Source organism: Haliaeetus leucocephalus, unplaced genomic scaffold (genome assembly GCF_000737465.1).
Source record: "Haliaeetus leucocephalus isolate CR32 unplaced genomic scaffold, Haliaeetus_leucocephalus-4.0 Scaffold161, whole genome shotgun sequence".
Taxonomy (NCBI): Eukaryota; Metazoa; Chordata; class Aves; order Accipitriformes; family Accipitridae; genus Haliaeetus; species Haliaeetus leucocephalus.
This window is the reverse complement of record NW_010972597.1, coordinates 699,787-771,355: the sequence shown is the minus strand read 5'-3', so window position 1 is coordinate 771,355 and position 71,569 is coordinate 699,787. Positions and strand designations below refer to the sequence as shown.

Below are 71,569 nucleotides of genomic sequence, written 5' to 3'. Positions count from 1 at the left end.
GACATCAGTAAGACTTGAGGTCTCTGCCCAGAAAGATGTGTTTGCTGACCAGTTAAAGCTACTTGTCTCTCAGCTGAGAGGCCTCTGTTGCCCTTTCTAGAGAGATGCTTGCAAGTCTCAACTTTAGAGATGATTTATGATCAGTTTAAATCAAAGAGAAGATTATGCATGATGTTGAAGTTGGGAATATCTTCTTAGGGTTCCTTCTTCCCCTGCAGCCACATGCCATTAAGCTTTAGGGAGGACTTTTAGGTGTTCAGCAGTCACCACGAGAACGGCTGTCTCTGTGGGAAGGCCATGGACCAGCCCCCGCTGATGTTTCGGAGGTGCCAGCCTAATGGGGATCTCTGGTCCGTGCAAGGGATGTCTGTGCCTGTTGCCCAAGAGTGGGCTGGTTTCTGGAGCCAGTGCTTACCGCACTGGCCTCTCCCTCCTCTTCCCTGCAGGCTGGGTAATTGCGATCTCACGGCAGCCTGCTGTGCAACCCTCACCACTATCATGACTAATAAGCAGTGCCTTACTGAGCTGGACCTGAGCTACAACCCTCTGGGAGATGAAGGCATCAGGAAGATCTGTGAAGGTTTGAGGAATCCCAGCTGTGGCGTGCAGCAGTTAATGTGAGAGCTGTTTGTGGTCCTGCTTGTGTTCTTCCTGGGAGGTCCTGGGGGCTGCGGGGAGGGGGCTGTGAGCACCAGCTCTCTGGGAATTGCACCTGAGGGCAAGTGGTGACCTGGGGTGGGGGTCAAATGCCATCTGCATGTTGCAAAACACCCCCTTGTCCCTTCCAAGTGACGTGACCACAGTGCCTGGATCTGTTTTGGTCCATAGTGCCCAAGAGCAAGGGGAAGGTGCTGCTGGGGAGGGAGTAATAGGGTCCGATGTTGTAAGGCATGTTTCTGGCTGTTGGGCCAGACTCTCAAACCTAGACAGGGCCCTTCCTGTTATATGATCTTCCCATACCAGCCATTTGTGCATCTTTCTCTTAACGGGAGGATGCTTACTAAACCAGCTTGTCTTTTTGTTTGGGTGTAGTTTGTATGACATTTACTGGAGTCCTGAAGTGGATGATGAACTGAGAGCCCTGGAAGAGTCCAACCCTGAAGTGAAGATCATTTCATGAGTGGTGACTGCCTGCAGAGCAACGTCAAAGCAACGTCCTTTTCTTAATCTGAACTTTTTCATACATAAAGCTGATTAACTTAATAGAGAATTTGCTTGTACCAAAAATGTTTGTTGATTCCCTGAGTGGGTGTCCGGGGAGCTGATCAACCTTCTGTGCATCTCTGGATGTACTAACTCCGAGGCTCATGAAAGCGTGGTACATTTTCACTGCAGCATTACTATCCTTGAAATAAACAATTACTGGGCATCTTCTAGAAGTGGGTCTCTACCCTTTAGGAGCTCTTTAATCCTATAATCCTTTCTAATGCATTAGTCAGGCTTTAAAGGGAGCTCCTTTCCAAAGGCAGGAGAAGAACTACCTACTGTATTATTACTGGGTGGTGCTTTTGCCGGGTCTCTGGGGAAGGCTCTCTAAAAAAACAAATGGTTTTTAATCTAAAATGGAGCTTTCCCCTGCCTTTCCCTAGAAGAGTTCTTGGAAAAGCAGTGGTGGCCAAGGCACTAGAGAAGAAAGAAATGAGCAGCTTATCAGCTGCATAACTTGAAAATCGGTGTCCCTTGAAAAGTGATTTTCCTACAAACAAAAGATGCTGTGTGCATTTCTGCTAGTATGGGAAATGATTAAATGGTTTGATATGTTCGCTCTGGCAAGAGTGGTTCTACAGGAACTTTATTAAAGTCTGTTTGCAAATAATTAAATGCTTCATTTTTCTACTTAGAAAAATATGATATATCTGTATATTTCTACTTTAAGACCAATCCATCACTTCTGAACTACAATACTACTAATACCTTGTTTCACATGTTTGCTTTTGGTAAGTTACTAGCTGAACCATGTCAGGAGAAGATCTTGGTCAAGGCCTTAGGTGGACAGCAAGCCTAGGAGATGTTCCCCTGGTTTCAGGGGACACTGACTGGGTTTTCTTGCCCAGTTAGAGTTTTAATAAACCTTGTTCTAAGGAAAAATGCAGCTGTTGCACACCTAAAACACAAAAGAATGAATGTAGTTTAAAAATGTAGGCGACAAACCTGGCATTGCCCTGCGGCGGCCTTGCAAGAGGAATGCCGAAAACATCCTGTTCCCCAACATCTCTCTTCCTAGAGTGGTCATAGTGTTCTGTTCACTTGCAAATCCTGCCTGGGCACCCAAGTTAAAGGTGTCCTCCAGGCTTTGGCTTGCGGTGCTCACATGCTCATCCCATAGAGGCTGTAACTGGCTTTTCTTTGACTTAAGGAAAGCTTTGATCTAAGCATAGTTTCTACAGTAGCCTTCACAAATCTCAAATGGTGCCTGACAAGTAGCTTACGTGTGTCTTGAGGCAGGTGTGAAGGATAGGATTTGTTTCTTCCTCAATGCACATCTCTCTTGAGGATGCCCAAAATGCTAAAAAGCCATGGCTTTCTGCTTTGAGAGCTATTTGGTCTTCTCCATCGAGGGCAGAAGCAGTTCTTGTGGTTTAAAACCTACCCATCCCAAGGGGCTCTTAAATAGGCTTTTCACATTCATGGTCTCTCCTGGACTTGGCACGCATGGGCTCGTTTCAAGCTGGGGGAGAAGATAGGGCTGAAGAGGGGCAAGAGCACGTGTAGGGGGAGCCACAAAAATCAGGCACTGGGCTGGGTGTAAGGACAGCTCTCAAAAAATTTCAGCAAATATCAGAAGTGGATTTCTGAGAGTACCTGATGTGGTAGATAATAGAAGAGGTGTTCCAAGAGGGAAGTGGAGGTGCTCCTAGGCTGCTCCTGAAGCAGGTTGTGGTCAGGCAGGTTGGAGGTGAGATAGTTTGCAGGCAAATCCTCCCTTGGCCCTATCTAGCTGTCAGGATGGGCTGAGGACTGTGTCAACCAAAGTCAAACCTGGGCCAAACTAGCCTGCAGCCAGCACCCGTGCATCAGCAGGATGTGTTCCCCGCAGCATCCCCTGTGCTGGCTACCCAGGGGGTGGCACTCTCCCCTCGCACTGCAGCACAGCCGGCCTCCAGCCCTGCCATGCCTGGAAAATGCCTCTTCTTCCTCCGCTGCAGGCAGAGGAGCACTGAGAGGGGTCTGCCACCATGGCTCCCCTGCAGGCGTTCAGCCTCTGACAGCACCTTCCTACCTGGGGATAAACCGCACATCTGCCTTGGTTCCTGGAGTGGTTTTGCATTCCCTGCAAAAATGCAGACAGGATTTGGAAAGATCTCTGCAGCACACGCCACTTGTTCAGTCAGCAGCTTCAGCAAGAAAAACCACAGAGCCGTATTTTGCCATCTCAATGAGTTCAGAGCAGCTCAGGTCAGGCCAGCCCAGCAGAGCTCTGCAGGTCCACCCAGGATGAGGAGAAACCTGTGCACCCAGATCACGTTGCTGTGCTTTAGGACAATGTGAAGTCTTGTGTTTGGCTCTAAAACACAGATATAAATCCTGGGATCCAGGAGCAAGCCCCTGTAGCAAGAGACACTTGTGCTCATAAACAAGACTCAAGCAGGGATTTGTATTCCTAGAAACTCATCTGGTTGTATTTGTCTATTAGTTGGGCCAACTCACTTCCCTGACAAACCTTGTCATAACCGTAAACTTGGGAGAGTTGAAAGACAGAGAAATTTGCTCCTGCATTTTATATGTATGGGTCTTCACCATTTTAAGCTAAAACGACTAGGCAGTAATTAAGTCAAGAACCTTTCATGTGGACTAGATAGTAGGCTGGCAGTGCAGGTTCACAGCTGGAGCACTCAGCAGCTCCTGGAATGTCGCAGTCACATTCTGGTTCTCAGTCAGGGCAAATGGTTGGACCCACTGTACCAGTGGCTCGCAAATACTGACTTTCTACTAGCAAGGGTTGAATTTCACCTAGTATAGTGAAGCTTAAAGATAAAATTATGCAGCCAAAATAGAAGGTTGAGAAATCCAGGTATGACTTTCAGTTTTAAGCAAATACTAGAAGCTTAAAAGGCATGCCCCCTTGAGATCAAATAGCAGAGAACTTAAATCCAGAGAGAGCAGGTTTGTATTTTAGATCTCAGTAACAGCAGCAGTGGGTTAGCATGTGTTAAAGCTTCAGGTTTCTGCTAGTAGTTTAGGATTCTGCAATAAACTTAATTTTTCACTCATCACAGCATATGATCTCAAGCATGGAGGTCACAGTGTTCCAGTTAACGTTGCCAGAAGCAGTTAAGCAAACATTACTGGCCTCACAAACAGGTTATACCCCAACTAAACCTGCTACTTGCTTTGGAAGAGCATCATGTCATGGCTGCCCTGACAACCCTGACTGCTCTCTTGCTGCCTGGGCTTTTCGGGAAGGAGCTCCAGCACAGCAAGGCCCCAGGCACCAGCTCCAAATAATACAGATGCTAACAGCAATTTCAGTGCTCCAGCTGAATCTGAAAGGGGAAATCAAGCCAACTGTGTTTGAAGGGTTAACCACAGCTGCCCTCTTTCTTTGAAAACAGTGCTTGCCATCTGAGTCACTCCCAATTCTCTACTAAAATAGTGTGAAAGGGAGTTACTTCTTGCCTGAATTCCCCTTTCGCACGGAAAATTTTGATTTTTCATTATAATTTCCAACCTAATGCTTCCTTTCTGTGTGCTTAGTTCCTCAGTCACCCCTTCCTCCCCAGCACCTCCTTTTCATTTCATCTCTTTTACCAATGGGGAAAACACACTGAGAAAAAAAAACCAAACCCAAACTAAGAGGGAAGTCCCTCTCCCTATAAGGCAAGAAGAGTTCTGACCTACTTTATCCATTCCCCTGCTCACAGCTGCAAACAAACCATGGACATCTTGCATTTCTCCTCTTGGGGCACAGCATCACAGTCCCCTCCGTCCTCGCTTCTCCTACTTGTCTGGCACCCACACCATAAATGCAAGCCAGTCAAATGCACTCCCAGGTTGGCAAGGACTTACGAATTGACAGCTTTATGAATATGTGAGGTTGCTCTTGCCTTTCTCAGCTAAAGCCAGCTGCATCCACCAAGGGAGGAAATTCCTGGCAGGAGGAAGAAACACACTGGGTCAGATGCCTGCACGGATGATAAGCCTTTCCAAGCTAGAAGGCTGGGCTGGTTTTGGCTAGGATAGAGTTAATTTTCTTCATAGTAGCTGGTATGGGACTACATTTTGGATTTGTGCTGAAGAGTGTCAATAGTAATACAGAAATGTTTTCGTTACTGCTGAGCATTGCTTGCACAGAGTCAAGGCCTTTTCTGCTTCTCGCCCCACCCCACCAGTGAGCAGGCTGGGGGGCACAAGAAGTTGGGAGGGGACACAGCTGGGACAGCTGGCCCCAACTGACCCAAGGGATATCCCAGACCGTATGTCATCATGCTCAGCATATAGAGCTGGGGGAAGAAGAAGGGGGGGGGACATTTGGAGTGATGGCATTTGTCTTCCCAAGTCACTGTTAGGTGTGATGGATCCCTGCTTTCCTGGAGATGGCTGAACACCTGCCTGCCCATGGGAAGTGGTGAATGTATTCCTTGTTTTGCTTTGCTTGTCTGCACGGCTTTTGCTTTACCTATTAAACTGTCTTTATCTCAACCCATGAGTTTTCTCACTTTTACCCTTCTGATTCTCTCCCCCATCCCACCGGGCGGGGAGTGAGCAAGCGGCTGTCTGGGGCTTGGTTCCCAGCTGGGGTTAAATCACAAGGGCAAATTGGTGACACATTGGGTTTGGGACCATGTACCTGGGGAGATGGAAATTTTAACCAGCCAATGTTGTATCATGGCCTATCTCGTTTGAAATTAAAGGCAGGTATGCAGTGGGAGAAGTTAATTGTTGGCAGTTCCTCAAGCCCTTGAAGATGTTCCAGAGCAGACGCTCAAATAAAATTCTAAGATGGGCTGCCCATCAGGCTGGCACACAGCAGCCCATAATATCCACAGAGACAAATAAAGTACCAGCACAGCTGTTGTTTGCACATGCATCCTACAAGAAACTCATGCAAATCCTCCGTTGCTGCTTGCTGTTTCCTACTTCACTGGCAATTATTACCTCCCAAGAACCACAAGGTGTCGTCAGGACGGTGCACAGACCCAAGGTATCCTGCAAAGCCAGCACTTCCCACTCTAACCTACTTCTTTACACTGTATGTATTGTTTTCACCTTGTTTCACACTTCACTTACTTAGATGTACCCTAATTATGCTTTGCGGATGATTAAAGCACCTCTGCTTCTGGGTACAGAAATACTCCCCAGGCCATATTGTAATTGTCTAGGAAACATTACCTGCCTGTCATGACTTCTAGGTGTAGCTTGGCTAATTGAGCTCCTTGTAGCTGGGTTAGATGCATCAGCTCGTCTCTAATGTGCAGTAACCACAAATCAAGTAGTGAGGCTGCACTTGGAGATAATTAGAATATAAAGCACCAAAGAGTTTTCTCCATGGCACCTCCCACAATGAGGGAAAAAAATACTGTTTTGTTCATCCCTGACTGCAGTGGGGAGCTGCTGCTTTCTTCACAGCAGTCTCCCAGGGGATCCATTCCCCCTTCCGTGCCACAGCGTGCAAAGCAAATCTAAATTAGAAGTGCTATGTGGCATGCAGCCATGCCTCCTAACTACAGCAGGATCAAAGATAGCTATAATCCCAATGAGGTGGGTTACAGTCAGCTAATTAATGGTCTGGGGAAGAAATCTGTCCAGATTTGGATGGCTTGATAGAGAGGAAGCAGAGGTCCCAAGGCTGGAGAGACAGAATGGGACCGATCCAAGGCTTCTCAGGGAAAATCATTGAAGCCCAGGTGGGGTAAGTAGTGAAAACCAGATGAGGGAGGACAGAAAGCACTGGAGGATGGTGTTCTACCTCCTTTCTCACCTTCCTCCCCAGTTCTTGGCCCTGTAATCTCCATGTAACTTAGCACCATCTTCTGAAAGAGAGGACCACTCCTGCTTTTCAGATGGCTCATTGCCTCTAAGTGTTTAAAGCATCTTTAGGCTCCTGGATTTCATGCCTGGCAGCCCTGGAAGGGTATGGGATGGCATTGGCACAGCTGAGACTATGGACCTAGCTCCAGTAGTGTGTGCAGAGACTTCCCATTCACTACTGGCATCCAGCTGCAACAGCCCCAGCTCCAACACCCACAGGATATACTTGTCAAAAAAAAAAGAGATCCTATTGCTTTGGAGAAAGAAAGGAGAGTTAAAACAACTGCACAGCAAAAGCAGATGAAAAGCATGCACTTTTAGCCCACTCATTTATCCTGTGCTTTTTATGGGCTTGCAAAGCTGGGAGGACTTCACATATCAATATGGATTGGTTTCACCAAGAGCGGCAAGGGGTTATAAATGCTCTCCTACAAGCATCTAGAAGCTCAGCCTTTCTCATTTGTGTCCTGCTGTCCAGTGCCTGCTGGGCCTCTCCTGGGAGCTGCAAGGGAGCTTCGTGTGGAGTAGCATTCACTGTGACCCTGACAGCCGGATTTTCCAAGTGGGCACCCAAAACAGCAGCCCTCCACAGTTTTGCTGGAGTTAATTAAGCAGCAGCCTTTCCACCACATTGTTCCCCACGTACACCCTGTTCTGAGCTGGCTTCATCAATATTGGCTCCTGTCTTGCTGGCCAGGGTGGTAACTTGTTTTTCCAGTACAGCAAACCAATCTTTTATCATGTCACTGACGGTGTGGCATGCGTATGCTCTGAGGGCTCCCAAGGACTTGCTTTTATACCATTTCTGAAGGTATGATTTTTAAGTTGCCCCAGTGTTGAGTTAGGAACTGGGAAGGGGATCCTCTTGGTTTTGCAGGGAAATACAGTGATGTCCCCAGCCTGTGAGACCCTGGCAGGGCTGTTGATGCTCTAGCAAGGCAGCCAAGCTCCTTCTGGAGTTGCCTCTCGTGGGGCTGCAGTGCTCTTGGAGAGGGGCTTGCAAAAAGAGGAGAAGGGTAAGATGTTTTCTGTTACTAGCAGAGCTGCAAATGTATGTGTGCAGGAGTGGCTGGTCTGCAGTAGGCTGTCATTCACAGGATGGGGAATGAGTGACAGCCTGGTTTAGGTGACATGGTCATGGGGAGGACAGGGAGATGCATGTGCAGTATCAAGCCTGTCCTGCCACTGTGGCATGACAGCAGAGAAGTGCTCACATTAGTGGGGTCCTGCTCGCTTAGTGATGCTGGGGCAGCTGCTGTCTTTATACCAGACCTATTGCAAGGGGAAGCTGACTTTAATCAAGGTCCATGAGTGCTGGACTAGGCATGATGGTTACGGAGGCATTCAACTGCACTGTGTGCTCTTATTTAAATATCTGCTATGTAATTCAGAAGCAGGTTCTTAAAAGTAACTTCTGTCAGGTGAATGACAGCCAGTTAATGAGTTTGAAAATGTGAGTGTCCACTGCCCACACAGAGAACTCAGTGATGGTTAACAACCTTAGGAGGCTTTTCTAGGACAAGCCAGTCAGTGCAGGGATCTCCCGTCCCTCCCTTGCTCACTCATGCCCTTACAAGAGAGCAGGCAAGACTCCTCTGCCTTCAGGATGTTATCACAGGAGGATGTCAGGGTCTACTTGGTAACACCAAGGTGTCCTTGGCTCACAGATTCTCCAAAATCACCCTGTCCTGATAAAAGCCCACTCTGCACTGGCAGAAATGTGCTGTTCCTCTCACTGATGCGATGGTACCCTCGGCTCAATTACTGTTTCCCTTCCCCAAGACAGACATCCAACACTTCAAGCTCCCTGCTATTGTGTGAGCTGAGAGCATGCCCAAGGATCACAGATACGTGAGGCTTTGGGCAGCCGTCTGTACCGGTGGCTTTGTACCTGCTGGGTGAGCGCAGAGTCATGATGGGCACTTGTATCTATGGGCAAAATCCGGTTATGTTCTTTGCCTGGAGGTTTTGGAGATCTCCTAGTGGAAGGAGGCTTAGATTCATAAGCGCAAGTGTAAGGACTGGTCAGCACAGGAGGAGGTGGTGTTGTAAGGCCCCCTGCTAGGGAGAAACTTCACTAGTCTAAAGACAATATTTCATTGCAGGTTAGTAGTGAGTTAAATTTCTTGGGCAGTTTCAAAAGCTCCTCTTAGTCCCATTTTTTTCAGGAAGCAAATTATTGGGAAGCATTTATTTAGACTGAGATTTAGGTCTCACTCACAGAAGGATATTTCTGCTGGTCACCTCCTGTTCTTTGCTATTGCTTCATCTCCAGCAGTGATTGCTGGTAGTATGTTTCACAGTGCCCCAGCAGTTGCATAGGGTTCTGCACCAAAGGTACAGATAATAAACCACGACACCTGGTATGAATATCAACTTGTTCTGAGGTGAAGAAATCACGAATATTCAGGGTTTCTGTGCAGGAAGTTTGACTAAACTGATTTCTGCTTTAAAGCTTGTTTTGGGATGCATAAACCAGAAGCAATTTCTTGGAACAGCTCTTATCTGAAGCTGGGCACTGTTTATTGGCTGCTCTTGTTTGCTAGAGGTGGGTAAAATGTTTGCTCCCTGGCAAGATTAGTGTTTAAATCTCACCTTAAGCAATCAAAAAAGAAAGACAGTAAGTGCTATTCGGTACTAGATCTTTATTGTGAATGGGTGTAAAGGCATGGATGGGAAGGGCTGCTCTAACACGAGCTCCCTATCCCTTCTCCTTTCCAGTTGAATTCAGTCCTCTCCTGAAGAGGGTGATAAAGCTCTTAAGGGATCCTTAACCAGATGGCACTGGGTGAATCCCTTCCTCCAGTCCTCATTTTGATTACTCAGACTAAGCAAGGATGAAAGGCTATACCGAGCCATAGCCCAACAGACCACCATTCATCTTGGAGCAAAACAACACAGACAGAAGCCCAAACTAAGCTGCTGTTTCTTCCTAGGACTGTCAGGTTCCTTCCAGGGGCAGATGACAAACTCTCCAGATCACTTTCTCCAAATTTCCAGAGACTTTCCCTTGTCTCCCATTACAGAGACCCATCAGGCTCTCACACCTGCCCAACAGATCAACAAGTGACCACCCTGGTCCTGCTTCTCCCTGTGTCTCTCATCCTTTTCCCAGTGTCTCCTTTGGCTGCCTTAGACCTCCCAGACTGGCTCTACAAACCACAGCTCCTCAAGTGTCTTGCTGCCTGAACAGGTCTGCAAATGAGTGGCACGTCTGAAAGGAAGGCACCAAAATCTCCTTATCTGATGAAGCTGCCTGCTAAGCCAACAGCTTCCTAACTACTGGCCAGCACATTTCTCATCAGCTAGTCAAGCTAGTGACCTCCCAGATGTCAATGCCATCACAGCAAGCCAGCCAGTCAGATGCCGATCCTATAACCCTGCAAAGGGTTTTCTTTGGATCAAACCCAACAAGCCAGATCCAGTAAACCAGACAGACTTGGCCCTTGGTAGTACATTCTCATGGTTGCAGGGAAGAGCAGGATAAGGCTCAGGGAAAAGGAACAAGGTTCAGAAGAGATCTGGAGCAATTGCTGTAGGAGGAATGACTGGCTGAGCTAGGACTACCTAGCCTGGGAAAGGGTGGCTGAAGGACAGGAGAGAGGTCTGATGGCAAGAGTGTCTGGAGAGGGTGAACAGGGAACGACTCTCTGCTGTTCTCTTTCCAGTTCAGGATCTAGGCAATGACAAAGTAAATCATCAGGTGAAAAGTCAGCTAACTAAAGGAGATGATAGTTCTTGTGTTGGGTGGGAGAACTTCTTGGTAGAGGATACTGTGGAAGCTAGCATCTGACACAGCTTAAAAAGTCAATTGGATGAATAAATGGAAATAAAAAAAATCCACTGAGGCTTATCAGAAGCAAGTAAGGCCCTTAGCTGCATACTGCAGGAGGCTGAAGGAACATTTTGGGGGAAAGTATCATTGGGTGCTTACCCTGGTCTTATACTGTCCCCAAGCATCTGCTGCCAGGCATTGTCAGAAGGCAATAAGCAGAAGGGCAAGTAACCAGGAGGCAGCCAGCAGTTGTGAAGCAGTACTATATGGAGGGCAAGGAAGCAGGATGAAAAAAAAAATTGTGGGAAAATTACAGGTGTATCACATTTCTAGTGGCTTTTCACCTGGGAAGACCATAAGCTGCCTTGTGAATAGCTCTGGACAAAAGCAGGGCAATCCAGCAGATGCCTGTTTGTGTGGCAATGGTGAGGACAGATCTGTGACAATGTGGTACTGACCCTGTGAGCACAAGCACAGGTAAATGACATTACCAACAAGTCCCTATGAGGGCCACAGGATTAATGTTGAACGTATGGGTCTGAGCTGCACATACATCCATGTGTACAGACCTTTTCCTGCTTGGCTCATACAATGTGGAGAAGCAATACTAGCAATGCTGAGCCCTTCTTTCTCTCTCTCTTGGAGGAACAAGACATGGTACAGAAGAGCTCTGTCGTGCTCAACTTGCACAGCTCGCAGATGCCCTTTTCCAGTACCTGGAAGTAAGGGATCTTGGCATTAGCTATCGTCTTGTGCCTGGTGGCCCTGCCCATCTTAACTTGCCAGACGTGTCAGCTCCAGGAACACAACAGGACTGGAAAAAGTAAGTATGGGGCAACAGTGCTCAGCACCCACCGGGAGCCTGTGTTTCTGCCACCCTTTCCTCTCAACAAGCATCTTCTACCCTGGGCCAAACACAGGAACTGAGCAATGTCCTCAGCTCTTATGCTTCCATTTGCCACCATTTCTGTGATAGTCACTCTGTGGCAAGCTGCATGTCCAAGATCTCCATTACCTGATTCAAGACAGGTAAGGGTGCAGGTTCCTCTTGTTAAAATGAAGTTGGCTCTGTGTGTGACAAGACAAGAGGTGGGAAACTGGGGCAGGTCACCTGTCCTGGTTGTTAGCTGCAAGGGGAAGAAACAAGGCACACATTACAGGATCCCACAAGCACATCCTGCCCATACAGTTGTTGTAGCCTTGCTACAGGCCAGCTGCTTCTTCACCAGGCCAGACACATAAGCATGGTGTCGTGGTTTAACCCCAGCCAGCAACTAAGCACCACGCAGCCGCTCACTCACTCCCCCACATCCAGTGGGATGGGGGAGAAAATCAGGAAAAGAAGTAAAACTCCTGGGTTGAGATAAGAACGATTTAATAGAACAGAAAAGAAGAAACTAATAATGATAATGATAACACTAATAAAATGACAACAGTAGTAATAAAAGGATTGAAATGTACAAATGATGCGCAGGGCAATTCCTCGCCCCCCGCCGACCGACACCCAGCCAGTTCCCGAGCGGCGAATCCCTCCCCCCACTCCCCAGTTCCTAAACTAGATGGGACGTCCCATGGTATGGAATACACTGTTGGCCAGTTTGGGTCAGGTGCCCTGGCTGGGCATGAGACACTGAAAAATCCTTGACTCTAGTCTAAACACTACTGAGCAACAACTGAAAACATCAGTGTTATCAACATTCTTCACATACTGAACTCAAAACATAGCACTGTACCAGCTACTAGGAAGACAGTTAACTACATCCCAGCTGAAACCAGGACACATGGCTTCTTCTGCTCTCTCCAGCCCAAATGTTATCTCATGCCCCAGGTAATGCCAGGCTCACTCACTCTTCCTCGCTGTCTGCAGTTCTTCCCAGCCTCCTGTCACCCAGACTCAGCAACCCCACTCTGCTTGGATGGCTTTTACAAAATAAAATAAAATAAATTATCTCTCCCACCTGCTTCTTCCTCCTCTTTCCTTCTCAGCTGTGCAAGGTCACAAGCCGTGACCATGGCTCACCCCACTTCTTTTGTCCAGAAGCATCAGGCCCAAGTGCCATCTAAGCACAACTTGCTAGACCACTCCGAGATACATTTTTATTGTAAGCAGGTCACAAGACTGTCCCAGAAAGTCTAAACTATACAGTATTCACACCAGGTGGTCAGTGCCAGCACCTGCACGATGCCAATGTTAACACTGGACCCTTCAGCAGGTCCCACTAACAAGACCTTGCTGATGACAACACTATCCCTGCAGGAAGAGAGGTTGAGCAAGGCCATGGGATCCACTGTCCTCCTACCCACACCCTAGGTGGTGGGGGAAGAAACACTTCCCACTGAACTGGGATCTTTCCCAGCTGGAATAACCCTTCCCTCCAGGACAGGGCTATGCACAAACTAAAGCAAATGTAAGTGTAAGACCGTGTGACAGCAATGTCTTCATCCACTGCACTAATTTTTGGGGTACCTTATCTAAATGTTCTGCTTTCCAGAGACAGGATCCTCAGGAGTTTTTAAACTTTAGGCTTTCTAAAGGCTTTCACAAACTACCGAATAAAAATCCCACTCCAAGACTCCAAATGTCACCATCTCCAAGCTGGATGGCATTTACTCAGCTTTTCTTTATTCCCACAGAGAAGAGATGCCACAGAAAAGGCTGGGGTAGGATAAAAGCAGAGAATGGCATTTGGGGGAAGAAAACACCACCTCTTCTGCATGATGTCACTAAGCAGCGCAATGCAGACATCAAGGCAAGAACACTGATGCTAGGGCAAAGTCAAGAGCCATCCTCATTTTCAGAAACCTCACAGGGTCAAGCCATGGACTGACTGACAGTCCGGTAGAAAACAAGACCCAAAAACCTGTGGCAAGAAAACATACAAAGAGAGCGACTCTCTGGCTGACAGGAATGGAGGGAGAAGGAAAATAGAATAGAATAGAATAGAATAGAATAGAATAGAACAGAATACATTCTATATAAATAAAATATTGCTCTTCCACTTATATTGATGTAATATAAACTATTGCTCCTCCACTTAAACAGAAACCCTTCACATGTGGTAACAGGGCCACGTGTGCACCAGGGCCACACGTCCACTTGTCCCTGCTTCCCTGGCAGGACTAGACAGTCACAGAGATACACAACAATGAAGGGGAGACCAAAGCACTGATGCATCAGGTGAGCAGCCAGCCCCACTCCCGTGATTTTACAGGTATTGCAGCCCACCCACAGCACCTGTGCACTCAGTTCCCATCCTCCATTGCCCCTCAGCATCCCAGAGGGTACTAGAAGTAGCCTGGAAGGCAAATTCAGATTTTGACCTCTCATAAACAGGGCTGCTGGGATGCTTCAGCTCTTCAGGCCACAAGCAAAACACAGCAGACCGGTATCGCACTGCACGACAGGGACCTTTGCTCCTGTTTCCAGGTGCATTAAGGGGAGCCGCAGAGCTTACAATGTCTGCTGCCAAGGGAAGTGAAAACACTGGCAGAGCAATTCTGGGGGAAACTGTTGCAAAAACTTTCGCTTGATCAAAAGTTTGACTTCTACTTGCTTGTCCTTTATCCATCTCTTAAATTTTTACTGACAGAGGAGCAATTGCAAACCTTTCCCATCCCCTCTCCCTCCCCCATGACTGAAGAGACGTAGTTTCTTCTTCACCTCCAGCCTGTGTCTCTGTTACCGGACACAGTTTCCAGTAAAATGAATTCCTCAAGTTCCTGGTGACCTTCCCGCAGCTGGCCAGGGCTCGCTGCGAGAGGAGGAAGCCCAGGCACGCAGCTCTGCTGCGCAACGCCGCGCCAGGAGGAGAGCCGGCTCAGCAACAGGAGAGAGGAGCCAGCACAGAAATACCACCGGCAGCTGCTAAGTACAAAATGGCTATTAGAGGGTTGCAGCTGCTCCTCTCTAATTAAGAGAAGAGCCAATGCCAGAAAGAAAAGCACGGCAAGACGGGAGAAAAGGCTTGAGAGAGAGCCTGTCCTGCACGCCCGGGGACGAGGAAAGCAGCTGCTTTGGAGTGCTTGCTCTCCCTGTTGCAGCACAGCTGTTGGGCTCTGCTGTGCATTTCACTCACTGCCCAGCCCAAGCTTACACGCGGCTCTCGGGCAAGGCCAGGCTCTTTCCAGCTCTTTCTTCCCCATGGTCTGAACCAGGACTAGATGCTTGCGCTGTGCCAGAGAGCTGACCTGCCAGGGGAGAGGAGCACGCCGGGCGCTGGCAGAACCTCACGGGTCCCCTGGTTCTACTGCAAAGGCAGCAGGTCTAAACACACCTTCTTCTCTTCCTACCACTGTAGGAACAGGAGGGAAGTTCAACACTACCAGGCTATAAAAGGCCCATCTCTCTCTTTTCCTCTTGTCCACTTTTTCCTGAGGTGGAGGTGTTATAAACTGAGCTGGATGAGCCGTGCACCTGCCTCATCTCCTCCTCCACAGGACCAAGGACCTCAGCAGCATGAGCAGCAATTTGGGCCTCCTGCCCCACTCCCGGGACACACTGAAGTTCTCCCTCCTCTACCACAGAGAGCAATGTGAGCTGCTTTTGACTGGTCTGGAGGGCCAGGAGCTGCCTAGCCGCAGGTGTGCCGAGTCTGCCGTCCAGGTCCCACTGCTGAGGGAGGTCCCATCCCACATCTCCAGGCTCCAGTGCGTGGTCCAGGAGTAGCAAAGCCAGGTGGTGAAGAACTGCAGCAGGCCACCCTTTGGGGACCGCTGTGCTCCTGCAGATGCCGAGGTGGAGAAGAACACCTTGAAGCTGGAGGTGAGATGGGGTGCTAGCTCAGTAGACATAAAGAAGGGTGCCTTGACCAGAGAAGAAATGTGTAATGGCTTCTGGGGATGTCTGCTCCTCTTACCCCTCTGAGGAACACAGAGGGGGTTAGTCACCAGGTCAGAGGACAGCCAGCCAGGAGGTTGGTCCTTTGGCAACATGAATAAGACCAAGATTGCCAATTACCAGCATCAGCATCCCGAAGGGTTGGAAAGCCTAGAACCCCTAAAACACTTTCACATTCAAAGGGGCGTCCTACTAATTTCTTGGGCATTTTGATTTCTTGGGGTCTGCGGTATTGATGTAAGGAAGGATTTGATTTCCCTGAAATCTGTGTTTCCCGGTGCTCTGCGTTCTCCTGTCCTTTACCACAGGCATTCCCTGTGAAAATGTGCTTGGATGCACAGTCCTGCAGCAGGAGGTGGCATAGAAACTGAGGCCTGGGGTGAATGCATGGCACTGCAGTGAGTGAGCTGAGGGATGTCATACAGTGCAGGGAGAGCAGACTCGCTCTAATGGAGATAACAGAGTGAGCAGAAGCAGCCTACAATTACTGTTAGCCTCTTTTCCCTAACTCTTTGTTACTATTGCTTGGCTGCTTCTGACTTGCCTCATTTAGAGCTAGTTTGGGTCTAGCCGCAGATGTGACACTGCAGCTGGACCTGTGAATGCCCAGGGATTTTAAATGTACACCATGCCTTGGCAATAGATAGCTGTGAGGCATCCTCTAGACTGGGATGGATTTGAAACATGGGCTGAGGGGACAGCAGTGAAGACATAACTGGTGAAATCCACAGCAGACAAGTCATTTTCCAACCAGCTATTCCCTGTGAATGATCTGCAGGCACCACGAGCCAGTAGTGAGAAAGAGCATGAAGCTGAAGTCTTTGTACTTTGAACACCTTGCCACATTATACCATGGTGCCCAGGAGCTCAGCTGGAGACAGAGGGAAGCAGACCACCCAGAAATCTGGAGTTGCACTAGCAGCAGGAGAAAGACAAACCAGTACTGCAGAGTTGGTACAAATTCACAGGTCTTGAGGTGTTAGCTAGAGGTCTAACCAACCAGGGATAGATGGTTTTCCCAGAGGCACGTAATCCTTTAATGGTCTCTGGCAGGTTTTGCTCCTCCCAGGGGCAGCCAGCAATTGCTATTCCAAAAGACATCAGTGGACTAGACGGCTTGTAGGACTGAACCTGAACGATGATTCCCATGTGTTGCTACCAATCTCATATTCCTTGACAAGTGTCTGGTTGCAATTACTTCAAAGCTCCTTTGATTTGGCCATTAAGTTTTCCTGTGGTAGCAAGCAGCAAAGCCAGGGAGCTTAGACCAGACGTGGGAAATGGCCACATGCTGGAGAAACAGCTGTGGAGGGGAGGGGACACAAAGAGAGGACTGAAGCCATGTGTGAGCACATGCAGTGACAGCCCCAAGCTGCCATGAAGCAAGTGTGGGCAGCTGGCAGAGGACATGCCCTTGTGCAAGGGGATTCCAGCACCCACCCGCTCCTCTGGCCAGCCCAGTCTGGGAGCAAACCTTGCACGGAGGAAGGGCAGGACTCAGCAAGATCGGAGGGGCCATGGCCTTCACACAGCCTGTTCAAGCTGGTCTGAGAAAGGGGACAGGGCGAGGTAATGCCGCTTGATGTTCCAGTAGGCAGATGTCCAAGAGCAGTAGGGTGTCAGCAGAAGAGTTTTTTCAGGTGATACCACTGAAAGAAAGCATCTGCATTTTACTCCTTGGTATGGGCCTTCTTTGCTATCATGATAGCCCAGTCCTGACTCCCCCAAAAGCCCATGAGTGAGAATAGAAACACATGAAAACAGGCCCTAAAGGCAGGTAGCTCCCCTTGAATGAGGTTCAGCTGTGGTCCATGTGGATGCACTTGTGGCACAGCTCCATCCTGCACCTCACCCCCATGGATGTGCATTTTCCCTCTCTCGCACAGGTCCAATGGTTCAACAAATACTCCAGAAACACTGCTCTGGGAAAGTCAAGGTCACCCTGAGTGAGCTAAAGGCCTCCCAAAGCTTGGTTTTATGTGAAAAGCTGCAGAAGACTACAAAGGTGATGACTCTATCACATGGCCTTGCCCTGTGTGCCCACACAGTGGCCAGGGACCTGCATGTCAGTACAGCCATCCCTTCATTTTATTAATGAAAAATCCCCATTCTGCATCCTTGAGGACCATCTGTGTGATATCCATGGCAGCAGATCCCTTCTGCTCCCAGCACACTTGTCAGGTAGGATCTGCAGGAAGGCAGGGCTTTACAGGGGTGGAGTTTGAAATTGCATCTTAAAGGTGAGATCTCCAGGGAAGGATGAAGGCATATTGATGACTAAGCTTATGTTGCAGCACCTTCTCCCTTCGCCACCGACAGAGACAAGAGTTCAGTATGCATTACACTGGTGGACATTTGGTCTGTTTAAAGAGACTGATGGCCCAAAATAAGGAATTAATAGCAATTTTAAAATGTTAGAGGTGTATTTTAACTGGTTGCTAATGACAGTAGTGTATTTTATAACAGAGAACAAGTGACATCTCAAGTCCAGCAACCTGAACAATTAACTGTTTGTAAGAAACATCAATTCATTCCTTATATATGGGCAGCGGACGTAAAATGCGAGCAACATGAATTTGATTCCAGATCTAGCTCTCATAGTACCCTAACATGGCAAAGTCTACAGTCTGTGGGGCTTCCTGTGGCCCTCTGGAAAAAAATACCATGGTGCCATAAGAATTAGTACTTTAGTACCGTAAAATTAGCACAGATGCATGTGGATGTAGTCTGTATTGTACTACCTCATGCAGTCATGTTTGATTGGACTCAAAACTCAGAAGACACCCTTACAACCAGGTTATCCAGACACAGGAGAACAGGGGCTCTTCTATTCCTCCCTAGGAGAAAGGGAAACTGCCACGCTGTACAAATAAAGAGCAGATGCTGGCAATTGTTAAAAAGTTAAAAAGCTAAAATTCAATCTCAAGAAAAACCACTGAAGAACAGGATATGGCCAGCATGCTGTGGTGGCCCTGCAGTCTCAGCAACTTGCTGAGACCCCAAGGGCACACTCATGAGCTGCAGGAAGGTTGACATGTGGCCTTGGTGGCTGCAGAAGTTGTTGCACTGGATGTCTGCTCACCACCTGCCCATATGCCTTTCACAGGACATTGTGGGAGAAGTGCTTATGTCACTGAAGTGCCTTCCCATCTGTCAGAAGATGGAGGTTGGGCTGCTCAAGGCAAGAACTACATCCCCTCAAAGCACCGCAGATAAGAGTAAGGTTTTATATCTGCTATTGTTGTTGCTCCAGTCTTCATTCTGCTGCCTGCTACCTTTATCTTACCCAGCCAGGGGGATGGGGAGGTGTTGGAAAGAAAGGTCCTTTGCATGCCCATTGCACCCCAACGAGCACTGCTGAATCAGACCACAAGTCTGCCTAGCCTAGTGACTGTCTCTGACAGAGGACAAAGTAGCATGGAAAGAAGACAGGCGTTAAGTGATACTCCCCCTCTGTACTCACCCTGCCTCTTCCAATTCATGGCTTAGAGATTTCTTGAGCTGGGGTTGGCTTCTGTGTATTTAGAAATCCCCAATGGATTGCTCTTCCCTGCCCTCCTTCAGTCTCCTCTTGAGCCCATGCTAACATTTAGCATCCACAGTGCCCCGTGGCAGGGACTTCCACACCAAACTACACTTGTGTGCAGAACCACTTTCCCTTGGTAGCATTGACCTCACTGCTCACAAGAAAGCTGCCGTACTGCTGTGAGCTGGTGCACAGCCCCCAGCATATCTCAGGAAGGTGGCCATCTGATGTTAGATCCTGTGAGTTTTGACATGGGAGCTGCTTTTGTTGGCTTATCACACTAATGAAACGCCCAGCTACTTTTCTCAGGCAATGCCTTCCACTCCGTTTCCCTCTATCACAGGACTTGAATCCCATTTCTCTGCTCTGCAGAGACCCAAAGACCAGACTTCATCACAGTCCTGCTACCCTCAGTATAGAGCCAATTTTTTTTCTCCTGAGGATGCCCTGGGGTGGGGGCAGTGTAGAGTTGCTACAGTGCTCCTTGGGGAGGTAACCAGGGCATCACTATCATCCTTCAGTCTCCACTGATAAGATGGCCCTCTGAGGCTATGGTCACTTGAGAGCAGCCTTGGAGATGCTCTGCATTGCAGATAAGCTGTAAACAGCTCCCTACCCTGAGAAGGCTGAGGCAGAGCCACCTTTTTCTCCAGTAACCCAATATTTGATGCACAATGCAGCAACATTTCAAATTTTGGGCCCTTGCCTTATGTGGGTTCCTCCCCTGCACCATCCAGCTAGTTGGAGGAATGGAGGGTGGGGAAGATCCGGCCATTTTCCTTCTGTAGTGCTCAGCACGTAAACAGGGAGAAGGTAGGCAGCCCTTTCGCTTGCCTCACTTTATGTCCTGCTCTCCCTCTTAGTTGTATATCCAAAGTTTCCCCTTGGGACTGGGAGAAGCACAGCAGACTGAATTCTTGAGCTGATCTTTCCTGGGCTGCACTCTTCCCACAGCCTTAGATGCTCAAAAGATCTTCTCGTCTATACCTCTGAAGCCACTGTTTTCCATTTCACTAATTAAATACAGGCAAAGCAATTGCAAAGGCTCCTCTCTGTTGTTTCTTTCTGAGCTTTGTTGTGGGTGTTGGATTTAGCACAAGCACTTACAGGGCTAATAGGAGTAAATCCTTTTCTCCATCACCCTCTTTCTACTAACTTCAGAGCTTGTTCCATAACTACAGAGACTACTCTGAGGTAGTCCTTCTTAAATCATGATCTACTATTATAGGATAGCGAGGTCCTACTAGCTATGTACCTACTAAGATGTGATTGCCTTGGCCAAGTGGGCTGATTTCCAGCGGTACTGAAGCCAGCACAAGCTTTGTTACTGGCTTTGAGAAATGTGGGATCAAGTCTGAACAGTTGCAATATTCAGCTCTAATCAACACATGGCCCTTTTCCAGCATGACTACCTTATGCAGTATTATGTCTATATTTGAAATGCCCAGCTCTGGGACAGAGATAGATACCCCAGTGTTTCATTTCTCCTTTCTCTTCCCCATCCTAGATGTACATATGAGGATAGATGTTTCCTGTAGATGTCTCAGAAAAAAGCACCAGAAGTCCAGGCCACAGGCCTACACCCTGCACATCATCTTCAACAAGACTTTCCTCTTCCACATGCCTGAGCCTCCAGCGTGGGACTGCACAGCCCTGATCTCCATTTATGAAGTGGACTTAGACCCCAGGCATCTCATGGGACAGGCCACCCTGGGCAAAAGAGTGAGCGAAGGAGCTGAGCACTGGGACCTCATAATAAAGTCCGTCCAGCAGCCCATAGCTAAACAGCATCCTCTGCTCATTTAGAAGGGAGGTCTTCTGCAGCAGTTGCACATGGTGAATCTGGCCAGGTTTTCTTTCACAAAGACAAGCCAAGGTAGCACTCACAGTGGGTATATCTAAAAAAAGATAGGTCAGAGTCTGAAATCCTTGCTCCCTGAGACATGACCAGAGGTAACAATCTTTTGGCTTTCTCCCACTCCTTGCTGCTGCTCCTGGTGGGGAAAGGATTTTTCATCTTTGCTGATCCCATGGCATCTTTACAATAGCAGTAGGGTTTCAGCAGCACCTTGAGCTGGAGAAGGTTTGTACCCACAGAAGGAAAGAGAGCCTCCCCTGAAGTGCTCACTATGAATAGACAAGAGGAAAAAAGGATGGGAAGGAGGAGTTGTCGATGATCCTATTTATAAGATAGAAAAGCGCTAAAAGATTTGTCTAAGCTCAAATGAGAAATGTGGCTGGGAGCTTGAATTTGTATTGAGATCCTCTCCAGCACCTCAGAAAGCTGTCATCATTTTTTTCCTAGTAGCGTCCCAGGCTTGGCTTATTAGGACTTCCAAGTTTGTTACAGAAAGAGTGAAAACAGAGGCCCTGGGGCTATTGGGGTGACACTGTCTTGGTGTGAGCACCGCTGTGCTTGCACAGGACAGGTTGCTAATGGGAAAGTTCCACCCATCTCTGCTCCGAGACACCGGCCAGAGGCTTTCTTTAGCAGTACAGCCATCCCCAAACTGAACATGGACACCTCTCCTGACACTGTGGGCACGAGGATCAAGTGCCGCTTGGGAAGAGACATCTCCCTCCAGGGCAGGATGCTGCTCCCTGCACCTGCCTGGGAGGGTGACTGCTGCACTGGAAGGGCAAAGTACCTGGCAGCACTGCCAAGGTGACCACAGCTGCAGGCCTCTGTCGTGGCTCCACGTCCAAACACAGGGAGCATCAAAGTGAGACACATCAGCCATCTGCCCATCTCACATCATCCTTCTGCCACTGGAACCTCTGATGGAGGCTGGAGAAGGGCCAGAGCTGGAGCTGCCTCCCCATCCTCCTCCTCCCCACTCCAGCTGGATCTAATGACGCACATGTTTCCTGCACCCTGAAGCGGGGAGTTTAATATACCTGCTGACATTTTTACTGCCATTAGTTCTAATGAATCTGGATATTCTTGCTGTCCATATCCCTTCAGTCTTTTGCTAAATCCATTTAGTCTTTTCACATCTTAAAATTTCCTTTCACCTGCCTCCCTGTCCTGGTCTGATAAGAGAGACCCATTTGTTATTTCCTATACTCCCAGCATGTCTTCTGATTGACTTCCCAGGCTCTCAAAGTGGCAAATTCCCTCACAAAAGAGCCATCCTCTGCCTCGTCTGCAGGCAGGTGTGGGTTGGAACTCCAGTTTTACTTTGTTTTATAATTTTTCTTGGTGGCACTGCTTAAAAATCCCACCCCCCTGCGTGAGTCACAAGACATGTAAGGTCTCACCTTCTGAGAAGTCTGTTAAATGCATGGATGGGTTTTGCATAGAGTATGACCAAAAAAAAAAAAAAGTGATTTAGGTCACAAAGGCTTATGTTGGTGTGGGAAGCAAGTGAAAGGAGGCCAGTAGAAAAGGGGAGGGAGGAGGAGGTGCTGGAGCTGAAATGCGTGCTCCTGCAGCCATCCCCACCTTTGCACTCCTCTCCTGTTTGCTTGCCCTACAGACTGTCTTGGGTTGCAACACGGATCTGACTTGTGCTCCTGTGAAGCCACGAAGGGTGAAGCTTGGAGGTGGAAGGCTGGTGGAAGGCTGCGATGCACTGCAGGCTCGTGACGATGTTTTAGTTGGGATGAGGTGTCCCAGAGAGGCCGGTATTCAACTATCTGAGGTGCAAAGCCCAGGCAGGGCAGGGGAAGTGGATGACAACTCAGGGCTGCTTGCAGGAGGTGGACAGGATGGTGGCTCCTGGGTGGTGGAAGCTCTCTGGGTAAACAGCATCTCAGTGCTGCAAGGAGATAACAGAAAGGAGTTGCTGATTTTGTCAGCCCCTGTCCTCCCCTCCCTGCAGAGGCCAAGCATGGTTTGGTTGCCTTTTTGGTCTCCTTCCTTTCATCCATGACCATCTTCAGCCCTTCCAGACTTTGATCTCCAAAGCTGTCCAGACACAGCAGCGGCAGCATCCCTTTCCGGACATGGGACGCCTGTTGCCCTGACTGCTGCTGCATCTGGGGCAGAGGCTTTCTTTGGCCTCTTTGGGAATGTGCTGCTCACTCATGTCTTCTACAGCGGACCATTTTCTTTTCCCAAACACTGTATATTGAATTTTACTTGAAGTCAATCAGGCCCTTCGCTGTGCTGCCTTTGCATGAGAGTGCATGGGCAACAGGTCTGACTCCAGATGCAGCTAAGCAATGCTAAGTTGAGGAAGAAGGAGGTGGCTTATAAATAAATACATAACATTTATATAAAAATATATATTATAATATATATTTAAATAAATAAATAAGTACAAAATATTTAAATAAATAAGTACGTACAGGAGTACAGACAGGTGGCAAAATAGCTCTGCAAATCCTACCAGAAAAATACCACTAGAGCAAAGTGCTATCACACCACAAACACATAACCTTCATTTCCTTCTCATGCAGATTTCCCCATCTCAAGGCAAATGTGTGGAGAAGAGGCCAGCTTCTGGCTTACAGGTGAACATGCTGCTCAGGAGACAGTTATTCCACCCTCATTATAATAAGTCAGTGTGTTTATACAGTTAAACTATTAAGATAATTTTACTCATCAAACTCTCAAAGCCTCTTTAATTAGCCTTCAGCAACTTTAGGTTTGGAGTTATTAACATGAATTGGAGATTCATTTCCCTGCAATTGCTTATTCTGGTTGTTGGCCATGTTCGACTGGTTTGGGTGTGCCTGGGATAGCTCTGAAAGTTAACTGCAGGCTCAAGTCCTTACACAGCTTCACCTGCCTACCGGTAGTAACTACAGGCAATGGCATTCTTGGGATTGTAAAGCAGAATGCCCTACTGAAGTAGCAGAAAAAGTTTTGGTGACCCACCAGAGAGTCCCAGGAAACACACAGTGACTGGTAACAGCCCGAAGGCGGCACTGATAATTCCTTGTTTTTTCCAGGGTTTGTGCCTCCTCTTCCAAGCTCCTTTCCTGGCTTTGTAGTGCCAGGTTCTCATGCAGGTACCAACAGATTTGCATCAAATCAATGCGCAGCTGCTTTGCTGGAGCCAGGCAGGTTTAGTGCAGCAAATGATCTGGCCCAGAGGGCCTGGTGCAAGTTCAGTCTGGGACCAGCAGCAGCCCCCAGCATCACTGGGGTTTCTCCCCACAGGCATTGTGCACTGCAACAAAGACAAGCTCTCCTTTACACATGGCTGGGATGGAGGGGCTGAAGAAGGGTGATTTGTCTCCTTGAGCCCAGAGAAGTCTGCACTTGAGGATGACCATGTCAGGCATGTGGTGGCGGGCACAGAGCTGCAGCTCACTTGCATTGCACAGTGGAGTGGGAGTGGGCAGATGGGGAATTGGGATGTGGTCCTCCCTGCCGTGGGTAGCTCCTGTAGTGCCTGTGGGACAGCAATATCACGTGCTTTGCTCTTCTGTTATACACAGGCCTGGAGGCACCTTCTTTAATTAATGTTTGGGTAGCCCTAGCAAAACACCATGTAAATGGACTTGAAGCAACACGTCCAATTCAAGTACACCCGGACACCAAAGTACTTGGGTCCCATTTGGTCTACACTCAGAGCCAGACATGTAAGACCTCCCCAGACTATGGCAGATCTCAGATTCAGCTCTGGAGACAAATTTTGGGGCCCAATCACTTCAGCATTTAGTTTCAAGTCCCCTAAGACACAGTTTCCAGTGCTATGCTGTCATTCAGGTGGTGGGAAGGACTCTGAAGGCAGTCAGGCTGTGCCAGACTGCTTTGAGAGCTCTGGCATCCGAGTCTTGGTCCCAGCCTGGAGAGTCGGCAACCAAAGCTTGGCTGGTGGGAGCAAAAATTCAGATGATCATGAATTTGCCCCCATTGAACATTGAACAGCACCTTCCTTCAGGCACAAATCATTTCAGAGTTGCTGGCAGCCAGCCCTGGGCACATGTGTGCAGGGCTGAGCAGCCTCTGATCTGCTCAGCTTGTTAATCTGCCCACACGTGCCACGTGCCTCCTCTCCAGGAGCTCCCAGCTGCTTTGGTGCCTGGCAAACCTCCCATGCTTACCCTTCCCTCCCTCCCTCCTCTCTAAGCATCTGCTTTATACAGCAAAGGAGGGAGCGGACGCCTGCCTCTCCCCTTCCCCACCGGCCCAATCTTCATGCAGTGCAAGTCCCGCTCCCTAGACATGTCTCCCCAGTTGAAAGCAAGAGACAAAAGGGTGCTGCCCCGAGCATGCGCCGTCCATCAAGCCTGGGCATCTCCCCTGCCATTCCCATGCTCCCCGCACTGCTGGACCTTTGCCAGCCCTCTCATGCTGTCCCACCGAGATCCCAAAGTCATTCCTGACTGTGCTCCTCGCACCCCACATTGGCTCTTTGGGTGAGCAAAAGCCACCCAAAAGCTCACCCAAACACGAGCCTTTCCTCCCCTGCCTGCAGCAGCCAGCCTGGCAGCAGTGCTCCCTGCCTGTGCCTCCCCCCCAGCTGGCCCTCCTGGGGTCCCCTCCTCCTGGCCTGTGCAGCTGCATCCTTGGGGACAGTGGCAGCTGCTCGGGGCGGGGATCTTGCAAAGTGCCAATTTGTGATAGGCTGTCATGGGAAGGAGCCAAAGATGCTGAGACTCACCCTGCTTGCCTGCTGCCAGATCCCCAGCTACCCCCCCTGGCAGGGGTGGGCATCTTCAGGAGCGGTTCAAACCTCCCAAGGGCTGAGCCAGATCTGGATGGTGCCTTTCCCTCGCTGTTGACTGGAAAAATCAAGTCTAGGATGATGCTAATCCTAGTGATTGAGCATCATCATGATGATGCTCTGGTGCAGCCATGTTTGCTGGTGAGGTGAAAGAGCCTACCTGCCTGTCCCCCTCCTTCCACCCCTCCCTGCATGCTAGTGGCTGCTGCTAGTAAAACCAGTGGCCACAGCTTCTCTGGAAAAAAAAAGCATGTGATTGTTCCTAATCTGGCACAGCCAAAGCAGTCCTGATAAGAACAATCCCTCATTGGGAGTGTTCATGATGACCTTGGACAGAAGCTGCTGCCCCTGCCGACCCTCCCCAGCAGCGCCAACGGGGATTTCTGATTGCTTCAGAAATCCCAAGGATCTTGCCCAAATGTTGCCTCTAGCATGCAGGACTTGTTGCTGGCCAACACCTCCCACCCAAACTGGAGTCCCAGAGCAAGATTAAACCATCACATCCATTAGGAGGTCAAAAGTAGGGAGTCAGAAATCGCCCCTGGCCATGCCTGCCCACATCCAGCTGCCTACTCCCATACATTGCTCACATGCTCCGCACTGGGATACGATCCCTCTGGGAGCTCCTCCATGTATTTTAGGATTTTTCTGTGCTTGCAAGGACAGAAGCAGTGTGCGCCTGGGCCAGCTCCATGACTGCTTCCTCGCCAGATGTCACACCACTGCTGTGTGGTCCTTGTCCAGCTTCATCAGGCAGTGGCAGTCCTTGGCCCCCATCCAGGCAAGCAAAGCAGGAGGTTGCACCAACAACCAGCAGTGAGAAATTGTGCTTCCTTCCCCCTGTATTTACCCCACATAAACAAAATGCAAGTATGTGTTTAAAAAAATGAACTGCAGGGAGCTGGCAAGGGACCAGGGTGCATCTCTGTGTCACTGTGTCAGCTCTCGCAGGGCCCATGGCAGCATCACCAAGAGGACAGCCATCCGAAGGAGGATCAGTCAGTACCCTGCGAGAGCAGAACAGCAACATTAGCCTGACCCTTGAGCTTCCAAGGTCTGCTTGGCTCTAGATAAGCATCTGCTTCCCCCACAGTACTTATCTCCTTTTCCAAGGCTCTCATCACCGAATCTAAATAGCTTCATGACTGATTTAACTTTTCCAACAAACTATCTGGAAGGCAAATGTTATCTCATGCAAGTGATAAGGGCACATTGACCGAAAACACAGGGAAAGCCTGTTACAAAAGAAGAGAATTTAAACCTGCAGAGCCCTGGTTTTGCCCGTTAGTCACAGACAGAGGCTTTATTCCATACAGGAGTGCAGCTGAACCCAGTACAAGTCGTTTCTCACCTAGGAGCCTGTTAGGAGACCGTCTTGTCTAACCACCCCGTGGCTGTGGCAGAAATGAGAAGATGAAGGTTGCCACCTGGTAGTAGCGTCATGTTTGCAATCCTGGGTTAAAATGAGTTTTTTTTTTAATAAAAACCAGGAGGTTGGGAGAGTGGAGGGGGGGTAAAAGGCAATTGCATCCTTTGGAGAAACAGAAGTCTGAGTTTCTTCTGCCTCTGGGATTCACACAGGGGCCAAAGGCAATGTATTTGATCCACCTTGCTTTGTCTGTAGCCCCGTCTCCCTGCATACCCGTCAGCATGGAAGCTGATGAGAGGCGAGGCTCAGCTTTTCGCTGCTGAGAATCTGCTGGTGCCTCACGAGCATCCCCCTGCGAGCTGAGCCCAGCTTTCGGTCCCAGCAGGCACAAGGATCTGGTGCTCACTCCCAGCAGCCTCCCTTTGCGGCTGACGCAGGGGAAGCCCAGCACCCGGTGAGGGCTGGCACCTCTCCAGCCACCTCTGCTCCCTGCTTTCTAGCTGCAGGGAGCATGGTGGAGGTGGGACAACAAATACAACATATCCTCTGGCCAGAGGGGAAGAATTCCTGACCTGAATGCATGCACCATCCAGCTTCTGGGTTGAGCGATATCTATCTCACTGTGGTTGTGATGGGGATAATGACGTGGCAGGAAAAACTACGCTGGAAACAAGGTGCGTGGCAGGGGGGGCAATGAGGCGGGGAGAGGAAGAAGCAGTGTAAGCAAAAGAAGGAAGTGTTACAGGAAGCCAAATGAGACTCCAGGGAGAGGTTTCCTTCAGGTACCAGTGATCCAGCCAAGCACAGACTTCAGTTTGTTCTTTGAAGAGAAGTAAAGACACTGGTTCGCTCAGCCCATGGCCCGAAGAGCCTTGGGAATGAGCCCTTCTGTTGCCCTCTCCTGGAGCCAGTCCTGGTCCTACAGGGATGGTTTTGCCATCCAAACACAGCTGGGCAAGAGCAAGAGAAACAATTAAACCTGCTGCATGCTTTTTGGTGCCCCAGCAGTTGAAGACCCAATCTGACATCTTAAAGGCACCTAATTTCCTCCAAAGCCTGACAACACCCTGGAGAATTGAAGCCTCACCAGAGTAGCAAGTCTGGGCATCTGAACCCCACAACTCTTGTTTTTTAAGCATCTGACACAGACATAAAAGACATCTGTGGTCCAGGCAGCCTATTTTTGTAATGTCTTTTTAACAGTATGGAGACTTTCTAGTCCATAAAGAGAGGCCTAGAGAGAGACCATGGAGCTGGCTGGGGCTCCAGCCCTGGCGCACTGGGAAGAAAACCCAGCGTCTGGCTTCAAATCAGAGCATTGGTTTGGGGACAGCCCCTTGGGATCTCCAGACAAGTAAAGCACTATGAGCCAAAAACAGCAGCTCTGCCCTCACCACAGCAACCCCATGGGCAGAGCGGGTACGGAGAGGAAAAGTGCCAAATTTAGCCAGTTTTGTGAACTGAATGACAACTGAGTTTCTCACCCGTGGGACAGGTTTGGGTTACATGGGCAATGCTCCGTGGGGTAGCTTGCACCCTTTCCGCACACAGTGTACACTGCTGGGCACAGGGCTCCCACTGGATTCTCTCTCCCCCACCCTCACTCCAGCAGTTCAGCAACCCTAATGCATGTTGAGTTTCTCTTATTCTTAGTTTTTAGAAATAACTACACTGCTGGTGCCCTGGACTGTTTGTTGCCCAATTCATATAATAGTTTTGCTTTGCTTACTTAAGATTAGGCTCTTTCATCCCAGCCTCCAGGTTGTTTTAAGGGGAAATGGTACTCTTTTTTTTTTTTTTTTTTTTTTTTTTTTTTAGGTCTTTGGCACCGGGACTCAGACATGCTTGGGGCTGACATTCTGGAGATGGTCCCTCTCACCATCCCAGACTCTTCCAGAGCCCTATGTTGTACTGATCTGTCCCTAATGCAGCCATTTTCCTGATGCAAAAGACTGTGGGATTTTGACAAAAGATCTTCAGCATGCGGTCTGCAAACTTGCTATTCTCACTCATGGGAAGTGAACCAATTGCTTCCCTAAGAGAAAAAGAGACTTATAGTTTTGGGTCAAGATCATACTAAACAGGTCCCTTCTGGAGAACGTCCTTGACATCTGGTTTTAAATGTGTGTTAATGAACAAGCCAATGCCTCCAAACAGAGTCACGGCTCCCAGAAGAACATCTTAATCATTAACCATAAAATATGCAATTTCCCTGCAGTTTAGAAAGCAGGGGTTTAGATGGAGATAACGTTAAAGGCGATCAGGATATGTGCACAGTCCCAACGTGCCTGGGAGAGCAGTGAGCAGGGACCACTCACAGCCCAATGGTGTATTGCTTTCATTGCCTGAAGGTATTTTTCTCCCCCCCAGCTACTGATCTGCAGTGAGGACAGGACTGGACTTTGGCTGTATCCATCCCAGGAGAACTTTGGTTTGGTCCCTTTACTACCCAAAAAAAGGTTTCTCACCCGGATTCCTCTTACTGTCCCATTTTAACCAGAGATTGCTGAGCAGGTCTCAAGTTCAGGTGGTTTTCAGATCTGCCGTCACCACAATTTTACATGCAGGAGGGAGGGTTCAGGTCAACACCAAAATGAGCAACTGGGCTGACAAAAACTCATGAAGTTTTTAATCAAGGCATCCCCAAGCTAATTTGTTTCTATTTTTTATGTATTCAAATGTTCAGATGGCCTTGTGCATATGCTGGCTAGCTACATTTTGTTAAACAAATGAAACCAAGATTGACCCTGGAAGGCAGAGCTTGCTTTGATTTTCTTAAGGCTGAGGACAAGGGAGACAGTGAGAGCTGGAAGCACAGAAGTCATGCTCATGGTTTGCCTTGCAAGGACACTGCCCTGGGGCCCGATCACCTCCCACTGTCAGCCCCGCATCTTTCTCAGTTGCCCCACAAACAGCCTACCCTTTGGTCGGTCTCTCTCGTTGCATACACAGAATATTTGCTTTCCAATACTGAAGCCAAAATCAGTTGCCAAAAAGGACATCCAGGACCCGAATGGCCTGGGAAGAGAGGGTGGTTTTTTTTTAATGTGTGTGTACATGTGTACAGAGGACACATCAAGCCAGCTCTGCAAACAAACTGGTGCCATCAATTGAAAGTTCCCAGGGTTTCCAGCAGCAGGAGGGGAAAGCTGGTACCGAACAAATCCAAAGTCTGCAGCCATCGCCAGGCACATGGGATCTGAATGAAGACCAGATTTGGGTTACTGGGCCAAAAATGTTCTCTGTCTTTTCTCATCTGTTTGCAGAGCTTGTGTAGTCCTTTCCCTACACCTTAATGCAGAATCCAGATAACTTTCTCCTAGAAATAGGGGGCAGGGCTGAACAGCATCTCAGTAACTAGTCAATGCCTGCAGTCTTCATAGAAACCATGATGTAATAAAAATATGGATCCATTAATCAAAAGGGCAGTGATTAGTGTATAGTCTTCTGCTCTGTATTGGTGGGAGGTAAAGGTTAAACTAAGAAATCTGTAATTTAGCTAGGGCTTGAGGAGAAAGCACTATAAAAATAACCTCTTGCCTTCTGAGTGACATCCTCATCTTCTGTGGTGCGGTTAGAAATCCTACACAAAGGGCAGCTGGCCTTTACGTGAACTGCCTGCTCCTGTGGCTCGACCCTTCATTCTTCAGGGATGAAGTAGGGAAAACCACTGAATTCACTCCCAGTGACCCAAAAGCAGCCAGAACTGTAGGCAGAGCTTAAGCCCAAAGATTCCCCTGGGGAAGGAGCAGAGTCAGGATAGGCAAAGCTATGTTGCAATTTCTGGGACAAAAAAAGTGTAAATAAGCTATTGACCCACTGAACTCCAGCTACGACAAGGGGATAAACCAAGTAGGAAGACTGAGCTCCACTAGATCCTGAGTCCTGCTCCCTCAGGTCAGGTTCTGGTGAGCACCAGTTACAGCTATTAAAATAGCTTCTTTAAGCATCATCATCCACTGCTGGTTCAGCTGGAAGCATACCATGCTCCACAGGATCATCTCTAGGCTCCGTTGACTCACTGGAGTTAGGCTTTTAAAGCCCACGCTTCCTGCATTCCCTGCCCAGTGCCTCTGCAACGTTACACATGTATCTTGAGCCCAACATATCAACACATTATACTTCTCAAGAGGTCAGAAAGCTTGTATTTGCAGAGCATTCAGTTTTGCTGGAGACTATACGGTGATGCAATACTAGGAGCTTTCCAAAATAAAGCTAGTTTGATGTGTGCATGTTGCCGGGTTTACACTGTTCTACCACTGAAAGAATCCATGATGCACAAGTACACTGGAAAGGAGGTTACTCCTGGAGCAAAATAGTCAGTGAGAACAGAAAGTAAATACCTTCAGATTTGGTTGAATCCATGCCAAGATTTCTGGTGCATTGCACGGTTCAGAAATGACTTAGACTTGACATGAGAAGTCTAAGACTTGACATGAGAAGAGCGTAAGGTCCTCAAGGCAGGTTGAACCTGCTTCTTGTGCCGAAGGCAGAGGTGCTAAAATGCGTGTGCTGCCCAATACAAACCCATACTGGAAGTGGAGATGAGTCCAACTGAAAAAGCTATATCCAGAGACTTCAACTAATAGCTGAACTCTGAAAGCTCAAGTCTCTCCCACACGTGAAGATAAAACATTACCAGGATGTCTGAGATCTGAGATGTAAACTCTTTGCAACTGTTAAACATTTCAGTGGGAGACTACATTTTTGTTAGGTCCTCTGGATTCTGTATTGCCACATCTAGCAGCAAGTGAAAGGAAGCAGCCTAGTTTGGCTGTCTGAAGACAGTGAGGATGCTGGCGTCCCCTTCCTCAGGGCATTCTTGCTTGGAGGATCTTTGCTTGAGATCCCCATCCCAGCATCGCAGGTTCACGTCAAACCACTCTCTCCTGTTGCCAGCTCTTGCACAGTGCAAAGCTCAAAGGCTTGGATGCTGCAAGCCACGAAGCGGCCAGGCAAAGGCAGAAGCAGCAAGAGCTGGAGGCAGGGGAGCCCCTTCCCTGGAAGGTGCGCACCGCGGTGGTGCCACCTCGCTCCGGCGCCGAGCATCAGCCCATGGTGGCCCGGAGGGGCCACGGCAGAGCAAGGCCCCGAGGACGCCCAGTGAGAACCAAGTGACTTGTGCAACAGGGCATTTGTACAACTGCTATTTACAGCCTCTCCAGCTTTGTCTTTCTTTTCTGTCCCTTCCTCTTTTTGGGTCGTCTTTACTTTCTTGGGAAGCGAGAACGTAAATTGTGACACAAATGGTGGTTTCATATATAATGCAGTTGGAGCATGCAGCCATGGAAACTGCTGCTTAGGTATGACTTCATATTTCTTATTTTGTCTTCTTTTGATTAAATTGAACAGTAGAAAGGACCATAACCATGAGATGCACCCGCTCCTCGGGAAACATTGTTACCTGCCAGTTACTCAGTACTTTTATAGGTGTGAAAATACCTATTTATATAAATATTTTATAAAAGCCTGCACATTTATAAATAAACCTAGCAAAAAATACATAAAAAATCAAAACTAGTTGGGAGAGGTCAGAAAGACAAACAAATAAGTATGTTATGGAAAACTTTCATTTTACTTTCAAATGTTCACACTTTCGAACTGGAATGAAAAAACTTCAAAATGAATCTCAAAAACCTGAAGTTTGAGTCTTGAGTCTTCATCCAAACCATAATTCACTGTAAATGAATGGTTTATTTTACTCCTGAGAGAAACCAGTACTTTTCCAAACAACTCTACTGAGGGATTTATGAATTTTTTCTTTACAGCTGTAGCCTTCTAATTAGATTTTCATTCAAAGGTGAATTTTTAAGCCCTTCAGACCTGAGACATTACACACAATCCTCTATAATCTCTTCCTGAGGAAATTATTGTATTATTTAATAGTCTTTGTGTTGGGTAATTACAGCAGGCTTCCTTCCTCCTTTCCATTCCTTGTTCTCTTTATTTACATCTGCAATAGGCTCACAGGGCCACAGTCTCTGCTGACTTCCAGCGTATGATGATTCAGTGAGATGCAGCAAGAAGAGAGAAGGACATGGGCTCAGTGGGATTATTCAGCATGGAACATTTAAGTTTTTAACACAGAAGCTGCAATGCCCTTTCCTTCAGTATATGCAGTCAAGACAAATAAAATACAGCATGGTAGGTTCCTCACAGGCTGTAGGAGGAAGTGCAATGGCAGGGAGAAAAACCCACGTGCAGAGGAAACACTGACAGTTTCCAGATGGCAAACACCGGAGCAGAGGTGAGCAAATGTTTGAGATGATAGCAGGCAGTGCTCTTTCTCTACCCAACCAGAGGGTAAGTGTCCTGCCAGGTGTGAAGATACCTGTCTACAAGGCAGGACACAGGCAACTGGTAATATTTTGACCCTGTTCAAGGCTGTGCCTTTTGGCTCTGCCATTTTCCCGACTTGGTGGGAACTGGGAGCTTCTCATGGATGATGACCTCACAGGATGCCGAAGCTCCTGAGCTCTGCAGTGTGCCGTTTAAATTCTGCCACCGGACCACTTTAGACAGCAGTTGCCAGCCCTGACTTTACAGCTCCTCAAAGTGGGCTTTGAAAATTAGGAGGGATGGCTGATTCCCAGGTCTTATTTTATTTTTATAAGAAGGGAACAATGAATAAAAGTAACATTCCCTAGGGCTGGCAGCAGAGGCAGCATTTGCAAGGCTTTCTGAGAAGGTATTCAGTCCAGCACACAGGGCTGGAACTCAACTGTTGTGTGCTGTTCCTGGCTCTGCCAGAGACCGCCTGTGACCTGTAACAAATCCCATCAGCTCCGCTTACCCTCGTGCCTTTTCTAGCACCATTCCTCAGACAAGCACCTCAGTGCCACACCACTCCAAGACTCAAACTGACTCCTGGTCAGGATGCTTTCTCCTAAGGCAGGGTTCAATGTATTCATGAAAGGCAGATTGGACTGCATCCAGACTTTACTGGCTTATTAAATAGGGATCAGACTGGTAAATACAAATCATGTACCTATACACACACACAGCTTTGCACATTATAATACAATTGCATTGAATGCTGAGTCAGCAGGAGCTCTGCATACTTTGAAAATTAAAGCCATAAAAAGTTGATTTCATGTTAGGAGAAAACAAGTAGCCTGTTTGCTGGTGATCAGCTTTGTTGCCTGGGTACCAAGTACAGTAGCTCCTTTTTGCTCCCTGCCAGGGCCCTGGAAGCGCATGCTGTATTTTGTTTCAGTCCAGAACCATTACAGCTATTTATTCATCTCCAGTGAAATGTTCCATTTGCTGCTTCACGTGGACCCAAACTGGCATCAGAGACAATCCTGCCTGCACACTGAGGGAGCTCGCCCAAGGCTGCGTCAAGGATCTTTGAAGGGAGGATTTGAATTCTTAAAAGCCTTATTGTCTTTGTAAGGCACAGCAAACAGTGCTTCTTCCATCTACCTGCTTTTCTGTAAGCCACTGAAACAATGCAGGGCTGTGGCGTGCTGCCTGGCAGCTCCACGCACCGGCTGTATCTCACTGGGATAGCTGAATTGTAGTGGAGAAACAGCAGCAGGATCTCTTGACTTCTGGCTGCTGGATTTGCAATGTTACTAACCCTGAAAAGTTGCTATGACTTGCTGAAGATGTGGTCTGCAGAAAAGATGAGCTGGTATCTTGAGACATCTGCAGATTCAGTCACTGTGATTTAACACAGCACCACTCATCAGCTCAGGAACCCACAGCATTGCAGCTGCAAAGCAGAATACATACGAGCTCAGAGGTGCTGACTGACAGTCAGTTTTCTTCATTCTGGGAATTAATTTATTTGCTTTCTCCTTCTCTATTTGCAAGTCAGAGGATGCATTCTTTAGTTCCCAGTTCTACAGACTCTCGCAGAACTAAGCTAGGTTCTTTCCTTCCCATCATGTCTAGTAAGTGAACTGCAGGACAAATTAGGTCCCTGGACAACACGGCTGCAAGCCCCAGTGCCCTTGAGGGGTTTCCACAGCCATAATCAGCTAGGATAAATAATCACATCCATCTGAAGGAGTGAACCCAGCTCATTCCATTTAAGCTATAGGGTAACCTCAGCCAAGTTAAAAGGGAGGAAAAAAGCAGAAATTCTTGGTATTAGAAGATTTGGAGACACACAAAGGGAGGGAGTTGATCTGTAAAGTAACATTTTCATGTAACTGCTTTTCAGAACACTATCACACCTCAAAGCTGCTTCAAAGAGGAATGCCAAACAGCCATGGTGAATTTTTCCTGTTAGTATCTTCAGTGCTGGGGAACAGGGATTTTCCAAGGTAGTTTCTGACCCTTAAGCAAAGAAGCCTAGCAGTGGAAAACCAACACAGTTCTCAAAAAGTAACTGGTCAAAATATATCAAAAATATCTCAGCTTCTTCCCACTGTGGCAAATAACTCTGTACATTTGGTGGAAAGACCAAGAGTCACATTACACAGATAGCAAAGGCTGCTCTTGCTTTTCACCATTGTTGCTCCTTGCTGTGTTCCCTGAGGGTAAAGCTGGAAAAGAAACTTTTTCCTAATCAATTATCAAGAGAACAGCAACTCCAAAAATGTAATAGCCTCATTCTATTTAGTACCATCACCACCATGAAAGATGTTTAATTCATTAATAGATTGTGTCCAGTTCAGACCAGAAATACCTGGGGTTTTTTCAGTTAAAGAGAAGGCAGTGCATTTGATATAGCCCCAAGACTGCACAGGCCAAATTTTGCAGGGTTAGTTCCTCAGTGAGTTTTCCCCCCCCCGCCTAAGTCTAAGCATTCAGATTTTTGTCTCACAAATTGCTGTAGAAGTGATGGGGGTACACCCTAGACTATGCCAATTACACACTGAATCACCCCAAAGTGGCAGCTGAGACTAGCTCTCTGGCTAGACAAGCAGTAAGTTTCCTTTAAAAAGGTTGTTTTGCTGTGGGTTTGGTTTTTTAACTCTTTACCAAAAGTCTTATTTTCCCCAGTTAATAGCAGGTCCTTTCACCAGTGACTTGGACACTAGGACAAGAACTCACAAAGTGGAAATAAAACCCAGCAATTTCAAGAAAGAGCTCAAGCACAAGTTGTATTTACAAATCAACTGAAAGGAAGATTAATCAGTAGTTTTAAAACTGCCTTTATGAAAAACAAATCAGATGATTGACCATAACTATTTTGAAGTTACAGAACTAAGAAATGTTTAACTACATTTATACTAAGTCTTACGAATATGGCTTCACAAGACAATACTCCATTACACAAGTACCAATACATTTAAATAGCTGCTTGGTCAGCTTACAAGTCAGCTTTAACATTCAGTGACTGAGGAAGAGAAGACTGTGCTCCAGTTCCTGTTTGTCTACTTCAAGTTCTCAAAGAAAACAAAATCATACCAGGAAGAGACTAAGTATTGCTTACTGCTCATTAGTTTTGACTTCCCTGCTCCCCACTAAGCCTACCACACAATACGTGGGGGAATCCCACCCTCTTTAAAACAAATTTACATTACAAAAGGCACAAGATGCAGCATGCTTTGCTCTCCTTCAGGGCCTTTCCTTCCCCTCACCCTCAGAAATCACAGTAGTAATGCTGGAGTACAGCTGCAGTTCCGGGACTTGCCTGAAGCAGTTTTGCCAGGGAACTTTACAGCTTAGTTTCCTCTCAATTTGTTTAACGAGAACCATCTCAAATCTAAGAAAGGGCTTCACCTCCGATGCAACCTTCTATTAGTTAGCACTACCATGACTGAGTCTCCTTCCCTTTTTGGTTGAGAAGCATGAAATGCAATGGATGAGTTGGACAACAGTCTCCACAGGCTTCAACTTACCCTTCGAATACAAAACAAGGCTTCTTACAGAATCAAGACACCTATTACGCATCAGTCCTTTCCAGCTAGCTGCAAAGCATCATTCTGAACTGTTTTGTTTCCACCCCTTTCATGACCACAGCCATTCCCACCAGGTTTACAGTGTGTAATAGTACCTGTTCAATGAAGCTTTCAGTAGCCTAGAGAAATTACCTGGCTATTCATACTACAGATGCTTCATCTGGTGTGCCAGTAAAACTCATATATGCTGGTAACTTTTCCCTTTGTTTTTAGGGTAGTTAACAGGACAGATAAAGTGAAGTACTTAAACCTGAACCTTTTCCCACCTCTAAAACTACAGACCTTATAAACTCATCTTGTCTACTTTGCATCACTTGCTTTAACAACCATTCTTCCCCACACTTTCTATTAGTATTGTTATACAATAAATGCTAAAGAGACATTTAAGTAGAAGGTATACCCCACAGCATTGATCGTAAAGGTTACATTAGTCTGCCTTTGAAGGTAAGCACAAAAAGTACTTCCAGCATAGTCTAAGGCCAGAAACAGCATCTATTTTATCCTGCAGATATAATGAAGACTTAAGAATATCAACTATGATGTTTTTAAGTGCTTTATATTTATTATAAAGTATTAATAACTGAGTGTATGGAAAATGATTCTCTATACTAGAGAATAAAATGACAGCTTTTACAAGTTATGCTATACAGTACATGAAATGCTGCATTTTTCAGCTGCTTGAAACAGTATTTGCTATACAAGCGAAAAAGGGTAGACTTAGAAGTTTATTATTTATAATACAGTGTGTTAGAAAGCACAAACAAATAACATTCAAAACAAACAAGCTCCCAAAAATCTAAAGAAATCTTTAGATGACATGTACACAGATTATACTCAAGTTTCAATATGCACATTATTGTTCCCCCCACAAGACACTCCACTTCACTGGATTGCTGGAACATGATGAAAATTGAAGGTGCAAGAAAAGCACCTCCCAAGCCACATAAGCATTGGATGGGCAGAACAGCAATTTCCTGAAGTGTTCTCCGCAGTCTTTGGCTCTACTATTTCTTACAGCCATATACTGTGGCAACACAAGAAGAGAGATGGGCTCCAATTACAAGTATTGTCAATGCCAATTCAGTTATCTGGGGAGTTGCTAGAGCAATTCAAGGCACTCTTTCCAGTGCTGCCAGCCCACAGAACCCCCTGTGCAGGACACAGCATTTTAAGAGACAACCAGGCTGGGCTAAAGCATATTCTTGAAGGGCATGGAATGAACAGTTCAGGACAAACTCCTTCAGAATGTCCAGTTCAAAGTTCATTCGTACTTCACAGGCACACCAGCTTAAGAGAAACATTCATGTATGTGTAGATAACACTTTAAAGCATACTGCTTCAATGTGTTTAGTTGCTTTATGGTTAAAGTGGTGTAACATATCAGCAGCTTTGAAGATAGTGTTCATGGGACATGTTGAACCAAATCTCACCATAAGATTTTAAGCCTATTTCACAGTTTAACAGTTGTCTCCTTCACTTTTCCTTCTCATTAAGAGGCAGCATCTACAATGAATCATCTTTTACAACTGTTCCACTTACAACATAAACCATAATGCAAACACCCCTCTAGAAAATGTACTCACAGTAACACTGTTTGCTCTGATACATGTGGTATTGACAGTTAATTGTAAGCTTCTCCCATAATATAAAATACCTTCTAGATCAAAGAGATTTAAAGATATTGCACTGTTGTATTTTACTTTTGCCTCCCAATCTCATTCCAAGTATTTACGGAACTGTAAACAAGTCATTTTTATACAGTCATCAGTACTGTACACCTGCGTTCCAAGGAACTGGAATTCAGTGACACCTTCGTTAGAGATACAGTAGCCTAAGCACAGTGTAAGTTCTGTCCAGCTGCCCTCTTCATACAGTAACCAACAGGCCACTCCTCCCACATTCACACCTTCAGCTTCTTCTTCTGATCAAAGTATGCATCAAATCTGGATAACGCATATTCCTGGAGAAATAAGGGACATTCAGTACTCAATACAATAAACACAGCTGAGTTCTCTTATTTGGGATGGGGAAGCATAATGAAGGTATTAACTGTGCTACCTTCCTAATCCATCATCTCAATGCATTAAATTAGTTCTATTTGGGAAGGATAATCTCTCCAGAGGTGTTCTGGCCTCTTAAAATTTCCTCTAATCTTATTTCCTAACACTATTAGCTGCTACCAGCATGTAGAAAAAACAGGAACTAAAAAAGTCAGGATTTCACTAAAAAGGATGGCTTCTGCAACACTTCCTGCAGGATACTCAGTGTACCTGAAAGTTATATCACTTTACAGCACACTAAACATGTACCAAGCGTTAGACTGATCTGTTTAAGTACAACAAGCTACCTGACATCGATATTGTTGCACACTGAATATCAACACAGGCACTTTGACTATTTCCAAATTCCCACTTACTGCATGCTAGCTTTCCTCTTGCACGGGATCTCTTACCGCACAAGAACACTTCACTGCATCATCCCACCTTACAATCTTTGATGTTCTTTACATTAAGGAAAGAGCACAAACTAGTAACAAATTGATTTTAAGTTCTACTCCACTTAGAAGATATTAGTTGCTGTAAGGGGCCACTTCGTTTACTTTCTGATAATGTACCACAGGTTACTTAATAGAATATACATTTTTAGTTACATGAAACTATGATTCAACAACTTACCAGGTAACCAAACTCAATGGATGAGATCTTTGCTTGTATAATAGACCACAGACCCCAGAAGAAGTGTGATGCAAGGGCAAACCTGAAATTACAAGGCTATGTTTATTGAAATACCCAGCTAAGTCACAACACCTTATTTCAATATCCTGTTAGAATAGTATTCCCTAGGTTGCGGATGTCCACACCTTTTCTTCAATTATGACATTATAAAAATAATTCCATTAGCTTCCCCATGGAGTAGTATTTTGTTTACTCCACTAATAGTGTATACCACATATCTAAAGTTTACAATGGAGAGGTTTTTCTTTTCCATATATAAATAGCTTATAATCTATCTTAGAAGAAGTTTCTCCACCCAGTGAGGTATACAAGTATAGGTATCACAGTGGAAGTTTCAAGGTACAGCTGTGAAAGACAAGTTACCTGTTAACTTCTATCAACACTTCTTCTTCGAGATTGGACTTCTCTTCATTGCTCAGATTTTCAAAGCCATCATGGAATGCAGACAGGTAACTGGAGATAAAATGAAGCTGGAAGGCAAGTAAACAACAGAGTTACAGCTCTTTGTCTCAAGACATATTTGCTTCTTTCAGAACTAGGCGGGCCTTTTAATAAGTTCTCATTTATTTTTTTCCAAACATCAACAGTGCTGGAGTTAGCTTTAAGATTAATGGTGGTTCTACTAATTGCTTAGAAGTCTGGTTTAAGAAAAGCCACAATATTAGGACAACAGACAACATTTTGCTACTGTCAACTAATTTCACAGCTGCAGTCCACAACTACTGGACTTTTTGTGGTAGGTAGCTACATGGCACAGAGTAAATATTCTATCCTGAATAGCTGTTATGAAGTTTCTATTATTTTAAAGAAAAGGTAGTCAGGACTTGTCCTGATTTCAGCTGGGATAAAGTTAATCTTCTTTCTAGTAACTGGTATAGCGTTATGTTTTAGATTTAGTACCAGAATAATGTTGGTAACACACTGATGTTTTCAGTTGTTGTTTAGTAGCATTTATACTAAGTTGAGGATTCTTCAGTTTCTCATGCCTAGCTAGCAAGAAGGCTGGAGGGGCACAAGAAGTTGGGAGGGGACACAGCCAGGACAGCTGACCCAAACTGACCAAAGGGTTATTCCATACCACGTGATATCATACCCAGTAGATAAACTGGGGGGGAGTTGGCTGGGGGCAGATCGCTGCTCGGGAACTAACTGGGCATCGGTCAGTAAGTGGTGAGCAATTGTACTGTGCATCACTTGTTTTGTATATTCCAATCCTTTTATTATTATTGTCATTTTATTATTGTTATTATTATAATTATTAGTTTCTTCCTTTCTGTTCTATTAAACCTTTCTTATCTCAACCCATGAGTGAGTTTTACCTTTTTTTTCCTGATTCTCTCCCCCATCCCACTGGGTGAGGGGAGAGTGAGTGAGCAGCTGTATGGTGCTTAGTTGCCGTCTGGGGTTAAACTGTGACAGGATTACAAGAAGTGTTGTATTTAAGGAAGTCATGGAGGGAAGGTCTTGGTACAGAATCATAGAATGGTTTGGGTTGGAAGGGACCTTAAAGATCATCTAGTTCTAACCCCCCTGCCACGGGCAGGGACACCTTCCACTAGACCAGGCTGCTCAAAGCCCCATCCAACCTGGCCTTGAACACTGCCAGGGATGGGGCATGCACAACCTCTCTGGGCAACCTGTTCCAGTGCTTCACCACCCTCACAGTGAAGAACTTCCTTACATCTAATCAAAATCTATCCTCTTTCAGTTTAAAGCCATTACCCCTTGTCCTATCACTACATGCCCTTGTATCCAAAACAGAATTGGAAAAGAGAGCTAAGATTTGAAAGACTGTGGACAATGGCATTTTATTATGTCTTATGTGCTTACCTGTTGCTTCTTTGAAGGATATTTAAGAACACTAGCTTTGAAGAATGGGTATTTCTCATACGTGTAATCATACATCCATTCACAAAAATGATTTCCAATGTCAAATCCTCTGAAAAAGAGATAAAAGACAGAGTACCTCAGTATTTGCATACTAGCAATCTGGTTTTGCTTAAGCAAACCTAAAATCAAGTTTAAAAGCACAAGGCTACTTAGAACTCACTGCAGTTTTGTTAAAGGAAGTAGAGAACTGATGACTAGAATACAACTTTTTTGGAAGTTATTAAAATCAATGAGTAAAGATGGGCAGTTAAAAATGAAAGCTACTAGCTACATGAAAATACTAGACTTTGCTACCAAGTTTTATGCCAACGGAGACAGTTAAAATACTTGAGTATGCACTACATCTCGGCACAAAGTCAGATGCACCTCTAACATTAGCATTGTTGCAGACAAAGAGGTCATACTTGAAGTATTTAACACATCCCACTTTTACATTATTGGAATTCAGGGTTCCATTATGTTCCAGCTATGCTAATGTTAAATTATCCCAATGACTCCACACACTTAGATCACCCTTAAACACAGGTACTAGATGAATGAGGTAAGAACAGAAAGCATTATGTGTAACCATGCAGTGAAAAACCCTAAGATTACTCTCATCTGCACAGATAAGATAGCCATTTGAAAGGACTGAAGGAAAAAAAAAAAGCAAAAGCAAACCTGCCCCACATACATATGTACACACACAATCTACCATTCTCCTCATCTCCCCACTTGCTTGCATGCTTTGACATGCAAGCAAGAAGCCACTGTGCATAAACAAGTCCTCTAGTCTGGACAACCAAGGAGCTCCAACAACTTTGACTCTGCTGTATGCCTATACTCAACACCATCAGGACCAGAGCTGTTCCTAGTTATATTTGCTGTCCACCACTAATAGAGCAGAACACAATTCACTAAAATAGACAGATAATCAGCAGTGCAGTACTTGCTCTCACTGTAGCATGTAGAAAGTAATACACCTTCCTGCTGAATAAAGTGATTTACCGGTAATTATAGCTGCTGTATTCAAAGTCAATGAGCATCAGCTTTTGGTTTTCTGAATTCTCTCTGCCTTCCAGAAGTAAGACATTACCTGAAAATTTTAAGATAATACAGCACATTCAATAAAGTCCCAGGAAAATTACAGAAAAGTAATACTGTATCTTAAGAAACATTGTTCAGATAATCCCAGTTATCCCTTACATCTGCGCAGAACAATGATAGGAAAAGCCAAGTTGCACTGGCTGTATACCAGCTCATTGAAAGTTGAGATATATACTATAAACCTTGTAAAGCTGAAAGCAAGAAAGTTTTCTTCTGTACAGGCAGAGGTAGATTTGTTCTCCCAAGGGTCCTGCTTCTCCAGTGTTTAGCTTGCAGCTAACTCAGGTGACACTGTCAGCCTTTGCAGCCCTTTCCAAACTGCTTCTTTCCACAGCTTGAGATCTAAATTATGCAGCTTCTCTCATACTGGCATAGCACTATCATTGATCACACAGCACTTGGGACAGGAATTGCTTTTCAGCAGCCTGAAAGCCAGAGGCTGATCACTTTACTATTCTAATATGCAACACAACCAGTACCCATAGAAAAGCTCAGCCTTTTCCTTTATAACAAGGAGATTGCTTTATCTTTCAATTCACTTTGTCACTACATTTAATCTGAAAGACATCAAGTCTGCCTCTGTCAAGTGCCAACTAGTAAATAAATCCAGAGTAATTTCAATGTCTGCAATAGTTTGTCCCCTCTCCACAGGTACATCTGTTCTCCATGCCACACCCTTGCACCAACTGAACAAGCAGTTTTTCACAGACCCCCACCCACTCCCCGCCTTGGAAATTTAGGTTCCAAAGGTTGCCCCAGCCTTATCATGCTCTGATTTCTCCAGTACTGCAAGGAGACCTCAGACTCCACCACTATTGAGCTAGCTCTTCAGACCTCAGATCAGTGGCTTTTTCCCCCTTCTGCTACCTACCCTTATGTGCCTATCCTCCAGGGCAATCCTCTTCCAGGCCAGTTACTCAGCCTTAGCTAACAAGGCTGGGACTCCCGAGAACAAAACAGCCCCGCATATAGTCCTAGTATAGCATCCTTCCAGCTCAGCCCAGCTTACCCACTGTACAGGTGACACAGAGCACAAACACAGCATATACAACACCTTCAGGCCTGCCTTCTTTTCATCTCTTTAGAGAACTGGCTCAGAAAAATTGTTACTCCCACCATGACTCCTAGAGAGAGCACACTAAAAAAAGGTGGATAAGGTTTTCCTAATGTTTCTTACCAGAGCAAGCTGAGAACTGCTGAGTCAAACTACCCTAGTCTCCATTTTTACCACTCACTGTACTTTTTCTGTATCTTTCTTTTAAAAGGACTAAAGTATATCCTACCCTGATGATGTATATTGCAGACAGCTAAGAAAGGTACGGTCTTACCAGAAAACACCCAAGGCTCTCATGATCAACTGACCTGTACTAACAGAGCATGTGTACATGCTTGGCTTAATCCAGTTATGATACCAGACATTCTCTTAATCAGCATGAAGGGCTGCTGAAGCCAATGCACTTTGCCTTGCAACTGTTGCACACTGGGAGTGCACAGGCTACTGTTTCAGGTCAGCTGCCAGGGAAATACCTGGATAATGTGACTACCTCTCAGAAAGCAAACAAGTGACCAGAAAAGGCTTAATACTGCATCATTGAACAAGGTAATGAAATATTAGCAGCTTACCTTCTTGACAGTCATTATGGCAAAACACAACTGGTGATGAAGTAGCTTCAAGCATAGCTCTGGGAAATAGCGATACAGGATTGTGTAAGTAACAAATCACCAAGTTCAGTTCCACTTCCAAGTAAAGAATGGATTTTGTTGTAAGAATTTGAAGCGCTATTCATTTCTAGCAAGACCCTATTTTCTCAATTAGGAGCCCAAAATCAGGACAATGAAGTTGGACTTCACTGATCAGCAAGTCAGATCAGCAATTGATCATATCAATTCATAGTCATATGAGACTCAGGCTGGTGACAGAACCAAAACCAATCCCCAACTTGTAAAGTAAAATGAATATAGGGTATTATACTGTATAAAGGGTTTGAACAAGTATATAAATTCATACTGAAACTGTGCAAATTGGAAGATAGTGGTAGACAAAATAAGCCTACCTTAGATTTTTCATTTCCTGGGGGAGATTGTAACTGAGGAGTTTGTTCAGTTTTCTAGTTCTGGACTCTCTGGTAAATTTAATCCTCAGCACTTGATTTAGATATCTGTTAAATAGAGACAACAGTACAGCATTTGTGACAATAAGTACATTAGTCTTCCCATACTAAGATGCCATTTAAACTAAAAATCAAGAAAGTTTAAAAAAGTTACTAAAAATGTTACTATTCTTCAAGGTAATTTAAGTTCCTCAAGTAACTATGAAACAGTTTCTGGGTACAGGGAGAGCTTGTGCTCTCAGGCATTCAGGAAGAATGATCTGCTTATCAAAATTACAAAAGGCCACATTTTTCCCTGTACTTCTATGTATTGTGTAACTTACTTTTCCATTGTTCCAAAAAGCCACTTAGGTTCTTTATTAAATGGCATCTTCATGCCATGAAATCTAGCCATCTTCTCAGCTATTTCAGCAGATATGTCAGGTAAGCTTAGTTCTTCAGTACTTAGCTTCCTGCTCTGTAATAAAATACAGTATTCTTAAAATACAGTTAATTAATTACAAAAGCATGATTAATTACAAACACTAGCATTTGTCTCTATATAGTATAGTATAAAATACTAGCACACTACTCAAGCAATAGACTTTTTTCATCCCAAATGAACTTACAAAACTGCTGTCTTTGAAAAAGCCAGGTTAGCCAGTCTAGCTTACTTATGATTTAAGTCAATTCTCTTCTAGATCAAGACCTGGGGAATATCACATCTCACACTAAGAATATCTTCAAAGCAGATTGGGTATAAATACTTAAGAACATCAAAAGCATCTGCTCTTGTTGCTGTTAAAGGAAAGTGTTACTCCATAGCTTCCAATGCTATGTTTGGTATCTAACAGGCTTTTTATCTTCATTTATTAGTCTCTGCTGAAGAGTTTTTAGATATCTCTCCCTGGCAAGAGCTATATTTGGGCTCTCCAACACCCACTATAACCGCATCAAATTACAGCTAGCAATTACTACGGGCTGCCAAGTATTCCATTCCCACATCCCTGCTTTTCCAGGCAGTCCAGAGACCTTCTTGTCACGATCAATTAAAACAGCTACCAGCAGCCCACTAACTAATCATGAACAGGACTTACGGGAATGAATTCCTCCAGTCGCCCTTGTGGAAAGATTCCATACAGCTTTGGGCCAAGAGCTCGCTCTGCAAGAATGGCAAACATAACACTTTCCAGAACCATGGCTTCTGCCCCCTACAAAAAAACAAACAAACAAACAAAACAAAAACCCCCAAAAAACCACCAAACAACTTAAAGTGTTAGTTGGTGCTTGCACAGAAATGAATTTAGGTGTGCACAATCGCTAAACTGCTGCAAAGGGAGAAATTTTAGTGTTAGCTTTAAAAAGAAGACTCAACATTTTACTAACCAAAGTTTCTTGACTAATAACAACTCGTACTTAGCATGGGAGCAATACAAATATTTTGCTTTGAAGTTTAAAGCTGGGGAGGAAAATACGTATTACTTAACAGGTACTGTTGGTGGGCCAGGTCAAAGCAAAACTACACAAAAAACAAAACACCCTCTCCTCCCTAACCTGTGGGAACTCTGCAAATTCATTTCCTGAAGGAGTTTATCCTACTGAAGCACAGCACAGGAACTATAAATATTATCCTTGGCTATTTTAACACACTTTGGAACACTGCCTCACAAAAGGACATTTTAACTATGCAAGTGAATGAAGTGAATGACTGAACTAACCAATTTTTCATTTAGAAGAATGACTTAGGATTTGTTTCCATTAAGCACATTTTAGATCTTCTCTTTTTTTTTTTAAGGAAACAGAATAATTTAAACTCCTGCTAAGAAGCATGTGTGTGTGAATGAACATTCTTTCTTTTCTACCTCTAAACATACCTCAAGTTTCAATAACTTTTCTTCAAGGTTTTCCTTACATCAATAAACTCAGTCCACAACAATCACAAGCAGACAGCTTTTTAATGACTCCTTAAAAATTAATAGAAATATGAAATACATCTCAAATACAGTTAAAATCACTAAGTATAGTTTTCTTGATGGGTAAGATTAGCTGTAAGTAAACAGAGAAGCCACAGTATAAATCACTATTTCTGGCAACTATGTTAACCAGAATCCAGCTGTACTCAAATCCTAGAGGTCTGCTAAGCCTCTGACTACTTTTGAGCAACTCCTCTCTGTCTGACCCATGACACTTAAAAGCATAAGAATTAAGAGCACAAAATTAAGAAAGCTCTCAGATATTTCAGACTACAGAGCCTTGTGCATTACTGTAGTCACTGCAGTCTCAGACAGTAAATAACTCACTCTATACAAGTTCCATTCCTGAGTATGCTTCACGCAGTTCCATTGATAAGTTTTTATTACTGGCCTACACATTATTTCAGCAGCTTCAAGAAATTCTGGCATTTCATATTGAAGTGTAGGAAAGACTCATGTAACGATGTCCTGAAGCATTAACGTCAATAAAAAGTAAGAGTCATCAAGAATACCAATTGAGAGTTGAAGATGATTTGCATATGAATGTATTGCATCCATGTCCTCCACTGTTTTTCCATCTCAACTCCTCCAAGCAGAACTAAGGCACCAAAAATACGTACTTTTAATTATTGCAACTTGCCCTCGCCACCACAGATCTGAACTTTTCAATTCAGCTCTGAAGCCTAATGCCAAGCACCAAAAGCAATTAGATACAGGTTACTGAATGTCTACTCCATTAACAGCCGATACTGAATTTGTCTGTGCCTTGTACAACACCAGGGTGTTTTAAAAGTCTGATTACAGCAATCCTGTCAGCTGTTCCCATTGAGATGTCAGTTCCTTGTTTTCACATCTTACTGAAAAAACAACTCATGATACCTGGATAACAGCAAGTGCCAAAGAAATGTTCTTCATTAAGATGTCCCTTAATGCATCAGAAGTGACAACTAGAAATAGTGAAATTTCCAATTACTCAACAGTGCACTTCTGCGTTACTTCTGCCACATGTCTGCCTAGCCCTAGTCCTTTAAGACATGCTTAAAAATTTAGAACCTTCAGATAACCCACAACTATGCAACTGCAAGTTTGTAAACTTCTGTGACAGCACTGTTAACAAGGATGACTGCATTTCTCCATGAAAGATCTGCTTCAAGATTAAAGTTACAGGCAAGTATTATCTAAAAGCAGCAGCATAAGAATATTCATGTTTGAATGCTCTGGTGCCCGACTCTTAAAAGACAAAAAAGTTTAGAGCACCAAAAGAACTTCCTCTACTGTAACAGAATGGTCACTTGAGAACAAGTCCAATGAAAGCTCTGGAAGAATACCATCTGTGGATCTCAGGCACAAAGGCTTCTCCTTCATAATACCTGATGGACCTTTTAGCAAGTCTCCACTCGACACACTACCGTCAAGTATAGGCATGGAAATAAACTACTAAAGGACATTAGAAAATTTTATAGCTTACTTCATATGGACACAGAACAAATCTAAGTAACTCTTCAGTTAAATGTTCACCTGATGACTTTTTTAAAGCATCAAGAATTTACTTAAGTAAATTACATATCTCAATGCCTTCAAATACTTTGCAATATACTTATACTGCCAAACAGCCACCTGTTGTTTTAAGCTCTGAAGCTCTCCATTTTCATCAGTTTCAAACAGATGTAACCACGAGCACTTGTATTTAAAACAAGCTTCTGGAGAAGATTTGACCACTCACACTTTTAAACAAATACTTAGAGCTGAATGTTGCATTTCAAAACTAAGAGTTATAAACATTGTTTACAAAACTTTTCCAGCATGCAACTCCCATTCAGGCAAGGAGAGATCAAAAGCCTTTCTATACCAGCTGGAACTGAGGCTTCTTCTGCTTTATTCTTGCTTCAACAAAAAGCTCACTATAAAAATACATGAAACTAGTATTTTGAGGAAAGTTGCCACTAACTATAGCAAAACCAAGGTAAAACATAGATAATCCCAGTTAAAAGACCTTATGACCTGACTATCCCATCTCTAGTCACAGTCATCAAACACCAGGCAGCTCAGAACAGCTACAATGCTTTTGCTAGTGATTCAGAACATTTTTGGATTATGCAGAGGTTTTTCTTCTCTCCAAAGGATGATATTAACTCCTTTGTTCAAGTGTACCTACAATTTTTACCTAGACTCAAGAAAATTAACAAATCCATCCTGACAGGAATTCTCAAGTATACCAATCCAACAGTGAAGTTCCAGCACTATGAGATTAATAGCAGAAAACAATAACCTACCAGCACAGAATCACTATTTTCAGGCAACAAAGACAGTTCTGAAGATCAAAACCTTGCTTCCTGAACTGCAAAACTTGTATGAGCTGTTGGCACCAGGATGGGGCTTGTTTGGATTTTTGTTTTCTTTTATAACTTTAGGATTATTTTTTTTTTACTGGATTGGGGCAGGGCAGAAATCAAGCCACCTCCATTTTTAATCTCTGAAGAAAACTGAGGAATCAAACCAGTACATTTTTCAGTTCAGTCTCAGTTCAACTGATTGAAGCTGTTCCAGTGAACTTAACTCAAAGTTCAACAAAACTTCAAAGGCAGTTATTCAACAACAAAAATTTTAAAACCAGTTTCAACTCACTAGAAAAAAAAAATCAAATGCTTGAACTGTTTCAGATGGCATTCCCAGAAGGCAGAAAATAAAAGGGAAGAAAAGCAGCACTTAACAAGTAAGATGTACTTTTCCCTAGTAACTGCCAAAACCATTACAGAGCTGAAAAACGATAGTAAATAACAAGCAAAGCATCTGGTTAACATGCTGCAATGTTATCCCTTATTGGAAAAAAATACTGCCAGGGTAGAAATCTAGATTACCAAATTCTGTTCAGATGACTATGAAAAATTACACTCAGCTAAACGTTATGCTGCATGAGCAGAAATGGTCCAAATGCAAGAACTTTAAAGTATGCAGAACACAGTGATCCAAGCACAATGCTATCAGAGACACTTCATGTTCAAGAGGAAGTTCTCTCCAGCTCCATATACTTTCCTCAGAAGAGTCCATCAATGTACTATAAAATAGGGATTAGGTAAAGCAGAGTACTGATCTTCCTCTACTAAAGAAAGAGCAGCCTAGTGTTAGAAATAGTGGTACTGATACCAATGTTAGAAATGGTAAGAAAGCATTTAGGGTTGTTTCTTGTTAACATAGAATGCTTCAATCTTTCCAAACTATGTACAGACACTCACATTATAGTGTTACTCCTATGAGCAAATATGATTTCTTTTCTTCATTACTGTTTACAGTTTCTGGAAACAGCCCAGTTGGAATAACTACTGGTTTAGAACAAGGAGGATCACTACATTTCTTTATCATCTATAAAATTCTGTGAAATAAGCAAACTTAATTACTCACTTGCAAGTCATTTTCCTTCTGAGACTGTACAGACTCTCCTTTATTACAGGACCTCTATGAATGAGAAAAAGCAAACACAATGAGAAGATGAAATTTAACATGATTAACCTGCAACCACCAGAACAAAGGGAGTAGAAGTGCCAGCTACGATTAACTAGATGTCTCAACACTGTCTTGATCTGTGACAGCTACAGCACTAGCATCCATCTGACCTCTGGCCACCACACTACTTCAAGAATTCCAAAATCTTTCAAAAGGATGTGCCACTGAGACCAAGCCGCTCCTGTAAATAGCCTGAGAGCTGATTTTCAGGTATGTTTTTATTGTTTTCCAGTACTATAAAACAAGATTTCAATGTATCATAAGCTTAGAGGAACATTTTTAATTAAGAGAAAATTAAGTCCCTCTACATGAGATCTGGGATGGTATTCTTCTTGCAGCTAAAGCACTTAAGAGACATTACAGAGATTACGTAAAAGCCTTAGAAGGACTATTAGAATAGGCATGTTACAAAACTTGCAAAGCAGTTGCTTTTTTCTGTTACCTTATTTTCCAAATTTCTTGTGACTAGAATTTCCTTATTTACAGTATGCTGTCTACGCTATATGTACAATGTACCACTGGAAGAAAAATCTTGGATTTGCACAGCAAATGAACTGCCCATGTAAGCTAAAGATGTCTCAGTAAGAACTGCAGTATACTAGCAAAACTTTAACAAATTCCATGCATAATGTATTGTGCTAGGATTGTTAACAGTCATTATAAAGCAGTTTCAGAGTATCAAACCATACCCTCAGCAACTAAACCCTCAATGGCACATGCTTTTAATAAAGCTGCACATTTAAAATTCAAGATGTAATAAAAACCTTGTCCTTTAAGGGGCTTGAAGGTAAGGAGAAGAGAAAGCAAATATTTGCTTAGAATTAGCGACAGTTTGTGGCTGCTATTTATGTTGCAATTCCACTGCTGACTGTTTAAACCAGACTAGCTTTAGAGGCCCATAAAGGTAGCCTGCATCTCCACCTTCTCAACAAAAACATTTGATTCATAGGACCGTATGCATACCTTTCTGTTCCAAAGCTCTAACATGTCCAAAACAAGGGTGGAAATATGAACTTAATGGATACAGTTAAGCAACACCAGCTGCCTTAAGTACAATACAACAAGCTAATGATTTACACAAGCTATGCAGTTACAGTATTTCAGAAGCTACAGAAGAAGTATAGTTAACATGAATCGATGGTCTTTCAGCAAGCACTTCCCATTCCACTAGGATAAGTTTAAAACAAAACAATATGAAAACTACTATTAGTTTATATTCCTTTCAAGGAAATGAATAAAGTCAAAACATATTCACTAAAGCTAAATGCGCAACTACTCAATAGTATTAAAGTCATTTACAGAGGGTTTCTCTGAACAAGCATGTCCTACATCAATACCACTCTTGCATCTTACAGATTTTTCTTGAACAGTCAGAAAGTTACTCACCATCCAGGAGTCTTTCCTGATTAATGGTGCTCTCAGAATGGTTCAGTTCATCAGAAGGTAAGCTGATTAGGCTTTTCCCTAGAACCTGAACTGGCATCCACTTTCCAGAAGTCATACTGCATAAAGAGCTAGCCAGTTCTGAGTCCACCTCAAATTAGTGTTGGAGATAGCCTAATGGCATCTACTGTGCCATTAGAAAGAGACAGTTAGGGATGTGTATTGCAGAGTCATCAGAAAAGGAGACTTCTGCAGCATCCCTTCCTCTTTTCTGTTCCCTCAGCATGGAGCATTAGTGTCCAGAGGAGAATGAATACAAAGTAATTTGTAAATAACTTGCAAACATGAATGGGAGCTTGGAGAGGATCAGTCTTCACAAGTGGCCATGTACTCAGCCTAGAATTAGAAAAGTCTCCAGTACACATGGTCAAGGAGAATGAAGTAAGCAGGATGCAGTTTTATATAACGGAAGTTTAAGAGTTTAAGTCTAAGAGTTTAACAGATGTTAAGGTGGTAGGATTTTGATTTCTGACTGCACAATTGCCTACAAGAACAGTGGTTCAAAGTAAAACATCTCATATCACGAAGTATTTGATCTACATGTTTAGCTCATGTGTTCTTGGCTAAACCAATCAAAACTTCAGTTTTTCCATAAACTCTAATAGCTCACTCCAACTTATGTCCAATTCTGGGAGCTATTTACTTCAACAGCAATGAGGAGATTTAAATTACCCAAATAAGAGAATGACTGAATAGCTGCTGGAGGTTTTTAATCACTCTATATGGAAATATTAGCATGTGTTCTACATCTTTATGATTTCTTTACATATTTGTTCAGTGCTTCTTTTATTGTGGGAAGTTTTATTCTCAAAGCAGATTAAGAATGCTCAATACAATTTTAGTAAGGGAGGACAGCTATATGCATAGAGACAACAGAAGTTGTTACAGAATCTACTTTGTGATCATGTAAATTGATTTTAAGGCAGGAAGCTTCAGGTACAAGACAAAAACCTTACAATGGGAGACATTGCACATTATCCAATCTCTGATCAAAAGATGACCAGACAGTGTTTATTTATCTGGCAGTTTGGCAAAGAAAATTGAGTTCTTCATCATTTTCTCTCCAATGCCCTGAATTTATTTCTCTTGTAACTGGAAGATGAGCTCCGTATCAAAAAATCCCAAATGATGCTTGACAGAAGAATTCTGTCTAGAGAAGGAACTTGCAACTTTTTTCCCCCCCAAATAAGCCTTAGCTCTGCTCACAAATTTAAATCTTGCTTTATAACTCCATTTTTCTGAGTTTACTCAGCTTTAGTAGTTTTCAAGACTTCAAGGTACTGCAATACTTTGATTTAGACAAATCCCTAGGAATTCAAATCCCAAGGAATTACAACATCACAAGGAACTGCCTGAGAGGTTAGAGGCAACCTATGCAGGGGAAACTTTTCTTAATTCTAGAAGCTGTTGGAAGACATCGATTTGAACTTCAGCATATGGGAACACAAACATTTTTAGATTCAGCAATAACTGTTTCTGCTTCTAAGAATCTGCCATTGATCACTGATCCCTGCCAGACCTGAAGGAACTAACTTGCTGAAGTCCTAGAATCTAGCATGTGAAGAATAATTTCCAGTTCAAGCCCTACAAAAGCCACAAAGACATCTCTAATCCTCTTCATTTCAAGTTACCATTCTCTTATGAGGGAGCAGAGGAAAGGAAGGGGCAGTACTTTGATATTTTGTTATTGCTGTAAACATTCAGATGCACAGACAGTAGCTGGTGCTCCTTAAGGCTTATTTTTAAACAATGAAATCCATTACTAAAGAAAATGAAAGCTGTAGAGAATGCTCCAACTTCAGAGATCTCATACTATACCGTGAATCGTGTCTGTCACCTGGAAACCAGAGTGCTCTAGGCACGATCGCATGGGCAAGCCTGCAGCAGAGAACACATGCATATACAACTAAAGTGGTACATTACCCCCAGAATACCCTTAACTCCACCCAACACAAATATATCCCCATAAGAGGTGCTTGGTTTCTTTCAAGCCGTCTGCCAGTGCCAGGGATTTGTAGTTACTCCATGCTACAAACAGACATGGACACCAACAACCACAGAAGACGTTGATAATTACAGTTACACAGCAGTCTGCATTTTATTTAGTTACAAAAAATAAAAGGCAGCAAGGCAGGTATGGAAAAAGATTTACCACAGAACTGTGGCAACCATTTATACTTATTTTGCGTCTGCTCACATAGAAATCGAGAGACTAGAGAGGAACATTAGGTATACAGGTTTGTTTTTCCTCATCTATATACAAGATTTTGTTTTGGCTGTTGCAAAGTAACAGAGGCCCAGTGAATCAGAGTTCAAGGTTCTTTTGACACGTGTAAAAGAATGGGAATCAATCCCCAAGTTACCTTTTGATAGGTGAACTTCAAAGAAATTCACCTTAATTTGAGCTTCTTTTTTGTTAATGCTATCTTATGTTGAAATCCTATCAGCATTTCTAAGATGTGGGAAGTTTTGGTTGTTCTGAATTTAAGTAGAAACACTACAGTTATCTGCATATGAAATCCAATCTTAGAGCCTGGACATTAAATGGCACATTGTTGGAGAACCTTTTGTTTCAGTTGTTTTAACACTGATATAGCCAACAGTTAAAGGTATTTTGTCATGAGGATGTTTTACTTTCAATGCTCCCCTTTACATTTAGCAACTAAGCTGGAGCAAGTGTAAGTGAAGCAGAGTAAGGCATTTCCCTTTTTTCAATGTAGAACATATCTGCATTGTGCCTCAAACATTTGAGTTTTAATGTGGTTAGTACTTTAACCTGTCACAAGCACAAATACTTGTCTTAAAAAAAAAAGTTCTGCTCAAGGATATACTCAAGAGAAGTCCTTGATTTTTAAACATCCATGCCAGTGCGACCATTCATAATAATGGCCGAGCCAGCTCAGTTCATCTCCCCCAACTCCCCCCAAAACAGTCATGCATACAAAAAATTGGCTTAAACATATCAGCTATGACAGAGGAAGGCACAAAGCCTTCCCTGTGTGGCAGCTTTAGCCAACTGGCATGGTTTATATTGGATGAGTTTCATGTACTGACATTTGTGTCTTCCAAGATTGATAATAAGCAAACTGGGGCTATTTTCAAACTGCAAAAAAGGTTCCTTTAAAAGGTGGCTCAAAGAATTATGGTGCCAGCATCATTCATTAAGTTAGTACCATGTGTCTATTTTTCACTTCTATTCAAAATTTTAACTTAACCTTGTATACATAAAACAATTTGGTGCAGATTGCTATAGATCTATAGTATTTACAGTAAAGGAATAAGAAGAGCTGATATCACTGTTTTGTGCTCCAATTTCAACAGAAAGTAAAATGGACAAGAGTTAAAACATGCTACAAAGGCTCAAACAAACAAGTGGTAACTACTAATACCCAGTGGCAGTTACAATCAAGTCATTAAGAATTAAGTCATGATTTTAGCATAAGGTCTCAAAACTCAACTTACTTAAGCAGTGTTCCTTAATTTCTATAGGGCTTTAAACTTAAGCAACATTACTAAAAAATATCAAATTACTCCCTCTTAACAGGCTTGTCAGAAGATTCTCCTTATGCCACCCAGAAATTCATAAAAATCCTAAGTGAGGTTTTCAAAATACCCCAATAAAACAGTTTGCTTATATTTTAACTTGCATTTAAGGTAGAGGGGCTGGAAGAGACAAATGTTTGTCGACAAAAATTGTGAACCTCAATGCAATCTGAAAGTTTTACCTTGGGACTTTCTCTGCTTACTTAACCTTTAGTGAACTGCACCAACAAGAGCAGTCATTTCACTGCCACTACGGAAATAAAGGAAGTTAGACATCTCAAAAGATCCTTCAACACCAAGAGTAGAAAGGTTAGAAAGTTATGAACACACCTTCAATTTTCAAAGCGAATTATTTCTGATTTTAGAGTCCAAAATTTTACTTTGATTTCTTCAGTAGATAGGGGCACAGAAAAGGCAAGTTAAAAAAAAGTCCTGAGGGAAGAGGAGGGCAACCAAATTCTAGAGTCTATTTTATTTTTCCTTTGAAATATAAGGGAAAGGCCACATTTCTTCACAGCTCTTGGGCAACGGAAGCTCTACCACTACAGCAGTTTTACAGCCCATGTTCCTACTCAAGCCTTCTACATATTAAGTCAGCATTACATTAAAGCCATTAATAATTCTGAAAAAAATTCTTAGCATCAACCCTAGGAGTCATTTTGAAAACAGTTTCTCACCAGTTTTTTCACTTTGCTTTTGGTTTCCCTTAAACTAAAGGAAAAACTATTTAAGCTTGAATTGATGAATTTCTACACACTTTTCTTGTTTAACAGTTTAACTTTCCCAACACACATATAGTGGTGTAGCCAAGCATTTCATGCTATTTCAAACCACTGCAATCTTTTACATATTTCTGGTAAAGTTTGCTACCATGGGAAAGTTAATACCTAACGAAGTATAATAAAAAGAACACTTTAAAGCCAGTTAAGTGACAGTATCCAATGAGATTCTTAATGGTAAGTTTGGTCAAGGCAGCAGAAGCAGGAAGAATGGGCTGAAATTTCAGGAACAGTCAATCTCCTGCAGATATCAGATCAGTTGTTCAAAGCAAGTGACTGAGTACTGGAAAATATCAAATTAACGAATAAAACTGTAGTCAAATAGAAACAATTGCCAACACCCAAATGTAATTTTATGAAGCTACAATTTTTCATAAGGTTAAACACTTATGATTATTTATTTACAATATAATCAAGTATCTAGCAGAGATGGGTAAGAGAAGATCTGCTGTACAGTCCTACGGTAATAGCCTGTAAGCTTTAAAAGAGATCACCTTTACAAAATATTCTTGATTTTAAACCTCACAATTTTAAACAGATTTGCCAACCACTTCTCTTAAGGTTTAACAATTCTCAGTGCTATTTACATTTTACTAACCAAATAAAAGAGAAGTAACATTAGAAGATTTCGACAAACATCTGGCTAAGCTTCTATGCCAGCTACAAGGCATATCACACATTTAGGAAAGCATGTTTTGGAATGAGATTGCTTCTTTTTTTTTTTTTCCATTTTGTGCTTCATTTTTATTCTAACACTATAGATCAAGTTTTCCAGCAACACAATTACCCATGAGATCTAATAAAATGCTTGAGCACTGTACAAGTTTGACAAAACCTTCAACTTTAATCTCCGAGATTCGTAAGTAATACCAAGGTTAAAATTAAGCAGTTTAGTCTCTTGCAATCTTGCTAGTTATGTCAAAGTCCTACATACCGTACAGAAGCAAACTTTAGTAACTTTCCTGAAACACCACGGTCCAAACTTAATACCATAAACAAAACATTACTGATCAAATGGACAGCAAGTGAGCCTTCAGCTGATATACGCCAGTCAGGATCTGTATAGAAAGGAGTGTAAGTTCTAGACAATAACAAACTATAAAGAAAACTGCTTTAAGCTAACAATCTAGCCTGCTACCACTAAAACACATTCCCAAAAGGATAAAGCAGCACACACTTGAGTGTGTCACAAATGAGGATCTCCAAACATACTACAATTAAGCTACAGAAACCCTCCCACTCCCAAAGCACTCTACGTACTCACCATCTGCAGGATTGCACCATATAAGCGCAGGAGAACTTTCCGTGGTTCATCTGCAAGTGTCTCAATGGTATCAGGTAGTGAGCACTGAAACAGCATGTTGCTGAGGCCACCTCTATCAAGAGAAAGGTAAGTTTATCAGCTAACTTGGATGAGCATACATGTTTTGTTTTCTACAAATTAGAGGCGCACTAATCATCCTTAGTATGATTAACTGATCTATGCTAACATGAGCAAATTTTCCAACACTACTAATAACCCATAACATGTAAGGCTTAAAAAAAAAATTGGCACTTTTGTGCTTCTTAATATATAGTTCACCATCAAGATCTATTGATCCAAATTACAGCTCAAGGTATGAACAAACTGATGTAAATGCAACAGGCAATGAAGACAAGACAGACTGCTGTTAACTATTTTCAGGACTTCTAGAAAGTGATGCTAGAGACTTGCCAGATATACTTGGTTGCAGAAACAAGCAAGAAGACAGCAGAATAAACTTAAAAACATGCAGTGAGTCTAAACCCCTCAGTTTGAATTAAGAGCTTGTATTGCTGGGATGGAAGCTACAAAGATTAGCTACAAAGATTTAACCTGAATACCTATGCTACAGCATCACTGATGAAAGTCTTACTTATGCTATCATTCTTAGGGACTCGTTTTCAATTTTGAAATTTGCAATTAAAGCCCTTCTTTGTTTTAAAAAAATTGCTCATGTATTTGTCAAAACTAAAGTCACCCTCAGAATCTTATCAGGTAAGACACAAACTAGGGAGCCCATGCTTCAACCATTCAGGGGTTATACAAGCATGCTGGCTTTTCATATAACTACAGTTTTACAAGAGCGTTCTTACACGAAAAAGTGACAGCATTTGTTTTCTACAGGTTTATCAAGCTAGGTAGTTACTAGATTAGAGAAGCTGTTTCTTGATTTCTAGTAGCCCACTAAGAACACCAGTCTACTCAACCCACATTTTCTTTACTACATTGTCTTTCTGCACCCTCTTCATTATCAATATGTTCATTAAGAGGTTTTCAAATTTCTCTTCTGCAATAGATTTCCCTATTACTTCTTCCTCTACTGTAAAAGGAAAGAGTACTGAAACTTCTGGTGTACTTGCAAAAGAGAAATGTAAATCAGCTCTACTGAAAAAGCTTGTCTGTCTCGCCACTAAAGAAAGAACTTTTAAAAACAGATACAATCCAAATATGGTAGCTAACAGTAAAGGGATGAGGTAGCACAGATTTAAAAAATAAGTTATTTTACTTGTAGCATGCTACATAACTTACTGTAGTAACTCTAGAATTTAGGTAGTAGTAGCTCTGTCACATTGTGATTTCCTTCACAAAATAATGCAGTTTTTCATAACACCCAAAACATAAGTATTTAACATTACCTTGCAGTGAGCTTTGATTCCAAGAACCCATGGCAGATCCAAAATGCAGTGGCTAAAATGCAGCTCTTCGTTCTAACTTTACACACCTCTCAATGCTTTTCCAAATATTTTTCTGGGTTCTCTTACAACTCAGTGGGGAAGTAGTAAAGACTTTCTGGAGAAAAAGGCTATCAAGAAGTAGATGACCTGTATGTATTTACTGGGAGATGATACAGAGAAGAAGGGCTGGACTACGTATCCAAAGTCAACGATTGAGAAGGAAAAAAGAAATCTCAAGAATATAGGCTAAAACAGCAGTTGCACAATACACTCCAGAAAGAAGACAGAAGAGAACCAGGTGGCTTGGCAGGCATCCAAAAAAGGATTTTTAGAGACAAGAGATATGAACTAACTTTGAACCATGAAGGTGAGCAGGTAGAAAAAACAGACAGATGGAAAGGGTGTCAAATGAAGAGCAAAGCCAGACTATTCAGATGCAACCAGAACATTGGTTAGTTATACCAGCTACATTCCTGGCTTCATCTAAACTGTGCTAGACAGGTTTTTTTGAAAAACACTTGCCACCTTTTCTAAGACTCTGATGTAGACTTTGGTGAAAATATCAATACTAAAATACAAGACCTAAACACATCGAAACCCACTTTACAAAAAATACCAGACTAGAGCTCAAAATCCTGTACAGTTATTTAAACACATGCTCAGCCTGCATATGGTGCATGAAACCCCAGAGACTCTTCTTTTTTTATGCCACTCCAGCCAAATAGGAGTATCTTACTGAGGCTGAACTCCATTCAACAGAAGTTTCACTATAGTTTGTGCACTTAAGACTTCAAAAGTTACCTCTAATCAAGGAAATCCACACAGGAGTCTAATAAAAGGTATTGTTCTCCTGAAAGGTCAGTAGACTCAGCAGCTTGTTTAAGGGTCAAAAGGGCATATCTCAACTCTTATACAGATAAAGCTACCAGTTAGTCTACTGCTACAAATGACTTAAAGGTAAGCCCTTCCAAAAGGGTCACCTATTTTCAAAGCTTCCCATAGATTTCCCCAAATCACAGCCACAGCAGTTAGATGTGCTTATATACTTGCATTCTGATTAGATGCAAATCTATTTCTTTGCTCTCAAACAGTAAGGACCAGACCCCTTCATCTGATGATACCAACTACCTAACAGCTGTTCATGAACACAATTTGCACTAATGCAGTCAAAATCGCAATGCTGACACACTGGAGAATGCACACCGCATGCTTGACTTTTGCAAGACTAGAATCAGCAAACCAATATGATGCTGCATTTGCACCTTTCATAGTTAACAAAGGTGAGAAGACTTTTGCCAAAATAAATGCAACTGCCAATTAGCATGGTTTTACACTTTTTTTTTTTTTTAAGTTTCAGCCCATCCTCTCTTCCTCACAATCTGGAAACATCAAGCCATTCTGAAGTGGTATCTCAAGGGGAAATTTCCAAGAAATGCAAGAGTAACTGTGCTAAAACCTAAGGCTTTGGAAAATAAGTACCAAAGTCAGCAGTACACACTAATAAGGATGAAAACAGAATTAAGCAAGTCAGATTACAGACAATTTATCAGACTAGTCTACTGTCTAGGAACAGTATCAGTCTTCTAAAAAATCTCACCCTTCATAAACTCATTATGATCATGTCATAATGACAAGAAATCTAAAAATACAAATACTATCTGCACTGGCTTTCAGTGAGTTACTCGTTTTCTATCAGGCTTTTAAAATACATTTAGAAATGAGCATGATGGGGTTTGATCATACTTTTATATATCAGAGCTTTGTCAACAGTTTATGCTCTCTTAGCTAACTGGGGGTAGATCTGCATATATTTTGTGTTATCAACGAAAGTATAAACTCTAGGAAAGCAAGCTCAGGGCTCAAGGGGAAAAGCTGGCAATCATATCCTTTGAAACTGTATGTGACTCCACATTTGATCAGGTAGAACGATCAAGCACTAAGACACTAAATCTGTAAAAATGAAACTCTGAGCTAAGACACTGGCTTAGCTAGCATGCAGGACTGATACAAAAGATAGACTACTTAATTCCGCAAAGAAGGCCAGGACCTCAAACGCATTACATACGGCTTCTAGAACATCCCCAAATTACATTTTCTGCTGCCAACGTGCTGAGTCACAAGTACTTGTTACTATATATGCCAAAAGATGATTCACGTCATTGATACACCGCATCTACCTGCTAACTTCTGAACTTCGGAAGCGTCAGGGCCACGCCAGAAAAGGCACTTTTTTTTTTTTCTTTTCTTTTCTCCGGAGGGAGCTCCGCACTCCGTGCAACCGCTTCTACCGGCTCCATCACTTCTACCGTCAAGGTCGGGGGCCCCTCCCCGGCTCAGGGCCCAGGCGCTGCCGCCGCGCTGCAGCACCAGCCACCTCGCACCACCACCCTCTCCTGGGGGTTGGCACAATGAACCCAGGGCCTTCCCCCCCCCCCGCCCCGGGCGAGACTCCCGGCGCCGGGGGGCCCCGCCGACAGCCGCAACTCCCCCGCCGCCGGCCGGTGCGCGGAGCGGGGGCACCCGCGGCGGCCCTGAGCGAAGGCGGGAGGCGGATGCGCAGTAGCTCCCCACCCGACAGCGAGCCTGCTCCCCTCCGCCCAGAAAAGCAAGTATAGGAAGGGTTTTTTTTTTACAAAAAAAAAAAAAAAAAAAGGAAGTAAAAGAGGGAGACGCTCATCTCCCGCACCTCCTGCGTGAGGAAGCGGCTGGGACTCCCAGCGCCCCACCGGCCCCGCCCCCCCCCCAGCGCTGACCTGATGGGGTTGATGCGCAGCTGCTCCTCCCGCAGCCCCCGCCAGGCCCCCGGCAGGAACTCCTTACACCACAGATACGCCCTGCGCCGCGTTCGGGGGTCGAGCGACGGCTCCTCCTCAGCCGGCGGCGGCGGCGGCGGCAGCAGCAGCGCGGAGGGCGGGGTCGTGGCGCCCCCGCCTCTGCCCGCCGCGACGGGGTCTTTCCCCTCGGGATCGGCGTGAGCAAGCGGCGAGGGGGGCTGCCCGGCGGCAGGGAGGACGCCGCCGCCCCCGCCGGAGCTGCAGCCGAGGAGGAGCCCCAGCGGGGAAGGGTCGGTCTCGCCGTTACAGAACTTGGTCTTCATCGCGTGAGGCGGGAGGGCGGCGGTGGCGGGGCGGGGGCGCGGCGGCCGTTGGGGCGAAGAGCGGGCGGGCGGGCGCGACAGCTCGCGCGCTCTGGCGCCCTCACCTCGCGGGCGTCCTTCCGCGGGCAGCGCGAGCGGCAAGTGAGCCGCGCGCTCGCTCCCGGCCCCCCCTTTTATAGGCAGCTCGGCACGCGGGCCCGCTCGCCTCACGCTTTTTTTCCTCCGTCCTGATTGGCTCCCGGCTTTCGGCTCCGGCCTGGAGCGGGGAGGGGAGAAAGAAGTTGCCAGCGAGCGCGAGGAGGGCGCGCGCCTTCTCCCGGCTCCCGGAGCGCCCGGCGATTGGTGCGCGAGGGAGCACGAGGCTCTCGCTCGCGCCGCCGCGGCCGCCCCCCGTGCGCGAGGGGCGGGCAAGGAGCACGCCGATTGGCCGTCCCCCGGTTGTCGCGGTGACCGGCGCGCGCAGCTCGGGGCGGGGGGGGCGCCGCGGCAGGTAACCCCTCCCCCCTGCTCCTCACAGCGGTGGCGGCGCGGCCGCGGGAGCTGGCCCCCCTGTCCCCGGCCCGGGCCGTCAGAGCCCCTCGGGCCCCGCTTCCCCTTCCCGCCGGGCTCAGCCCTGGCCCCGCCGCGTCCGGGCGCCCCCTCGGTGCCCGCCGCTCCCCCTCGGCCCGGCGGCCGCCGCTTAAAGCCTGAGGAGGATTTAACGGGGGAGGGTCGGACCACAGCGAGGGCTCGACCGGGGTGGGGGCGCTGAGCCGGAGGTGAGCGCTGAGGACGGACGGACGGAGGGAGGGAGGGAGCTGGCCGGAGCAGGGCGTGCTGTGCGCTGCAGCTGCCTTCCTTGCGTCGTTGGTTACGCGGTGTCCAATTAGGCTGGTGCTCCCTCAGGGCCGGCCGCACCAAGGCTCCGTAACGCGTCATTCACTCCGGGACTTGCCACGAAAACCGGTGGGAAATCTCTGTGCTGTACAGAGGGGGTTACAGCAATCAACAATATGTTTATTTAAACTCTCTTTCTTACAGAAAGTTACCGAGGTACTAGTTATCATGTGTGAGGGCTACATGGTAAACTGACCTCTCTTGGCTCAGGAGAAAATCATGCCTGAACAGAAAGGTAAGCTACAAGAAGAAATATAATTCCCACATGCAGTGCTTCAAAGTTGAACTTCTTTGTTAGTTTTGGCGGTGGAAAGACGTTCTCCTGTTACAGGGAACGTCAGCACCTGCCTTCCAGTCCTTCACAGCACATGAGGAGTGTCGGCGCAGTGACGTCACAGCCAGCTGGAAGAAGCTGCCCTCCTGCAGCCAGAGGGGGTGAGAATGTTGCCTAATATGTTATATCGCCTCGTCTTATATGAGTAGTAAAGGAATAAATCACCTTTAAGCTTTGAACTACCTCTGCACTTCTCTGATTTTTTTTCCTCCTTTGGCTGTTCTCCCTTAATGGTCTTTTACTGTATATAGAAGCTTGTGGGGTCTTTTAATAATACTTGCCGTTATTGTGGCAATCGTTGTTAAAGCTGGGGATCGCTGGGTTGTGAGGGACTTCCTGATACGCTCCTTCCCTCATCCCTTCCCAAACTATTTCACCACATGGGCTGCTCCCTCATTTTGTCTGTATGCTTCATTTTGGCACTCCAGTGCTGGAAAACCCCCAAATAGCCCAGGGATTTTCTGAGAAGTGGCAGGAAAGCTCCAGAACTGGCTTCAGAACTGCTTTGTGCTGGCACAACCAAAACTGTCATGGCAGAGGCATACTGAACCCTAGTTTAGAGGAAGAGTGATGTGTGGGTTAGGGATGCCAAACTGGAACAGAAGAGACACAGATTCTCTTTTCTCCCCTTTGTGCCTCTGCTCTTCCTTTATGAAATAAAATCCCTTAATCCAAGCACAGATTAGGATGCTGGAGATGGCTGCGGAGAAGCCCTTTGTTTTGCAGGTCGCTGCTGAAGTACCTGACAACATCACTGATGGTGAAGAGCTAAACTCCAAAAAACAGTTTTACAGATGGAAAGCTCATTCTGCGACAAACGCTGATGATGTCTCTACATGTGGGAAGAAGTGGTGAAAATACCAGAAAAATTTGCCTTTCAGACTGGCCCTTCTGCTTTCAAGTGCTCGAGTTTCACACTATTTTGTCATAGCGTGACATTTTTTTGTTGCTAATTAGTTATTTGACCAATTTTTTTCTAGATTGCTATTAATGGGGAAAGAAAAGGCAGAAAAGTCAGAGAAATAAAAGATTTGTTTTTCCTGGGTAGAGAGAATTCTATCCACTTCTACTAGACAAGAAAACTCCAACCTGTTGATGCTGGCCATTTCACTGACATTTGTTCATACCAAGTCAGAAGCTTTGCTTCAAAACCTCATGTAATCTCTTTCAAAGCCTCAGAGAATTTAGAAGGAGCCGGGAAGATTATGGCTCTATTTGTTTTATATCCTTTTGATTACAACACACCCTTTCTTAGTGTCAGTCTAGCTTGGGTTTCAATCCTGTAATGACTTCCGTTTTGATAAGTATCCTGGACCCATATAAAGCCCACACATATATTTCCTTTAGCTGTTTGTTCTGCTCATTACATCATTTATTAACACTTCATTAGTAGTTAGTAACCCACTGTAATTTATTGTTGAATTTACAAAAAGGGTGTAACTCACTTGAAAACTGTTCAGAGTGTTTTACAACAAACATGGTCTATCTTCTGGGGAGCCACAAGCATGTACATACAGTGCAATAAAGGCAAGAACAAAGCGGTAGAGGAACTCAAGGTAGAAATAAAAGTAAGTAATCCTAAGGGCTTCAGGTTTAGTTGATATGAAGGCATATTGATATGTTACTGGCCAAAATTATTTTACTTTCATTATTTCCAGAAAGTAAATGTTGGTTAGGGAATTCATTATTGGTTAAGATGACTTTAATCTTTAAATTGTGGGTAATAGTTCTTTCAGCCATGTTATCCCACCATTGTGCATTTCAGATGTGGTTGATTTGAATGGGCAGGAAGCCGTGTGGCAGCAGTGGCATGAGCTTGGTCTTACTGAAAGCCTAGGCAGCAATGCCAAAGTTGAATGGTCAGAAGGCTTGACGCAAACCCCAGTAGAGTATGTGGAAAGACAGGTACTGGTTTCACTAAACATGAAAATAAATCATTTTCTGCTCTGACCCAAGAACTTCCCTGGTTTGGCTCAAAGCATCCAGGAGGAGCAATGTATGAGAAATTTATACTGCTCTTCTTCATGCAGTATATTTCAAATGGATAAACAGAGAGAGAGGTTCTCATTCTAGAGCTACTGAGATGGTTCTTTTCATAAGTTTTAGGTCCACATTCAAATAAAACAATCGAAAAAAAGAAAACAAACCTATTTCTTCTACTTGTGTATGTGACTTTTTTTCTGCTCCTAAGGAGGAATCTATGACACTGAGATAATGCATATAGTCAAATTCAACAAAACTAAGCCTTCTGCTAACATCAGAATATATTGAAAACTAAAAGGCATCAGAAAACTCAAAGAAGGGAATTAAGTACTGAATTATTGGCTCAAACTCTCCAAGACTGAACAGTTAAAATACTGGACTCAGACTTGAGAAACCTGATTATGTTCTCAGCAGCAACTGACCCCTGTTTCCATTTCTTGTCCACTAGAAACACCTTGTTGTTAGGTAACAATGCGATACCCTACCCAATGGATTAGTCAATCAACAGCCATCTTCTTATGTAACAGAAAAAGGCAAATGTGTCTTCATGTTCCTGATGTCAGATTTTACACCATAGCAACCAAGCTGCATTAGCACACTTTTTTTGTAGATAGCAGACATGGATTCTGTATCTATGTTCAATTTCTGATCCCATCTAACAGGTTAATCCACTGTAGCATCTAATAAGTGAGACCCATTAAGAGAATAATTTTTCAGCTGCCTGTACCCCCTGGATAACCCAGCCTTAAAGCTTGTGAAGGAAGTAACGGTGAGGTAAGTAGGGTTAGGGCACAGACAAAACACATAGCAACTAATTATGTCATAAACAAGGTACAGTCCGGACTCAGATCCCCTCTTCTGGGGTGAGCTGAAACTTGAGAGTTTGTACAACCTCTGCTATCAGTATGGAGGGAGACAAAACTACTTGTCACAGAAATCTCCTTCCCCTCAGGAAAAAAACAAGTCCTTTTCTCTGTAATTTACTTTTCCCTCAACCCCATACCATGACTGTAATCTATTACTTCAATGGCTGAACAGAATTTAATGGTCAGCGAGTCTACTACTTCCTCTGAAGTAATGGAGATCCTTCTTCACCAAGTCTTGATGGAAATTTCTACTTTTCACTGGTTCTGAATGCAGTCTTAATCATATATTCGGTATGGAGAGGGCATATGTCTCTATGACATAATAAGATGAACCATTTGTTAATTTATTAATTTGTTGGATTTACTAAAGCTTATGAGAATATTTTTTCCCAGTTTTCTGTAATACTTTTATATCTGCAGCAAAGGGAATTGCAGTTGGATTGATATGTGATTTTATTCACCCCAATTGCACTAGTGCAGTAGAAATTGCTTCGTGCTCACAAAAGAGCTAAGTTTAGAATTGTGACTCATAAAGCACTCCATTTTCTTTCACAAGTCTTTCTTGCTATTTTACCAAGCAGCAGCCGATTTTACTGGCAAGATCAAATGCCAGCTAGGGCCGCATCTGCCACATGGCACAGAGAGAATGACACTTTTGTAGAAGGATGCAGATACTTATTTCAGCTGAAAAGCTTGCAGACTTCTTCATAGCAGTTGTTGATAAACATTCTTTTATGGACCAGTAGCAGGTTGCTGCCAAGTTTGTGAATCCCATTTCTGAAGCTCAGCTGAGGCTGGAGACTTCGACATGGGAACTGTGCAGTCGTTGCAAGTGTGGGTGAGAGTTCAGGGCTGTCCGTGAGTCCCTCAGCCTCTTGGCTCACCTCCTCAGCATACTGCTCACAGGGGAACATGTTGCGATAGCAAAATACTGTCAGCCTAGTTCTGCGTTCAAGTTGCACTTGGAGCAGGGAGCCTGCTTTCATTTTTCGACTCCTTGGTTCTATGTCTGGTAAGACCCTTGATGAATTTTAAAGAAATATTAAGGCTTCTGTTTCTGATTCCCTGCATCAACAGCCAAAAAATTGCTGCTCCGAAAGCCAGGGATTATGAAGGTTCAAAGTTGTGTTAGTCACCTAGGCAAGATGCAGCTGCAAGAAAGAGGCTGGACAGCTGCCCCCCCTTCCTCTTCCTCAGTGATAGGAAGGGTAGTGGGATCATGGCAGACAATGTTCTTGATCCGTGTCTCCAGCAACAATACTGCATGGACAAATAGACAATAAGCAGCCTAGGGAGAATAGTGGAGCAGAGCGTTTCACCCACAGCACCCTTTGCTCACCCCTTATCAAGAGAATTTGCAATGTCTTCCATGCTTTGACCCTAAGAGAGAGAGAACTTCAGGACAAAATTTGAGATCATCATAGGTTGTTTTATTTTCCTTCTGTGTTTGTTTAGTTTCCAGCACAAAATACCAGCAAAAAACCAAGGTGCAGCTTTGGCCCCTGAAGTATACCTGCCAGAGTCCACAGGGTTAACAAGGGCTAAAGATGAGGGATTTACCCTCGGCACTGCCGGCGTATTTATATGTCTCCTGTGAATGCAAGGGAAGCGTTACACCAGAAAGCAGCCCTCCTGAAAGGATAATATGCTCATTCATTTGCTATGTTGGTCTAAGATAACCACAAAGACCTAGAGCTTGTACAGTGCCAGGTACTCCAAGCAGTATGCTAAGATAACATTACCTGGCGCAAGTCCCAGAGAATGACTTTTCTTGGAGTCAGACTGACCAAGCCTTTATTATATTACAAATTAATTTCTTACTCTGTACCAATTTAGTCTTGCTGAAGAAACCCAGGTGGGGAACTTTCTCAGGACCTCAGAGTGATTTAAAAATCCAGTAGGAATTAGCTAAACATTCTTATTTCTTTTAAAAACTCCAGCTTTGAAACTTCTGGTTGTGCGCAGTACTGTGGCACAGTAACAGCTTCAGTCTTAGCTGCAACCCACAGAACAATACACCATGAGGTGAGTATCATTTTTAATACGGTCCCAGTTTAGTAATCTCTCCCATGAGATCAGGCACTTCAACATCTGTTTTACTTTTGGATGAGCATCAAACTCTCCTACAAACCTATCCCAGCTCCCCCCGATCCCCAGCAGAGTTCAAGAGTGCAGCCACACAGCCTTTGTCAAATGAGATTCTTGAAGCAACCTCCCCTCCCAGCTCCGGGACTGCGCAGAAATCCCCTCGCAAGGGAGTCCTCCCAAGCTATGCTCAAGGAAGAAAACAGTTGCTATAGTAACCAGTTCTCTACCTGCACTGAATCGGCTCTCTCTTCCCTCTTAATCTTCTCTGGTTTTATTAGTTCTGGGCAAGAAGCAGCTCGTCAGGTCGGGGCTGTGCTCAGTTCTGCAGGCTGGAGGAGTGCATGGAAGGCACTGGGGGGCCCTCACCCATCAGGTGGTCCTTGCTTGCTCCCTTCACCTGCCAGAGGGTGTCCCATGTGAGGGTTTCCACTGATGTCATTTTGTGACAGAGCCACCCAAGCCACAGAGGAACAGGCTCTTTGCTTCCCCTTCTTGCCCCCTTGTCTGAGAGTAGGTCTACTTGCACATCCTTTGCAGCCTCACTGGGATAGATTTCAGCCTACTAGTGGAAAAAGAAACTGGATACAGCCTCTTTTCTGCAATAGCACATTTTTGCAATTCTTCTTGGGCTTAAAAGTGACCACAATAATCACTGAAAACACTCAGAAAGTTCTAAACTGTGCTAAATTGCATCTTTTCCAACACGCCTACTGTGGCCAGGCCTTGGACTAACAGTTTTCTGCATTCTGAATTCCACTGTGGAAGTATGTAGCTGGGAGCGAAAGAAATCTGCTCTAAGGAAGAATATGCCAGAGCCACCTCAAGCTGTTTTAAGTGTGCAGCACCGGCAAAACGCGTGTACAAGCTGGGGCACGTTCCCCTGACAGCAAGTGGACCTGCGTGAGCTGCATATGATGTGGTGACTAGGGAGGGGGAAAAAAAGCCACAGAATGAATTACCGTGGATGTAGTAATGGTCACTAATAAAAGGCTGCAGAGAATTGTGTAAGACAAAGCTGGTAATGCTCTATAACAAGGCATCAGGCACTGTCGCTGCTTGTGTTAAATGCTCAGAGCCTGTGTGCTGTAAAGAACCTGAGAACATTCACTGGACACTTGCATGGACAGAGCAGGAGCAAAGCCAATTAGAAGACTTCCTATGTTATGTTCATGTATCTGCCATTAACATGATAGTAAATGCTCTGTATTTAAATATAACACAATAAAAAGATCCAAGAGCACACCCACATCAATATGTTGCTTGAACAACAGCCAGCAGTAAAATAAAAACGTGCATACATTTCTAAAATATTTCAAAATCTGTTATTTACCCAAATAATGAGGTAGATCACAGACTAATCTTAAAATTACTTAGACTTCCAAAATTTCTTTTTTTTTTTCCTCCCCTTTTGCTCCTTATGCAACAATTTGCTATGCTAAGCATGCATAACAATGGACTAATACCAAGTTGAAATAACTGATTTGTGATGGAACTTGCAACTTCAGTACTGCTGGTTATTCAAGCGTGCTGCAGTTTTTTTCCTATGTTAGGATGTAAAAGGGTGCATTCCAGATACAGATTCCAGCCACTGTAGTTTTGACTCAGGCACTGATTGTACTTAAGTAATTGGCATAGTTTTAATGGCATCCTGGCAGAGTTTTATCATTTAAGCCAAAGCATGGTTTCTAGCTGGTTATTTCCTTGTGGGCCATTAAACTGGTATCATGGGCACAGTCAGTGTAAGGAGGTGGCAGAGAGAAGTTTCCCAATCTTTGGGGAGCCGAGCCTGCAGCAGTGGCAGCGATGGGACTCTGATGCCAGAGCCTCAGGCAAGATACATGTTCTAGGCAATAACTTCAGCTACCCACCTCACTCAGACACATTTGTTCCTTCCCAGTGTTCCCCTAGCAGCCTGAGGTTAAAGAAAGGTCATTAAGTTAGAAAATGTTTCCAAATATTCAGCAGGATGCTTATTCATGGGGAACTGCCTGCCAAAGAAGTGGTCCCTGGACTTGGAGCATACACGTGCTGAAGAGCAGACAGGGTAAATACAGGAAGATCAGCAGAGCAAAGAAGTTAAAGCATTTCAGGGCGCTGGCTGTGTTCTTCTTCCTGACACCCCCCCCCCCCCCCCTTGATTTTCAAGTGTTCCAGCCTGAAACCTAGAAAACTATAGGTCTTGTCTGTTTTACACAGACACTGAGGATTTCTTGGCCTGTCCGAAGAGTTTTAACTCACCATTTCCATTTATAGAAGGAAACACATTACTCTCAATTTCCTGTGCTGATTTATTTTATTTAAAAAAAAAAATTTAAAAAAAAATCAATCTCTTCCAAAAGATCTAATAGCATTTGCAAAGTCAGTCCTTTGCCCTAGTATCTTTGACTAACAATATCTGGTTATTTTACAGGTCTTTAGACTTTCAGTGATCTTTTTATTGCCATATTGGCATAAAATAAATGGAGTGGATTTTTCTGTGAAACATTCCACATTATCCAGACGAATGGCTTTCATTGAGAAACAATTGCTGATAATGCCCGGGAGGTGAGGGTAACTTTATATACAGCCAAAGTGATTTTGTGATATACCTAAACTTCAAAGCTGCAGCCTGTTTTTTGAACCCAGAATTAAGCTCGCTGTTAATTGTTACCAGAATAGTGTTGCATACTATAGAGTTTTTTACTGTGGCATTTTGTAATTAATTAATTTGATCCTACTTTGTTTCCATTTTGACACAGAGGAATAACACAATTACTTGTGACAACTAGAAAATGGTCAGCAAGCAATTAATCCAGATTGAAACCCTCTGAAAACTGAATGAAACCCATTGCTTCTTTAACTGGAGCATGTTGTACTCCATTACAGGTATTTAATAGATTTATGAATTAAATACAAAATACTATCATTAATTTCTGCTTTCCATTCTGATGGTAACTTGTGCCAACTGAATTTACAAATCTGGCTTGTTATGTATTAACCAGTCATCTGGGAATCTGATTGAGTAACACAGCAGTTGTTGCAATGCCAAGACTCCCATATAAATCATGCCTGAGTCCTAAGTAAACATTGGTTCAAATATTGATTCACGTGAAAGGTATGACTGCAGTTTAAGGGGTTACAGGTGCCAGCTGAACTACTTTAGAGAGGACCACTCCCTCCATGTTCATTTGAGATTCACATCAAAGTGCTCACCTCACATTGAATTCATGGCAACAGAGCATTTGCCTTCACTTTTGATATTGACACTATATCAGAACCTATATTTGATGCTCTAAAATCAAAGGTATCATATCGTGTATAAGTACTGAGTTATTCAGTTATTTACACTCCAGATAGATGTAACATCTGGGAAGAGGGGAGTGAGACACAAGAAGTTATTTTTTATGGGGCACTGAAAGCAGGAGGAGAGGGGGACATGCAGGTTTTTTTCCTGACATATAGATGCTGTAGCAACTGCTACCCAAAAAACCCAGGAGGAGGAATTTGAGGTGAAGGAAACATCTGATGACAAAATTAAAAGCTATCATCTTCCACACTTTGGAAAATAGAAGGAGTCTTTCATCAGTTGGAGGAAGCTCAAGGGAAAAGGAGTGCCCCAACCTGTCTGTTTTTATGCTAACAAAAGGTACTGT

General features: G+C 44.3%; 3 protein-coding genes across 4 annotated transcripts in view; 2 read left to right on the top strand and 1 right to left on the bottom strand.

Moving 5' to 3' along the window:
• RNH1 (ribonuclease/angiogenin inhibitor 1) overlaps positions 1 to 1,720 on the top strand; it is a 14,289-nt gene extending 12,569 nt beyond the window's left edge. For both annotated transcript variants that reach the window (XM_010562546.1, XM_010562547.1), the window contains 2 exons: positions 447 to 617; positions 1,033 to 1,720. In XM_010562546.1, the coding sequence (XP_010560848.1) occupies positions 447 to 617; positions 1,033 to 1,120 (259 nt within the window). In that variant the 3' untranslated portion in view covers positions 1,121 to 1,720. The remainder of the gene's footprint in view (positions 1 to 446; positions 618 to 1,032) is intronic.
• A 9,678-nt stretch (positions 1,721 to 11,398) lies between these two features.
• LOC104828702 (synaptotagmin-5-like) lies at positions 11,399 to 20,913 on the top strand. Its single transcript, XM_010562575.1, is given in 8 exon segments — positions 11,399 to 11,567; positions 13,379 to 13,494; positions 14,483 to 14,613; positions 15,182 to 15,506; positions 17,468 to 17,507; positions 17,510 to 17,586; positions 18,688 to 18,799; positions 20,615 to 20,913. Coding segments are annotated over 8 exon segments (1,269 nt in total).
• Positions 20,914 to 37,496: 16,583 nt separating this feature from the next.
• Positions 37,497 to 61,790, bottom strand: CHKA (choline kinase alpha). The gene is made up of 12 exons (XM_010562574.1): positions 61,447 to 61,790; positions 57,261 to 57,372; positions 50,130 to 50,183; positions 45,855 to 45,968; positions 45,102 to 45,235; positions 44,722 to 44,826; positions 44,291 to 44,349; positions 42,569 to 42,656; positions 41,522 to 41,630; positions 40,055 to 40,161; positions 39,632 to 39,713; positions 37,497 to 38,916 (listed from the first exon to the last, which is right to left on the bottom strand). The coding sequence occupies exons 1-12, from the start codon at positions 61,788 to 61,790 to the stop codon at positions 38,857 to 38,859; spliced, it is 1,368 nt and encodes a 455-aa protein (XP_010560876.1). The 3' UTR covers positions 37,497 to 38,856.
• Positions 61,791 to 71,569: the final 9,779 nt, after the last annotated feature.

Coding starts and splice junctions, on each gene's coding strand:
- CHKA (XM_010562574.1), bottom strand. CDS start 61,790: ATGAAGACCAAGTTCTGTAACGGCGAGACCGACCCTTCCCCGCTGGGG. Junction 50,184..57,260: donor ATGGTGCAATCCTGCAGATG/GTGAGTACGTAG, acceptor TCTCATTCATAG/AGGTCCTGTAATAAAGGAGA. Junction 45,969..50,129: donor AGAAGGAAAATGACTTGCAA/GTGAGTAATTAA, acceptor GTTTTTTTGTAG/GGGGCAGAAGCCATGGTTCT.